The 65405-nt window shown below is 41.0% G+C and overlaps 3 protein-coding genes across 3 annotated transcripts; all 3 read left to right on the forward strand.

Annotated features, from left to right (window-relative positions):
• The first annotated feature begins 5629 nt into the window (after positions 1–5629).
• On the forward strand, positions 5630–11067 carry Ugt50B3 (UDP-glycosyltransferase family 50 member B3). Its single transcript, XM_017909951.1, has 7 exons — positions 5630–5866; positions 7243–7509; positions 7816–8014; positions 8085–8261; positions 9515–9832; positions 10625–10853; positions 10929–11067. The coding sequence occupies exons 1-7, from the start codon at positions 5630–5632 to the stop codon at positions 11065–11067; spliced, it is 1566 nt and encodes a 521-aa protein (XP_017765440.1).
• Positions 11068–11711: 644 nt separating this feature from the next.
• LOC108554625 (uncharacterized) lies at positions 11712–36072 on the forward strand. The gene is given in 5 exon segments (XM_017909963.1): positions 11712–11718; positions 13303–13356; positions 13359–13422; positions 15144–15284; positions 35665–36072. Coding segments are annotated over 5 exon segments (330 nt in total). The 3' UTR covers positions 35729–36072.
• A 333-nt stretch (positions 36073–36405) lies between these two features.
• Positions 36406–46340, forward strand: LOC108554792 (insulin-like peptide receptor). Its single transcript, XM_017910180.1, is given in 7 exon segments — positions 36406–36674; positions 37242–37665; positions 39635–39788; positions 41655–41832; positions 42362–42521; positions 43212–45699; positions 45702–46340. Coding segments are annotated over 7 exon segments (4185 nt in total). The 3' UTR covers positions 46214–46340.
• The last annotated feature ends 19065 nt before the right edge of the window (positions 46341–65405 follow it).

A 65405-nucleotide genomic window follows, 5' to 3' on the forward strand; every position in this document is an offset into this window, starting at 1 on the left:
GGAAGAAGAAAGTCGAGGGCAGACATCGCGAGGTAAGAAAGAGTACTCCGAATACCGTTCCTTGAACCTCGTTTCGAAGAATCAGTTTCGGCGGTTCTCCGCGATTTTTTAGGACTTGTGCCGATTTTTCTACGCTTTTTCGCGACTTTTGACAATTTCTGACGATTTTTTTAAAATTTTGTAACGATGTTTTACCATTTGCGACGATCCGTGACAATTTTTAACGATCTGCGACGATCTCGTATAATTTCCAACGATGTATAGTGATTTGTGATCATTTTTAATTATTTCTGATGAGTTTTTTAAATTTTGTGACGATATTTGCCGATTTATACGATTTTTGACAATTTTTAACGATTTGCGACGATTTATAGTGATCTGCGACAATTTTTAATTATTTCTGATGACTTTTTTTAAATTTTGTGACGATGTTTTACGATTTACGACGATTTCTGCCAATTTTTAACGATTTGCAATGATCTCTAATGATTTTCGACGATTTATAGCGATTCTTGTCAATTTCTAACGATTTCTTACATTTCGCGACAATTTTCAATGATTCGTGACGACCTGAGACGATTTGTGGCAATTTTTAATGAATTTCGACCTTTTTCCACGAAACGAAAATGATAAACATTTATAAAAGAGCGAAACGATATTCGTCATCGTGGTTACACCATTCGCCCATATTCCTCGAGAATTGCTAATGATCGCGATTCTACGAGGAAGGTCGAAACTTCGCAATTCGAAACGGTTGAAGTTTCACGAGAGACTTTAGCCTCCTGAGAATACTCGTTTCCTATTTTCCACCTGCGATTCTTTCCAAGACCATATTAGGACACTCCCATTCTGCTTTAGCTAGATTTAAATCAGAACTCATTCGATGTCTACATTATAAATGAAAGGCCTAAAATCCTTTCCTTTACCATCAACCTTCGAATAAACATTCGATCAGTGATAAATCGGCTAACCTAAAAATAACATCGACATTCGTCCTGAAATAGTAACCATACCTCCCAAAGCGATATTAACCACTTTCATTCGCGATAAATAATCCCAATTAAAAACACCAGGTACTTTCATTCCCGAAAAAGGCCAACACCATTTACATGTTTCAAAGATCCCACGCGAAGCGCCAACCCGATACTCTCGCTGACCAATATTCCACTTCTCATCTTCCTCCACTTTTCACCAACCCTAATCACCTTCTCCAGTGTCCCACTCCCTCATTCTGTCCAATTACAACCTCGATCTCTGTCATCTTCTCTCATTCCAAACACTAGACGACCCTGGGACCATGTCGATAACGACTCGATTCCAAGGTTTGAGGTTAGGTTCGAGCTAGACTCGGCCTCTAGCTTCTCAGCAGCTCCGTTCATCCGATTCGCGAGACACGAGTGAACTTTCGATCCTCTGGGTTCGCTGGTTCGTTAGAATCGTAATCTGGAACGTTGTAAAGGTTGTCCTTGGTCGCAAAAGGATCGAAACGTCCCCTTTCATGACCGAGCGTCGCAGACACGGGTGAAATCGACCGATCCAGATTCGTTTTTCGAGCGGCCAAAGAGGGCCGTGAAGGAACAGCCGGAGAAAGGGATGAGGGGCCGGAGAATCGGGATCAGGACTGCGATCTCGAGAGATCGTATTGTCGGACTCGAACAAGTGGCGCACTTGAAACTTGCGTTATTAGTGAAAGTCTCGGGCGCTTGAATATCGTCGAAGGCTGGACTCGCGTGTTTCCATAAAGCAACGCGGAGGGATAAAAGGTCGCTCAGGGGTTGGGTCGGCTGATCTTTCAGACACGGTTCGTGTTTGTTGGATCGCGTTGTTTCAGAAGAGTTCTCGTGAATATTTCGTACACAGGGAAGTTTCTTTTGTGACAGGTTAACTCGAAGTTTGTGACGCTTGATACTCTGGGTCTTTTAATTTAGGCCTCTTAATGTGGATCTCGGTAGATCTATATTCCTCGACGAATTATAGGGTTTTGTATATGTATGGTCAAAAATCGATAAAGAAATATAGGAAAAAGGGGAAAGAAAAATACCTCGGGTATTAGAGATTGGTAGATCAGGAGCCTCAGGAGGTCCCTATTCTTTGACAAATTATAGTGTTTTATGTATATATAGGCTGAAATTAATAGGAAATGGGACAGAAAATGTATAAGGAAAAATCCTTGACTATAGTGTTTTATAATGTATAGGAAACTATATTGTTTCATATTATATGGAACTATAAAAGCTATATTTTATATTATATAAAACTATGTATAATTAGATATTAAAACTAGAGTGTTTTGTATATATATAGAAAGAAATCGATGGGAAATATAACAGAAAATATATAAGGAAAAATCTACGACTATAGTGTTTACTATATAGTTTATACTACAATAGTTTCATACTACTAATACACTATAACGTATAGGAAACTATAGTATTTCATATTATATGGAACTATATAAACTATATTTCATATTATATGAAACTATATACTATACATATTAAAACTATAGTGTTTTATATGTGTGTAGAAAGAAATCGATGGGAAATATAACAGAAAAGGAAAGAAAAATACTTTCAGTATTGGAGATTGGTAGATTAGGATATTTTAGACGACCTCGGTCTCAGGAGGTCCATGTTCTCCATCAAATCGTAGCAATTCATCGACTAGAGATCGACGTGGATCAGAGATCAGAAGAATATTCAGGAAAAAATATTTCGAATGTCGAAAATTCTTCCTTTCTTCTTTTTCTTCTTCGTGACAATTGTTAAACTTAATATCCTATATTGATGTAATTAATATGGGCTCCAGAGTGATTAAGTCGTCTTCTCTAAGATTGAAAACCACCCTATAATAAAAAAGGAAGAGAAGTACTTCGAACATCAAAGATTCGTAGATATTTGATAGACTGGAGATGAAGATTCTTTGTGACAGTCATTAAGTTTAATGTCACGTAGTAATATAGGTCGTTGGAGGGTTGGGTCGATCTTCCTTTCACGCTTCACCTTCTCCACAGAATCGCTTCGTCGATTGAAAACTGACGTGTCACAGAGAAGAAAGGGAAACAGTATCTAGTGAAGTATTTCAAATGAAAATTCCCAGATATTGGAAATATTGGAAATGGAAGTTCTTTCCGACGATTATCAAATCCGCGTATCCATCACGGTATACTTCTCCCTCAGATGGATCCTGATGGATCGCAGTCTTGCAACCGTGGAAGATGAGTTCTGCAGTTCGGTTCAGCTGTCCATCAATTCGTAAAGACTATAGCAAGTGTCTATGCCGCGTTATTAACAACGCCGGATGAAAAACCTGTTTCTGTGTTACTTTAAACGCTTTTTAGTCACTTGGAGGTTCGAATAATTAACCCATGATACAAGAGAATGATGAAATCATGGGGAACTATGCTACTAGCCGATTCACAACGGATCTATTTCTATACTCGGACCTCTTTCTATAGCATCGCGACATGTTTCTGGTTTTTATTAAATATTTCCAGTATGCCGGTCACGTAGTACCATGTTCTTGACCAATTCGCGAAGGACATGTTCGTGAAACATCTTAAACGCTTCTAATCCATCTGAAGTCTCGAATACAAAGTCCTGGATCTGGTCAAAAATTATGATACCCAAATTGAATAATAACTCAGAAGCAGTCCAGATGTTTCAAAATTGACAAACTATCGAAGTTATTCAGTCGTCAAATACTAATTGAAGAACCTCAAAATTAACACAGTTGATTACGCGAGTATCAACCCTTTGCACTCGATGATTTTTTGGCTAAAGAAGAGTAGAAAATCAAAGACTCTCTACTGAAAAACTGACAATACGTTTTCGAGTAGTAAATAAAGAATTGTATAATAATAGAATTGTAGAATGATTTCGATACCTCGCACACTGTTACATTACGTTAACACTAGAACTACCGACCTTTAATGGGCACCTAACTATAACGTGCACAGATTATAGTTAATTTCAGCGGTACGATGAATATGAGTGAATGTAATGATTACAGTTCTCTCTTAATATGAGTTGGTACCAATTTTATTCTTAAAACAGGCGTATATGTTCGGTGATTGCAAAAAGGAAAATTCTGGGACCAGTCGTTTTGACTGGGTTGGTAGGTCTAGTGTTAAATTTGATATATTGATTAATATCGATCTTCCAAATTTTATGAAATGGTGACTGAAGATCACCTCTCTAGTGCAAAGGGTTAAAATTAGTTATTAACTTTCTCTCGCTTTATTTTTCTCTTATTAACGAAATTCACGAGAAAACATCGACGCATGAATACTTTGATGAATTTTACACAGAAACTGTCATGTCACCGGCTGTTATTTTATAATCCAATCTTCAAAATCACTTTCACACGCAATATTTTATATCGCCCTGGGTTTCACAAATTGAAACAGAGAATCCAAGTGCAATGACGAGTTAACTCGCCACCGGTCAACAACGTGTTAAGTGACCAATGCTACGTAATGAAATCACAAATCAAAGTCTTCATTGGAGAGATAAGCGTGAACAAAGACCCTGATTAAATTAACTTAAAATTTGATTGGGAAATTTCGATATTGAGGAATTATTAATTTACGCGAGTGAAACATGAAGAGAATTAATCAGACAACGGGACGACAAGTTGCCAGCCTGCTCTGGCCCAATCATCGAAATATCAAACAAAACGTCAACATATTGATCCCCTGACGCTTCAATTTCACGAGGGAACATCGTTCTCCTAAATGAAAACCGTAATCAGTCCATACACCGTGTTTCTCTTCAATTTTTTACCCTGCATATTTGCCCATGCAAATATTGGAAATATCGGCGCAGGAAGTTAAATACGGAAAACACCGCAAACACGGTGAAACAGCGGAGAGAACAAACACGAACCAGCTACTCCCTTCTCCCTTTCTAACCATTCCCTCCCTGCTTTTTCTCCTTTCTCGTCTTTTTTAAAGCAGCCACTACATAGTAGCGGCGCGAATAAATAAATCATCTTCGTTCTCTGGTGTGATTTCAGGGCTCCGAGGCAGAATAAAGAATCACGGAAACGAACGTGATCGGTCATGCTCGGTGGCTTCGTGTAAGAATAACGAAGGAATAGCCGTCCCGTGGTTCCATGGACGCGTTTGGCCGGAGAAAAGCCGTCTCTTTTTCCATCTCCCGTCTGGTTCACGACAATCGGCCATCGGGCGATCGATGGCCGTCTTTTTCTTGTCAGCCGGTCATTACAATGATAATGGATCAGCCTGTTTCCCGGGACGTCGCGCCTTGATGGACCAGTGTGTATATAACCGTGCTTCGACTCACCAAAATCAGACGTTTCGGTCACTCTGCTACGCTCTTCAAAGCCTCGGCGCTGTCTGGCCTAATCTGTAACAGATAAACGAATTAAAAGTGGCGCGAATAAAGCAGAATATCGAGACTCGAATTCGCACGATAGATAGATAAGATAAGACAGATACTTTTGCGAAATAGCCTAAAGTGTTTATACGTGATACCTCGACGATGGTACTATTCCTAGTGTCGAGAGATTCTGTAAACAGAGACGCGTGTTGTGAATCGAGTGTAGGGTTCAGATAGATCACCAGTACCTGAGACACCAAAAGAGACTCGACGACATGGGCCTAAAGATGGCTAGTTGGATGGATCGAGCGATCATCCTGTTCGCTATCCTACTTCACTGTGATTCCACGACAGGGTACAACGTCCTGCTAGCCACCATGGGCGGTACCAAGTCGCACACGGTTCCATTCGTCGCATTGGGCACTAGTCTGAAGGCACGGGGTCATAACGTGACGCTACTGAGCGCATTTCCGGGACCAGCGGCGAACAACGGACTGCAGGAGTTCGTTCCGCCAATCTTCGAGGTAATTAGCGGTTTCCCAGCATTGTCGAAGGATCAAAGGGTTCCCTCGGGGAAATTCGAACGAGGCCACTGAGTTCGCTATTTAGCCGATACCGCGTAAACGGTGGTAAGTGGTCCGGGGATCGACAGGTAGCCAGATTTCACGATCCCCGAAGGAAATCGGCTCCATTAGACTCGGTGCTTCTGTCCCCGTTTAATTGTAAAGGGTAAGCTGATCAGGGAGCTCTTAGAGAGTAACAGAAAACGTTTCCGAGCATGCTTCGACCCTTTCGAGGATGGCTCCAGATCCAGGTTGTAAACTGGAAGTTTATTAGATTATGAGGATGCAGCGTGCCGGAAGTAGCGAGCTGGTTATAAAAGAGACTGGACGCGAATTGATTCGTGTTTGTAACGCGAGCAAACAGCTGCTGAATTATAGATCGCGGAAACACGAGTCGGATAGCTTGGGGAATTTGATGGCCGCTGGCGTGCCTTGGACAGAGAAACTTCTCGTTTCACCGGGAAACTGTTGTACAGGCTGACAAGGGTATAAAGGGTCCAAATCTTCTATGGCAAATGTCTGTCCTAGATATCCCTAGCAATTTATGAGATAGACCTAAACCGGGTTGAAGATTCGACCATTTCCAAACTATAACTAAATTCGAGTATTAGTTACATAAGCGACTCGTCCTATTGTACTGGATAACAAGCAAAAATAAAGGGTCCAAATCTTCTATGGCAAATGTCTGTCCTGGATATCCCTAGCAATTTATGAAATAGACCTAGACCAGGCTGAAGATTCAACCGTTTCCAAAGTACAGATAAATTCGAGTATTAGTTACATAAGCGACTCGTCCTGTTGTACAGACTGATACGGGAATAAAGGGTACAAATCTTCTATGGCAAATGTCTGTCATAGATATCCCTAGCAATTTATGAAATAGACCTAGACCAAGTTGAAAATTCGACCATATCCAAACTATAGATAAATTCGAGTATTAGTTACATGAGCGACTCGTCCTGTTGTACTGGATAACAAGCAAAAATAAAGGGTCCAAATCTTCTATGACAAATGTCTATCCTAGATATCCCTAGCAATTTATAAAATAGACCTAGACCAGGCTGAAGATTCAATCGTTTCCAAAATACAGATAAATTCGAGTATCAGTTATATAAGCGACTCGTCCATTTGCATAAACTTCGAATTTTCTATCTCTTTATTCTCGTGTCACCATATACCTGGCTTGAAATATGCTAATATTTTATAATTCTTCGAGGTATTATTCAAGAATCTGCGACACGTTGTCCACGGGATGATCGTCAAAGAGGGTGATGATAGAATATTTCACGAGGAGACTGGTTTTGGGAGAGTTTTTAGAGCGTTTTCATCATCGACAGGCTTACGTCGGGAATTACACGTCAGAATGGGACCTGGTCGGGGCAAGGTTCCGAGACGAAATGCCCATCTCACCGTGGGATGCAATGCGATATGCCTGGGAGGCCTGCGAGGCTCTTCTTCGCGACGAATTATCGGTATCTTGGCTGAGAAGACCCGAAGGTGATCCTCATGCTCGATGGGACATCGCGGTCGTGGACGGGGCCTTTCCCGAGTGCCTTCTCGGGGTCCTTCATGGGGAAGATGTACCCACTATTATGCTGAACACGGTAACAATTCGCTTCTTAATTACCGTATAATCTTCGTCGATATCAACACGTTCTATATTGATACTAATCGACGATACTAATTTCCTTAATATCTAAAAGCGGTACTTATCTTCAATCCCATAAGCTCAGCAACCTAGCGAATCTCCAAAATGTCGATTACAGTAAATGAGACTCAAGCAACTAGCAAAGTTAGGTCCATGTAGCACACCTAATCTGATTACCCATTCCCTTCGACAAAGAGAATATTCTTCATCGACGTTAAGCCTATGGCAATACCAATTACCCGTCACTGGACATTTTATACAGGTGGCCTTGTACAGCGGCTCCATGAGTCGCCAAGGGAACCCATCGCCATGGTCTGTCACACCGTACTTCGGCAAATCCCTGACACAGGACATGAACTTCCTTCAAAGGATTTTGAACGCCGCCTGCCTCGTTACCCTGAGGATAATGCACTGGATCATGATCAGCGGATATCTTCAACCGGTTCTGAGGAAGTATCTAGGTATATCCTTTATTCTCCACTGATTTCCTAGCTGATGATTTCCTTTTTCTGGAAGAATCTCGTCCCACAGGGAACCAGTTGCCAGACGTACGAGATCTGACCACGGAGATTCCCCTGACATTGCAGAACAGTCATTACAGCGTGGCTGACTCGGTGCCTTACTTGGCCAACGTGGTGAACGTCGCATGCCTCCATTGCAAGCCTGCGACTCAGCTGAGTCCCGATTTGGAGAGCTTCTTGCAACGCGGTGAGTCGATATTCTAAGTCGAGTGGTGTTGTTAGTAGAAAATTACGTTGATTCCTTCGATCCGCTGGAGAAAGTGGAGACAAGGAAGGCGCGTCGAAGGGTATTTAGCGTTTCTCTGCCGTGGGAAGCTCGGCAGAGTTCGAGTTCCAATTTTCGCAGTCTCCGTGTTTCGCAGTCGCAGCCTCTGTTAACAAAGAGGATTATAAATGCGCGTTATTGATCGTGATTTCATATAACCTGATACATGATGTAACGCAGTCTACAACCTAGATTCTAGAATATGAAGAATGGTCGTCTCAGGTTTCTCGAGTTCCGATCGATAACGGATACAATAGATCAGATCATAGGATGTAAATTGGAAGTTAAATATTCTCTCGAATTGCGTAACGGGGATTTCCATGTCTCGCATTCGATATTAGATCGTCGATCTGCAACGTGTGTCTGAATACAGCGTCGACAGGTAATATAAAGTCTGGTAATAAAGTAGCGTGAGGGAAATAAATAGAAACGTATCATTACGCCTCTATCTGAATGAAAGTTAGCATTGATTCTATCAGAAACAGTCATTCTATCCTCAACCCATTCCCTTACAATGACGAGTCTGACTCGTGACGAAGATTTTGGTCCAAACATGAATATCACGAGTGAGACTCGTGAACAGAATATTTTTCTAAATATAGTTTTGAAAGTGTCATCTATTATAAAATATAATATATTTATAATATTTGTAAAAGGAAAAAGGATTAGAGTTTACTTCCGCAACAGTAGTATCGCGTAAAACTGACTGTATCACACGTATTTACATTTCGGCTAGTATTGCGACTGTTTTCGAGTATGAGTCTGGTTTATTTGATGCCTACCATTTGGGCCCAGACTTCGTCGAGCTAAATAGCACGGGAAGGGGTTAATACGGGGCACTGATATCCTTTTGAAACAATTATACCATTTTTACTGATGATGACTGAATAAAAGAAAACAGGAATAGGACCTAAATAGACAATACTCTAGTATTAAATGATAAAAGTATAGGAGAAGTATGAAAAGTAACTAAAACCCGAATATCCCGCGAATAGACCCAAGCTTCGAGTAGCCATAACGGATGAGGAACAGCGGAGAAGAAACCTCTTAGGACCAATCTCTCCTCTCTGTAACTATCGTTTCTTCGACAAACAATCCATCCCGCAATGGACCATGTTCAGACCATGTCTAATTCATCTCTAATACTAGTTCATCATAATCAAAACGTGTCGTAGGTTTCATCTTCGTTTCCATGGGATCGTCGGTCCGCGCGTCGGGCATGCCAGAGGCGCTGCGTCAAATCTTTGTGGCAGCCTTCGCCACACTCCCGTACAACGTCGTGTGGAAATGGGAAGGCATGAAGATCAAAGATCTGCCATCGAACGTCAGAACGGCGGCATGGTGGCCGCAGCAAGAGCTGCTGGGCCACCCCAAGCTTCGAGCCTTCGTCTCGCACGGTGGACTTCTGTCTCTGCACGAGGCCGCTTATCATGGCGCCCCTACCCTCGTCTTGCCGGTCTTCTGCGACCATGATGGAAACGCGGCTCAAGCTGGTGAGTTCCTAAAATTTTTAACTTTATCTGGACCTAACTTATCAAGTTCATCCACGAGGAATAGAGATCAATTCTTTTTATAAATAGAAGGGATGAAAATATGAAATGAATCAGTGTATTTCGTGCTTCGTCTCATTACATAATGAGCAGTGATCGGATCGATACCAATTATGACGATTAACCCTTTCGCTAAGGGGGGTATGGCAGTGAAATCTCTTCCTCCGTGGAACGAAGCGTCGTGCTAATGATGGAAATGCTACGATCGTGAAGTCTTTAGCATTCGAGGCCAAGTCTTTCGAAGGAAAACAAAGAAGGAAAGATCGATCATCGCGATAGAGCTTGCAATTCTTGGCGAAGAGAGCTAAGGGGAACGGTAGCACTTGTCTTAATTTTTACTCAATTTTTGTGGCCGGTGACTATAGTCACCAAAAATAGCGAAAGGATTAATATTCAATCAGTTGATTGAAATTTGATGTTTCTTCAATCGATGTCTATTTGATACCCAGGTTTCTGATATCGGTGAGTATCAATTTGGTATCAGTCCGACCACGAATCGTGAGTTTCAAGATGGAGAGTTGGTCGATGAGGAAAAAGAATTATGCAGATAATCCTTCGAGAGATATTATAGGGTTCTAGGCTTCTAGGGCCATGGATACCTCTTCTCAATCGATACGTAAAATTTGTGACGAGAGTAATCGAATAATCTTTTCAACGAAAAGCTGAAAGGATTCTAAGGAAGATTAGTTTTTCGAAGAGTAGAGGTCAAAGAGGTTTAAAGAGTGACTTTTGCAGAAAAATTGGGCTACGCCCTGGTGATGGACCTGGCGAGACTGTCCATCGGGAGTCTTCGAGAAGGAATCCTCAAGGTAACTGCAGTGCACAACAATTCGTATCGAACAGCAGCTAAGAAGAGGAGTACATTGCTACGAGAGTTGCCAATCAACCCTAGAAAATTGGCTACCTGGTGGGTGGAACACGTTGCAAAGCACAAGGGAGCTGAACATTTGAAAAGTTCTACGAGGTACGATGAAGTTCTTCCAAGAAACCTATGTATGAACCTTAAGTATACTTCATTAACGATATCAATTTGTTCTAGGTACATGGGTGTTATTCACTATTATTCCATTGACGTGGCAATATTTTACGTGATAACATTGATACTACTAGTTTGCGGGTTGAAGAAATTGTGCTGGAGAACTATATCAAAACAAGCTGTTAAAAAGAAAATCGACTAGACTGAATTATTTGGTGTCGTAGGTCGTCTGTAAAGCTATTATGTATTTATTTCATACGTCTAACGCCTCCTATGGTATCTGTATTTTATCGACTCTCAACGTCGACCGTATAAAAATCGTACGATTATAATAAAACTATTTTCTTAAAAACATAACAGCTATGTTCATCATTTCTATCGTGATTAAAATAAAAATGTAAAATTTTTGTACACGCTAACAGAAACAATTAAAAAGGAAAATTATTAATCCAGGTGAAAATGCAGGAAATGATAGTACCAACGGAAAATAAAAACTAGGTACAACAGATTTCTACATTATCTATCGCTGTTGTAGCAGACCACGGAGTGCATTTGAAATCTTAAGTACACATCATTTGCGCATGTGTAGATCAAACGATTCATAAATTCGTGTTTCAAACTGACAATTTACTCTATCGAAAAATGTATTAAAACAATAAAATACGACAATAAAATAAAAACGTTGTACGATTCATTGACGAAAAAAAGAAGATAAAGGTTATGAAACTTCGTACGCAATATTCGTAGAGTTATTGGTAAATATATAGTTGTTTGCAAATATGCGAAACAAACTATTCTTCTTTGTTTACATATATTAGAGAATGTAATTTTCGTAAGTTGGTAGGTATGCCTGGTAAGAGAGTGTGGAATCCTCGAGTTGGTATGAGTGTGTAATGTTTGATTGTCTGGTTTGTAACGGAAAGAAAGACAGAGTGAACACGTGCGTCGCAAGAAACGGAAGCCCCAGCATGTGCAAAAAAATTGAGTTAACAAAGAGTTGCGGCTTCCTTATCCATCACTTAAATAACGTAATTTTGATTTAATTTTTTCCCTTCCTCACATTTTACTTTCGTTAATCAAATAAACGTAATCGTTAATCTAAGTGGCGTCGATTCTACCTGGATCCTATTAAACACGAAAAGAATAACAACAAGAATTATGTAACCTTGAAAAAAAAAAGTAAATAAAAATCACACCATAAACAAATTAATCTAAGACTTTTGTATCACGTGACCTTCATCGAGAGAAACGTAAGAAATAAACGTTACTACGATACATTGAAAAAAAAAGACCTGTATAAAGCAACAAAAAATGTTAAAAACAAGTTTCTACAAATACCTACGGAACAACGTGCACACTGACAACACACATATCTATTTTCCCCTCCACACAGAAGCATGCCAGCCTCAGTACTTCGAGACGACCCATCAAAACTTAACCTATCAGCACTGCTCTCCACCAAAGTGGGCGTTTCGACCGTAATTTCCAATCACTGTGACAAAGGGTATTCATTGCCATTCGGAATAGTTTGGGGAATAGTCGAAAGGCTGGTCCAACCGACCGCACTTTTAATCACTTTACGCTTTGAACGTTCCTGAATAAACGTCCACCGATATTGGCGGAAACCAGACGGCCGAAGGAGGGGCTTGCGCGTGGCAGAGTACGGTACTGATGTTAGTTAAGGGCTCCGCACGAACGGCGGCGCATGAGTCGGATTCCCGTCGAGACACGAGGAGGGTACTAGTATTTCCACGACGCTTCTACGTCCGTGACCCGTGGCGAAGTCGGCGCTCGATTACGATCGGATCAATACCAGCTGACTCGTTCGTCAGAATGTCGGTGTGCGTTCTGTTATTGCGTTTCTGAGGGCTGCCTCGTACCGAGTGTTCTCTCGCCATCAGTCGCGAATCGGTCCGTGTGTGCGGAGGCGATACGAGAGGCGGCCAGAGTACGAATTGCGGAACACGCGAGCACAGTTGAGAGGTAAATGCGCTATGCGCGTTGGAATGTAACGTGTGCGCGGTGGTGGTGAGGGTCGTGGTGTTTTGAAAGGACACGTTTACCCACGTGGAACACGGTGCCAGTTTTCGGCGTGACTCGGCAACTCGTCTGCGAGACGAAACGTATGCGGATGGGCGAGAAAGGGAAAGAAGAGTCTATGAGAGACGGGATGAGAAACAAAAGAGGACACTTGAGCCGACGTCGTAGCGGAGACAGAAGGAGGCAGACGGAGAGAGGTAGAGAGTGAGAGAGAGAGGGAGAGAAAGAGGAGAATAGAGACGGAAAAGGAGAGACGGAGATAGAAGGAGCGGGGAAAAGATAGAATAAAGACGCGAGGACGGCAGAAGTTGACTGTTGTTCGATCGCGAAAACACGTGGGGAGCGACGCGGGAGTTCCCCCGTGTCGACGAACGTTCTATTGCCCGCTAAACGGCAGGATTCGTCGCGGGAGAATCTCTCGTATCGTATCTTGACGATCGATCGTTTCTCGGCATGCGGCGAAGGTGCACGAGAAACGCTGGAAAACGGCATCCTGTCACACGAATATGCGCGAATGGTAAACGATGCTGCGCATGCGAGCGTGTAGAGTTTCATATGGTGGCGGTAGGTGCGTGGCTCGTTTCTCTCGCGGCCCGGGGGCCCTGTCGGTGACCGGAAAACAAACGGCCGAGGTCGGGGCCGAAGTCCTCCGTGCAAAACGCGCACGCTGGACACGCGCAACAACCGATGAAACAAACAAATGCCCTATACAGTATGGAGCCGTGTGTTGTGTGTCTGACGCGACGCTTTTACCCTCTTGCGCTTGCCTCTGGCGCGTGACGTAATCCATTCAAGCGCTTACTACGCAATACGGGACGCGGGCAGCAGCAACAGTCTTTCTTTCTCTAGCACACGCTCTCTCTCGCTCTCCTTCTTTCTTTCTCCGACCTCTACCTTTCTCTTTTTCTAGCCCAACCGGTGCACTCGGTTCGTCCCTCTTCCTCGCACCCCCCTCCCACCCAACGAGCAACCCTTCTTTTTCTTATCACTCGATAATGGCGACGGGAAAGAAAACGGTCTCATGTCGTGCGTCGCAATTATAGTTTCCTACCGACCGGTTCCTCCTCCTTACGTCCACTCTTCGTGAAACTCCGTGTACGTGTCTCTCCCTACCTTTTGTCTCTGGCACGTGTCCCGACGTGTTCTCCGTTTTTCTCCGTCTCGAGTTTATCAGCCGTCGCGCACATATTCCGCCGTCCGGAAAATTCAACGGTCGCGCATTTCGGAACACGGAATTTCGCGCTAGTGTCCACCCTTTCTCTACCCCCTCCCTTCCAAAGTTCCCCTACCGGCCGTCGAGTTTTCTTTCTTAGCGCTGCAAGTGAATTACGCGTTCTCGCACGATCGAACGCGTCGAGTCGCGTTTGTTGTGTCGCGTATAGCACACGCGTGTCTTTGAACGCGTCGCGCGTGAATACCGTCGAGTTTACGGTGTCGCATTTAAAAAAGCAACCCGAGGCGTGCCAGTGACGATAACATGGTCGCCTTGAACGGTGTCTAGTGTACTCGTTCGGTTCGTCACGTTTGTTGTTCGCCGTGAATCCGTACCACTGTCGCGCGATTTAAACGGCCGTGCGATAAACCGTTTCGAAAATCCTATTTGCGGGAAATACTTAACGGCTGGACGGTGACCTCTGTTGGTACTGCGAGACGAAATTCTTTTCGGTTTCCGAACGTGTTCCATCGAGGTGCGTATCAACAACCTGTTCGAAGGTGGGATAAAGTAAACAAGCGGCGCGTGGACCGCGCAGAGGCTGCGGCGGTGGTGGTGTCTCGGTGCTTTAACCTTCGGGGAGTGGTTCTTTGTCTTTCCTTCCTCTTCGGCCGTTCTTTTATTTCACCGGGTCCGCGGTGCTAACTACGCATTAGAAGCGGCCACGAATCATCGCGTCTGTCGAAGGAGCGTGCGCGCGCGCACGTAGCCTTTGTCCTAAATAATTCGTGGCGCGCAGTGTCGGAAGGAAAAGGACGGAATTTCGTGGTGTATCGAGCAAACGCGTGTCTCTTATGAAATCTCCCGAAGCCTTGAGAAAGTTCCGGCTAAGCGACGACGTAGAAAAAGAGAATTAGCCTGTGGTCGCGTGTTTTGTAATCGGTCGCGTTACACGACACATCGATCCAACTACTTTCCTGCGCGCATATACACCTCTATATATATATACGTGCGTGTGTGTACGTGTAGAAATTGTTTACATACTTTTTCCTCACTTTACGCCTGTTTTCGTTATTTATGCACAGTGATTTTGGACTATCGGCATGCCGAGTAATGTGGGACACACGGCAGTGGTGCTCCGTTAGTGATTGTGTTATCGACGTGTCATCATCATCGTCATCATCGAGGACGAACGACGTGCATCCACTCTGCGGCCAGGAATGTACGTATCTATGAGACACGTAAGTATTGGCGCGTGAAAAGTTCGAGCACGTTCCTTAGCCGGTGATTCGAACGGTTTCCGCGATAATTGCGCGCAACAAGCGACCGTGTCCCATACCCGCTCCAATTGCGTGTCGGCCAAAGTGTGTCGAAGAGAATGTTATTTGTTCCCCGGCGTCTAGACACTGATTTTTTCCACCAAAGGTGCTTAGATAATCATTCCATTAAATATTTCGGTTGCGGGAATTAATTCCTTCGAGGTTAGTTTCGTATACGTATTTGGATGGGCAGCAGGATTTGAACTGCGTATGCGTGTGAGAAAAAGTCGATCACTAGAACGTGCGAAATAAATAGAACAAAATAGTAGTGGATCAGTGGATCAGCAGATAGAAGATTTTGTTTCCAGCTCAGTTGAATCGTATTTAATCGATTTTATCGGTATATACGACTATCTAAAATGGAAACTGGATTTTTCACTGTAGCTATAAGACGAGAGAATGGTAACTAGATTAATAAAAAAATTTGTTGAGACTGATTATACGTAGTTTAGGAGCAAGAATGTTATAGTACAATCTCGTCGAAAAGGAAGTAAAAAGTAGGTTAAGAGGCCTGAATAGAAATTTATCCTAATTTTTTCGCTTTTTTAAATAACGTTTTTCCGCAAGAAGGCAACGGGTTTCGTCAGGCACGAGATACATCTGTCACGTGCTGGCAAGGAAGCGTTGAATTCTAACCTTAAAACACTTGTATCGCGCGCGCGGTATCACGTGAACAATGTTTTGTCTCTGCTGCTCCGTGCCGACATGTTTTTTGCACGCGTGGAAGAAGTTCGCGCGCGCACACGCTATGCTCTACCACGTGTGCGTAGAAAACACATTGTGTATACTGCTTGCCGTGACATTCGATTAGTCGGAAGCGATTGAACGCAAATAAGCGAGCACCCGCGCGCGTGCGATTCGCGGAACGGGAGATGGCGGATGCGCGCCGAGCTTCGTAGCCCGAACTGCGTTCGTAAATCGTGGTAACGTTAATTACGCGTAAACAGACTGCGAACGATTAATCGAATAACCGACAGAACGATTGTTGCGGTAAACGAACGCTGGTAAACAAGATCCATTAATTAATCAATTATGCAACGAAATTATTACGGACGAGTGTGCACACTGATAACGGAGATCGTAAAATTTTAAACGAAAGATATTGAACGTGCGACTGCGTTAAATTAATGCTGCACGATAAATTACATTAAGTGCTCGTTCAATTTGGACGATTGGGAGGATAAAAGAATGGCGGTTCGCGCGTACGATTGTTAATCTCGTTAAATTGTTTATGGCACTCGTTTCGTTGCGCGGCGAGAAATGAAAAGACACGTGACCGTGCGTTAAAAAGCTAAACACGATTTACGAGAATCGTAACTGATCGAGAAAATATAGTGACGCAACGATACTCCGTGACTATGATTATCTTGGGGCTACAGCCGTCGGTAGGTAGAGCTATCTCGTAAACAAAATTCTTATCGCGAATCGTCCTACCGAGCACCGTATCCTAGCTGCCAGAATTCGATTCGAGCGCGAAACAAACATGGCCGACTAACCTGAAACGCGATCTATCACACGCGAATACAGCGGCCTGTGACGACAGGCCGGAGAGGGAAAAAGGCACGCGAAATTTCGGTCATCGGAAACAACACTGTGGCAAAATGGTTACGTAATCCGAAGATAATAGAGTGACTCGCCTGTTTGGCAAATGTTGCTGTCACGCCGCGTTCAGCCAAGCTCTTTCCCGTGTATTTTCGATTGTAAACACAAAACATGGACTTGAGTCGTTACGTCCGATCGTCCCCATTATCTCGGCCTCTGGTAATCGGTCTTTGGTCTAAAAATAACGGCGACGTGTTGCGAACGGTGAAAAAGAAACACAGGCGTACCAACTCGGCAGCGTCCCGGAACTCGATAACGATCGCGAGAAAAGCATCGTGACGGTGAGAACGAAAACGACGCGACGTAGTTGCTCCGCGTGCCTGTCACCGTCGCGTCGACGAGTCGATCTCGTTAGTATCGTAACTCGACACGCGTAGTGGGGGGCGCTATTTGGGTGGGTAACGTATAACGACTCCGTCGGTAAAACTATCGGACCGCAGGTGAAGACGATAAAGGTTCGTTTCTAACGGGAGACGCAGTAACGTTTACGTAACGCGAACTGATTCAAAGGATTTGACGCAACGATTGTGACACACGTAACGGATACCTTGCCGTGATAACGTTATCGCTGCCTCCGTGATGCAATTTCCTCGGCTTTCATTAATCTTAATCGCTTCGTTTCTTTTATGAATGAAAAATAAATATACAATGCGTCTCAAAAAATATTCCGTTCGTCTCTTATATTTATTTATATTATATATACATATAATATTTTTATGACGTGGATTTTATAACCGTTGATATATCGAATAAAGAAAAATTGTAGTTCCGAGAGTATGGTCGCGTTCTCATAGCTTCGCGACTTTGCTCCCAGTCTGTAGTACGTGTGGTATTCGCGTTATCAGGCGGCCGCCACTGGTAACGAACTAATCGGCTCGAAAACGAAAGTGGCGCAGTGGAAATATCCATTCGCCGTACTGTTCCGTGTTCGTCCGGTGGAAAAGTGGAAATTTCCTCGCATGGAGGCCGTGGCTGTAGCCGGTCATCTAAGGAGGCCGCGGTTTCCATGGAAAAGGAAATTGTGACGTTCAAGGACGGCGAAAATGGCGGTCAATTATCGTTGTGGCGCGCTCCGTATGATCAACGTCGCCGCGGGGTACTAGCAAGTTCGATTCGAATCGCTCTAATTCTTACCACACGAAACGCGTACTCGACGAATGAAAATGCTCGAACTTGACGGAATTATTAGAAGGATATATCGGTCTTCTTAGTACGCGTAAGATGGATCGAATTAAGGTAGAGTAGCTGTATGTAGGTCGGAAGCAATCGAGAGAGCCGTTTGGAATTTCGTGACGAATTGGTACAGGTGGAGAGAATTGAGGTCGCTTCGAGATCTGTCTGCAAGAGTAGAATCGAAATCGAGGAATTTTTTTTGGAATTCAATTCTCATGCTAACATCTTTCAAAAATTGTTTGAGGAATGTGACTCGAAAATGGATTTATTCCTAATTATAACAGGCCTGTGTTGACTTTCTTTAGTCTCCATATAGAAAACATAGTTCTTCGTGTACTAACTTCATTTGTTAGAAGTATATCTTATTAATTAGGAAAACATACAATTAGAATGAAGTTACGAGTAATGTACTCAATTTTTGACTATGGGTTAGTCAAAATACAGTGTCAAATGTGACTTGGACTGTGAAAAGTTAAAATTGGGCGTTCCTTTTTTGATGCACCCTGTATAAATGATCAAAGTACCTGTTTTCAAGATAGCCTTGAATTGGTATCTTTTATTTTATTTTCTTCTGTTTATCGCGATATCGAAGGTAAGGTACTTTTCTGAAGATTTTTCAGACAAAGGATGTCTCTTCGTCGTCCTATCCAAGAAACCGAGTGTGTAGAGCTGGCGAGAGCGACACGTTCTCTAGCCTGGCTGAGCATCGCAATGCGGAAAAACCGTGTAACGGTAAACACGTCTTATTTCGAACTCTTCTCAGACGCAACTGTTAAAGGAAAATCTACATTCCAGCGACTAAAAAACGAACGATCGAAATGCCCTTGGTATCTTTACCTATTTCTCGTGATTTTCGACGCAGGATACCTTCCTCATCTACTTTCCTCGTTCCACGTTGTTTTCATACTTTGCATACCGTCTGTTTCTGAAATAGATGGTCAGGCTTGAGGTACAGATTAAAGACAGTTGAAGACAAGAGGTGTACGACTCAAACAAATTCTTCAAGACTGGCAACCATTTCATTCTAGTAATTTTTATGTCGAAATTTGACATCAGAACTACACGGGGATCAAAATGTCTTGTTTGATTTGCTAAAAACATGCAGTTGCTTTTGGTCAGACTAATATTGTATACACATTCTGTTCTAATTACGTGTACCTTTTTTTTATTTTTATTACACCGGTTTAATTAGTATCGATGATGTACACGATGGTGGGCATCGGAATATAATTCTGGTGTTAAATCATGTTCCGTGATCAAAAACAACCGATATATTCCTAAAATGTATTCTCAGACCCAGTGCAACCCTCTCCCTTGTCCTAAACCCAAGCTCCCCGCCTATCTCTTCATCTACAGGTCAGAATGAATCAGACCGTGCGTCGTGGTTAAATAAAATCGACCGAAAAGGACACACACGTCACGAACACGTGGCCATATAAGCCCGAGAGAGGAATCTATTGGCTCGTAAACAACGTCTTGGACGTCCTCGAAGCGTTCTGTCGGTGCGTAAGACGCACGGGCTGAACGAAGAAGGAGAGACATAGATGGGGCCGTGATCTTCTGACACGCGCAATTTGGAACGGCGCAGAAGCGACGCGTGGGCCGTTACTGGAACTTCCTGAAAACATTTTCTCACGGTGCCGATTGCGCCACCACTTGGACGTCTCCGATCGGTCCCATAACCTAAAAGCTACATTGAAAATAGACCCGTGGATAGATCCAGCACGAGACAGTGCTGCCATCTTCTCTTCTTCTTACTTTACCGTCATTGTTCACGGAAATAGTACTAGAAGGTAGCAACAACCAAGATGGCTATTCCACTCGTAGCAACGATTTTGCCCGGGGACACGGAGCAATTTCCAAAAGTCATTAACCCCTGATACGGGAACATTTAACCGGCCTACTATTGTGAGGCCCGATGATCATTCAAATTGGCAGTCCGGTTATGTAGATGTACCCGCGTGTATTACTCGAAATCTTTTCCACGGGAGCGCGTCTGTCCTCTTTTGGATGCCGCCTGTTGCTCCTCTTTCTGGCCCCAGACGTGGTCTCACGGTGGGGGAAACGTCCTGAGTCGATCGTAAGATTTTTCTTCGTTCTTTTTATCGATTCTAACAGGTCGTTGTTTTGTTTTCGTGGGTGTTAATAGCTCGTGTAAGCTGGTATTGTTCCGGTATTGAAAGCTGGAGCAGACGGGAGCGGTGAAAGTTGATCGACGTAGTGGGGAGACTCCAGTCGTGGGGATAGTGATTTAATGGTTGACTAACTTCGATGAAAGCATTTCTCCGGCGATGCGTCTCTTTTTTCGCCATATTCCTCCGTCGTAATGACAGCAAAATGGCCCTTTCACGCCTCCGTCAACGAAGGTGCGAATTTATGTTTCCTCTTGTATCGGGATGGACGAATATTTCTATATTTGACACTGTATCTAGTTGAATGATTGGCAGATGGAAAAATAGAGTTCCAAGAGATTACGCGTGTACCAGAAAGAAAAACAAATCTCAAAGTTAGGTAACTAAAACCACGACGTCGAACCTAACCTCTATGGGGCTACGTGGGATGTGTATTATGAGAAATTTTGGATCGAAAGTTTAAAAATGTTTAATTCAGACCATGATAGATTAACTCGGAAGCCTAACTGGAGCCTTCTGCTTTTACGAGCGAAAATGAAAATCGATCGCGTCGCTCCCCCTTTTTCATAATTTACCATTTTATGTACTGTCATATCACGTACATCAGCGTATGGTGAAAGCACACCGTCGTATTAAAAGTGACGTTTGAATCATTCGCCCTGGTCACGTGATGTCCCGCGTCATTTCGAACAGTATATTAAGCGTTGGGGTGGGGGTAAACGGGCGCCATTTTCGTCGATCGATCGTCGCGTGTTATTCGAGGACTCAATATTACCCGTTTCCTACGTTCTTCGTTCTCGTCCATACTTCGTTGGACTCTTGTAAGCTCTGAGTAATATATCTCATAATGCATAAAAGAAATCTAAACCAGGGACGTAGAACTCGCGTAGGGACATGGGCCACGAAGTTCATATTATTTAAAATAAAACTTCTTAACGAGGAAGAAAATTGTCATTTAAGTATATCTATATTTATTTTATTTTTTTTTTAAATTCTGTGGTATTATTTCAGTGAAATTAATTTCGACATTCGATCGGCATTGCGAGGAGCCGAGAAGTGCGCGTTTGGCAGCACTGGCGTACACCATGACGACGCACAGTGGCGAAATGATGCAATTTTTGGCCCCGCGATTCCCTTTCCCCGGTTGATTGTTCAACCGGTGACTCGGTCCGCAATCACGCAAATGAGATTTCTCTATCGTCATCGTCCCGTTTGCCGCACGGTGAGCGTTGTTTACGCGCGTGAATATAATTTGCGCTTCTAGAAATAATCCGCCATTATCTCTCGGTTGCACTCGTCTTCGTTTCGCGCCTCGCTAACCGGCCGTGTCCCCGTTTCGAGATAGACCCGAAAGAATTTTCCGCCAGCAGGCTTTCCTCTTGCGTGTCTTTCTTTTCCTTTCCTCTTTCTTTTTTCGTCCTGACACGGGCGATGGAAGCGACTTCTTCTCGATCTTTTGAATTTTAAATCGGGGGAACGGGAAAAAGTGACATCGAGCGGGAGTAATTTCTAAAGTATTATACCGATACGACGGTGTGTGTGTATTTCGTTTATATTAATATACGTAATATAATCGGTATTAATGATATTAATAATGTCATTAACCTTTCTTTTCTGTTATTTCTTTCGAAAATTTTTTTATCAACACGGCTAATGTTCTTAATAGCTTTTATCAGTGTCACTAAGACACGTCACACAGAGTATCAGTGATATCGTTGTTATCATCGCTACCAAAATATCGATAAAACTGGTATCTAGCATTCATAATATTTGGATACTACTGCTAGTGTCAGTGGAAACGCGTAACGATACTACTTTAATGCGGTAATACCGCAGTACCGATGGAACAGACCAGTTGCTCGAATACCTGAAAATGTTAAATAGCTCGCAAGTATCCAGTACCAATCTAGTCAGTGATATTAAGCGACCAGTATCGCCATAAGTGCAGCAGCGTGGCCGAAGACGCTAACGAGCCTTACGTCCGATCCGCAACGCAACACTTGGAATACGTAATTTCGCGCAGTGTTGCGATAGTAAAATACCGTGTGTATCATCGTGTGGCAAGCTGTAGTTACGACTAAACCTAATTATATCGTTACGAACGCGAGCATTTCGCCCGGTGGTCACTGGTTCGCCGCATGTTACACCATGACGCGTTTTTGTTTCCCTGCAAACTAATTATCATTACCCGTTGACTATCAGCCATCGAACATTGTTTCCAATTTCATCCGGCAGTTTTAATTACACCGATATTACGCGCGGGCTCGATGATACCGGCCAAATTAATTGCTTAATCAATCCGTACCTTGCTCGTCCAGTTAATTACCGAGTATTACACGTTTGTTATGACCGGCTTTGTAATTCGCCGATTCGTACACTGTTGCCTTCGCTATTATTATCGTCACGCTGTTATCAGGATAATATCGGATTCTCGAATCGGCCATTTTTCTAACAGCGGCCATTACTCGATTGAAAACGAAATTAATTGGTATCTCATTATTGGGCGAAATTTTGGTCCCTATTAATAATTTCCGAATAAATAGACTATTCACGAAGCAGGATCGAAGAGATTAACTCTATTTTTCGAATTTTTTGAAAATTTTCGGCGCCAAAATTGTCGAGTGTTGTTTACAATTTTATGTACGCGATAGATATTCATTTTTCGTGTCTTGGAGTTAATAGATTTGATAAATAAGTAGTTCGTGTAATATATAGGGGATTTTTCAATGAATTTAGGTTAGCTCTGTCTTACTATTACATCGTTATACTACTGTATTTGAAGTTTTTCTCCCAAAGATTGTAAATATCTGCGAATTTTCATTTGCCCACGAGTCGTGGCGATGGTGAATTATATTCGAGGTAATTTCGTATACTATATGCTCTGTTGCTGATAAAATCGTGAATTATTCGTCGTCGACCGTGCACCGACGACGAATAGCGCGAAGTAAAAACAAAATGGTCGCGGCGAAGAATGTTCCGGGCGGATTCTCGAGCTGGAAAGTTTCGGCACGAGGTTACAACGTCATGTCCATCTAATTATGGTCCGGTTAACATAACGCTTCGCTCGTGAGTCAGCTGTTGACGTTCTTTCAAACGGTTTTGCTCTAGCAACGCCGTTCCTATCTCTCTTTCTATTTCTTACGTTCCTTTCCCGCCTTCGTCGACGACAGCGGAAAGTCGTTGACTGGTGCAGAAATCGTAAAAGCTGGTAGACTCGTAAACATATATCTATATATATCTTGCATCCTATGAAATATTTCGTTTTTATTCCCTACTCCTTGATATCGTTGTTGCGTCGATACGCGCGACCGGAAGTGTGTTACGTGAGAAAACAATGTCCGCCATGGCGGTGCGAGACTTTTCGTTACGTGCCACGAAACACGTCTCCTTTAAAGGCAATCTTCTCTCCTTTTCCACCTATTTTTCCTACTCCTTTGTTCTATTTTATTTTTATATTTATTTTTATTTCGAGTAGAGTACTTTCGCGGTGAAAGAATCTGTTTCCGCTTATCTTGAGGCTAGTTTACTTAATTTCCCCGTGATTCGAATGAATTTTCGGAGAATTGTTGAATTTCTGGAGAATTCCTGAAAAATTTCTGGGGAATTCTTGAGAAATTTCTAGAGAATTTCTGGAAAATTTCTGGGTAATTCTTGCAAAGCACAGTAGGGATTGTAATCTGTAAAAACCGGGATTCGAGGACTTCGTTGGAGCGTTTGAACCAAAAATCGAAAGGTTTCGAGCTTTTGCATAGATTTGGAATGAGTAATTAATCGCGATTGGAGAATTCTACGTGTTTCTATGGTTAAAGTAGAAACGCTGAAATTCGATCGGATTTGTATAAGTTGTATAAGAATCGCTTCATGGTGCTTATGTTACGATTCTACACGCGAGATTGCATCATCCGAAGGCAGGCTTGGATCGTTTCCTACGTTTGTAGATCGAAGTACGAGAGATAGCATCGATCGAATTAATTAGCCACGACGCGAAGATATTCGGAGACCTGGCGAACCGTTATCCCGACGTGTTCGTTAAAACCCGGCAAATTAAGTACCCAGAGGGGTTCAAGGTGGCGCTAATCCCTGCTCGTGGTTCGCAGGATTAAATTAACGTGCCGCTTGTTACGCGACTTGGGAACGAACCGCGGATATCCCGGCTAGGGTTAACCACGGGAAAAATCCTGCGATCACGAAACGAACTTTATCAACATCGAGAAATCTGCGACATTATGATTTACCGTGTGTTTGTTCCCATAAAACTGTATTTGGTTACCTCGCTTGGTATAATTCGCGGGATCATTAGCGTGAATAATTCTTGCTCGCCTATCTCATTTTTTTTTCTAATTCTATGACTTTATTAACGATAAATTTACCGATTTATGTACGTGCTTATATTCCCGTTGAACTAGTTAAATGTTAGGTTTATAAATAAAGAGTGTATTTTTTAGAATGGAGTGCAGATAATGGTTGCGAGTCGTAAACGAAATGGTATAATTTCTGAATAACTATAGGAGGAATTAGATTCTAGAAATTAAAAATTAATTATGGAAATTAATTCCTATAATTGAAATAAAAAGTGTACTTTTTAGAACGGAGTGCAGATAATGGTTGCAAGTCGTAAACGAATGGTATAATTTCTGAATAATTGTAGGAGGAATTAGTTTCTAAAAATTAAAAATTAATTATGGAAATTAATTCCAATAATTGAAATAAAAGGTGTATTTTTTAGAACGGAGTGCAGGTAATGGTTGAGAGTGGTAAACGAATGGTATAGATTTTAAATAACTATAGGAGGGATTAATTTCTTTATTTTAGTTTTGAGTGAGGCTAAAACAATTTTTACCGTGCCTGTTTTCGTGTTCTCTGTTTCTATTTGATATTCTTACGTAATTTTGTTGGTAATTTTATATTTTGTATTTTTATACCTCGATGATATCGGCTTTATCTTCTAAATAGCAGGAATAAATACATACAGCGATATTAATCTTTGATCGATTATCGATCGGTACACGAGTCCAAAGTTGCAGAATTTTCACCTATTTTAACGTGGTGTTTTTTTATAAAGCATCAATTTTTAGCCGATCTCATTCACCTGTCTACGTAATAGAATTTTACGTTCTGTGGTATAACACAAGTATGCTTTATACTTTGGTACTTCGTGCTAATCTGCCTGCTTTAATGCTAATGAATTCATTCCATAAAGGATAAAAAGTACAAATAGCCTCGGATCTTCGCCATTACAACTTCCAACCAATTCCAGATTAATTGCATCCACGGAAATAAGAAAATAAAAAATTCTACGAAATTATACATATGTATATCTTTTTATCTATTTTAATATCGGTAAATTTATTTCATAAACGATACGAAAGAAAAGAAAAATACCTTTGAATATTCCAGATTGAGATATCAATCTTTAACCAATTCTAAATTGATTTCTTCCACGAAAAAATCCACATTACGAAAAAATAAAAATTCCTAAATTTTTCATCTATCTCAATATCAGTGAATTTATTCCATAAACGATACGAAAGAAAAGAAAAATACTTTTGAATATTCCAGATTGAGATATCAATCTTTAACCAATTCTAAATTGATTTCTTCCACGAAAAAATCCACATTACAAAAAAGTAAAAATTCCTAAATTTTTCATCGATCTCAATATCAGTGAATTTATTCTATAAAGAATACGGAAGGAAAGAAAAATATTTTTGAATTTTCGCGATTGGAATATCAATTTTTAATCAATTCCAAATTAATCTCAGCCACGAAAGAATCCACGTTACAACAAAATGAAAAATTCTACAATAAAATACACACACACTTCACCTTTTCATTCCTATCTTAACACATTGTTGACCGATGACGAATTAACTTGTCATTGCACTTGCATTATCTGTTTCAATTTACGAAGCCCAGGTCGATATAGAATTACAAAATAATAGCCGATGATATGACATAGTTTCTGTGTAAAATTGCCGCTCATCAAAGTGTTAATACCGATGAATCCACCTTACAAATAATATTTCCATAAACAATAAGAAATAAAAATCAGGTATTCGCGTTTGCGACACGAGCCTGTAAAACCGATTCCAGATCGATCGGATCCACAATTCTAGATCTACAATTCCACGGAAATTTACAATTCTACCAAAATTTACAATTCCACAAAATAATACATGTATTCGTGTCAAGCGATGGTCGAGCGAAGGTCGTAAAGCACAGTCCACTGGAAATCGGTATCGAATCCCGACTCTGGTACTCGAGATTTCGCTAGCCTCAAAATCTCGCATAATTCAAACGACAAGTGCAGGAAAGTTGGAAATCGGTGCAGACGAGCCAAAACTTACTAGCAAACGACAGTTCACTGCCTCTCTGTTCACTGAAAATACATACACGAACTCACACGCGGTTGGATGCGATGACGAAACCGTTTCCGCGCAGCTATGTCGGCCCTGGGTACTCCGACTGGCATACTTTTCGTGCTAGGAACCAAGCTTTGCTGCCAAGCTGCCTCGACGCGTTAATTAACTTTGCAACTTGTCGTCGGACGCGTCGATGAACGTTGAACCTTTTATTTTCAGCGCGGCCGGGACAGCCTTTTGCTTTGATATCGTTTCTTTCGACCCCCGGCTCTTTCTGCGACGTTTCATACCGAGTTCCAAGCGTTCGTGCCGCGAATATTATTAATACGTCCATCGCTGATAGAATTTTCATTAGCTGCTTAGCGCTGACCAAACGTTCCGCGAGGTTTGTCGCGAAAATGCGCGGGAAAATTTCGCGCGCGCTTTCCGCGCGTGCACGCGATATCAACGCTACAACTACGCAACAATCCGGTGAAAAAGACTGGTTTCTAGGAATTTTCCTTCCTACCATTACTAGAAACATGTACCTGCTTTTAAAAATAGATTAGTGTCGTATTCAGATAAAACTGTTATTAATATATTGACTTATCTTCGTGGTGACACTGAAATTACTGTTATTTGTCTCTGCTATTTATAATTTAGGTAGTTAGCGAAATTGCTTTTAAGGCCTTTTAACAATAGGTTTACGCATAGTCATTCTACCTATTTCTTAACGGACACCCGTTAAATTAATGGAAATTGCATATTTGTGTTGTTAGTATTAACTGACCTAATGTGGGTTAATTAAATCTGGTAATGTAGTATAATAACCTACATAACTTAGCACTGAAATCGTGATATGCTGATAGATTTGTTGGGAAATTTCTATTTGCTTGGAAATATTTTGCAACCCGGGTTCTATGCGAATTATTGTAGAAAATTTTGAAATGCTTCAAATTGCGAATTTCTTCGTGATATGATTATGGGTTGTTTTATAAAAGTAATTGACATTTATTTTTATGCGAGTAAAGATTTTTGGGAAATTTATTTTTGCTTGGAAATATTTTGGAACGCGGGTTCTATGCGAATTATTATAGAAAATTTTGTAATTCTGCAAATTGCGAATCTTTTCATGATGTGGTTATGAATTGTTTTATAAAAGTAATTATGATATTTATTTTTGTGCGAATAAAGCATTTGAGAAATTTATTTTTGCTTGGAAATATTTTGGAACGCGAGTTCTATGCGAATTATTGCAGAAAGTTTTGTAATTCTGCGAATTGTGAATTTCTTGGTGATGTGGTTATAGATTTTTAATTTCTATGGCCGTGGTGTTTAGTCTGTATTCCGTATTTGTTAAATTTCGTGATTTATTATATTTCGTGGTGTATATTTGTAGTAAAAATGTTATTGGTTGACTGAAGTTTGAGCTGGATATTTTAGAATATTTTTTAAGCTAGGAATTATAATTCGATTTGTCGCTCAAATTGGTTCAACAGGTTTGCTCAAAAAGTGAATAGCGAATAGAGTCGATAGTACGCGTTATTTCTGAAGTACGAGGTTATTAGAAGTCGCAAGGTGCTCAAAATAATTTGAGGGTCGTTCGCAAATAGAGCATCTAATATTGTCAGTGCTACCTGAACCATGCAAGTGTTTGGTAAAAATCTACACGAAGTTAAATGTATCTCGTTTTTCATACGTATTCTTCAATATTATTACCTAATTCTCATTTCGAGCTGGATAAAACAATTTAACTTCTCAATAATTATTTAACAGCAAAAAATCTCTATGTAGAATACCAGAACACTCGAGATAATTATCTAAACGAGTATTTCATGGAAAGCCATAAATATTCCTATTTTTAAATTTCCCTTTTATTCCTAGATTAATTGCAGACTCGACGGTCTCAAAATACAAAATTTTTAAGTAAACAATGATTTTTAAATCTCTCTCTCGTCCCTCAAATTTATGAATTCAAAACTCTCGAAATAAGAAATATTAAAAAACCAGAAGCACGAGGTTTTAAAGGTCTGAAAACATAATTTTTAAATAAAAATTAATTCCATTTATAATTCTTTCTTTTATCCCCAAAGTTTATTGATTTAAAGGTACCGAAATGAGAAATGTTAAATGACCAAAAGCCCCAGGTTTTAAAGGCCCGAAATTATTTCTAATTAAAAAATAATTCCATTTTCCAATCTTTCTCTCACCTCTCAAATTTCCAAACTGTGAAAGGTCTCAAAATAGGAAATGTTAAATAGCCAAAAGCACGATACGTGAAAAATCCAAAAACATAAAATTTTGTTAAGATGAAAAATAATTCCATTTTAAAATTTTTCTTTCATCCCTAAAATTTTCAAACTGAAAGGTCCGAAAATAAGAAATATTAAATGGCCGCAAGCACGAAGCTTTAAAGGTCTGAAAACACGCGAAACTCGATTCAATTTTTTTTTTCTTTTTCTTACGAAACTTGACGCGTTTCTTGGGGAAACGATACAGGAATTACTCGCGCCGTGTAGATCACGTATCGTAACGAATTCCACCACAGAGTGGGCGATAATAAGAAACGAGGGCCCAGGCATGAGCCAATCCGCTGCTTATCAGCCCGTTATCGCTGCCACCGTCAACTTATGAATGGGCGGAATCGTGCCAGTTCGTACGATTTCGAGTTCTTTCATAGTCCAGCTTTTCGTAAGAATTAATTATGAGCACGAAAGGCATCGACCCTTTATCTCCCAACATTTCCCCGTTTCTCAACCGGCTTTCGATTATCTCGCGCGGACAATAATCACAAGTTTCCAAACTTCTCCTATTCGCTTATTTTTCAGCTTTGCTGTATATCTCCTTGTTTACCGCTTTCCGTAATTTACCTCGGAATGTTTTTATTACCTCGCTGCATAAATATCGCCTGCCACGTCGTTTTAACGGACAGACACGTTCGGTGACGTGTCTTCGGCACATTAGGGATTTTTTGACACGTGACAGATGAGATGTCAAAGGGAAAAATATCGGTTTAAATATGGATAAAGCTCTTGACAGATTTTTAAAAAGAATTTTACGACACGATTAATAATTTTTCCTATTTTTATAATTGGTTGATTTTCAAATAATAATTATTCAATATTAGGTTCTATTCGTTCAATTGCTCAAATAATTTCATTTGAAATCAGGTTATTTTTTATATTAATAGACAGTGGGAATAGGATAGCGAAGATAGTGGGAAGCGAATAATTTATTCTAGACTGATTTATTTGAGTGAATTCAACTATCGATGGTGATATCTACTATTAATAATTAGATTGAGTATAACAATAAAATAAGAAGAAAGAAGAATAAATTCAAATTGCATACATGGGACATTACGTAATTTCCAAATAAGAGAAGTACCATAAATAATAAAGAATACCTGAATCTGAACAATCACGAGTCCTTTTTCAAAAATCGAATACTTGAGCTAGCAGGTAGATTATTGTTTTGAAAATATCGTCGACTTTATGGCAGAAAATCTACGAATTACTATGTTTATTATTATTACTATGCTTCTCTAATGGAAAGATCGTCGAGTGCAAAGGGTTAACAAAACGATTGTTCATAAAGAATATATTACATAACATTAAAATACAAATATTTAGTTCGTTGTTATTTATATTTTTTTGAAGTATGGTACTTTTTGAAACTTTTTAATCCTCCCACGTGTAAAAATGGCTTCCTGTCGCAAGTTTCACAGAAGTGGACTGTTGTTCGCCTTCCACCTTTTATTTTTGGATTTCAACATAGTGGGTAGTCATGTTTGCCTCGAGGATCTACCATTAGTATATGTAATTTATCATCTAAATAAAACTGCTTCCTACTAATTCGTTTTATTAACTGTACGAAGTGTCACGCCAGTGGTGACTTAAGAGTTTTAGGGAAAAATAGTCTTGTCACGCCAATGGCGAGCTCACAGTGCGAAGGGTTAAATGTAATATTAATATAATATAAAATTTAAACAATATTAAGTATAATATTATATTTATATATACTTGGAGCAACCAATAGGAGTATATATATCTTACATACAGGGTGTCCCAAAAAACGTATACACACTTTAACACTTTATTCTTTTTAATTTATATTAATTTATTGTAATATAAATATAATTTATTTATAATCACGCAAAGTGTGTATACATTTTGTTGCAACATTCTGTATATATATAGAGAGGGATAATTGAAAATATTGTAAATATTCGTTTGCTGCAGAAGTCATCTACTAACATTTTGAATTATCTACATATTTCGTATAATTAGTTAAACATCGATGTCTAATTGATCGTTTGAAAATTGCAATCTTTGGTCAAACGAGATCAATCAGACTCGATAAAGCTACAAGGGATCGTTGCAACGGATCCTGCGCGTGCCTATAGTACTCTCAATTATCGTGATTTATTTCGAAAGGAAGCTGGAGCAATTTTTCCAATTAATTAATTGTCTTCGCTCCATCGAAATTCTCCGATGGCAGGGATTATTGGCCGGTAACGAAGAGAACGAAGTGGCTTGCATACCATGGCAATGACTCGATAACGAACTCCATGTTTCCTCTTGTCACTCGGACTTCCAGAGCCGCCATGCTGCTTGCTGCAATATTTTTTACCGTGTCACCTTCTGTCCGTAGCAAATTTTTCAATCGTCGTGTTACTTTCTTCCAGGCAACATTGTCCATGATCCTCTCGTTTCATCGCACAGTGTTGCGGCCCTCGCTGTCAAAGTTTATCTCCTTGCTCGTGCTCTTTTTCTTCATATTCCTGCATGGCAAGGGCTCTCGCGAAGTCCTTAATTTCTGATCAAGAGAATTTCATTTGCAACGCTCTCTTTGTAGATGAGAAACGAGTTTTTAAACGAGGATCATGCGCTCTCAGACTCGGGGCTTTTTAATATTAGAACCCCTCATCTGCAATTTCTAACTAAATTTATCGTACATCGTGTAATTGAATATTCTAAAATCCCTTAGAGGATTCATCGGAATAGGAGCAGGGATATATTTATGTAATTAAATGTTTAAATAATCAACGAGTTTTACCCGAGGTAGCAATTTCAAGTGCTAGCTACTTGCTATAGTACCTGTTGAAAAGATAAGTTCAGTTATACAAAAATCAATGTAGGATATAAGGTGCGAATAAATCGTTTATAGGGCCTAGATTTCGAGAATGAATGTGTATATAAACAGTAGATAAGAATTGGGAATTTAGACGAATTGCGTCATACCCTCTTGACACTCTGTCATGAGTCGGTCAGTGGCTCTAGAGAAGCATTCGAAGATAGATATATACCTTCCTCGGGTAATGAAAGAATTAACAGAGAATATATATATTACAATTATTTTACAGTTATAAATTCAAGATACCAATTTTAGAGAAAATAAAAATGAGAATAAAAATTCCGAGACCAGTCATTTCGACTAATGCATATCAAAAATTAGAGTCCCATGAATACATTCTCCGAGTTGTGATAGTAAGTTCATCATGCGAACGAGAATTTTCAAAGTTTGTGGAGCCTTTATCACTCGAGACTCAACTAATTAGCCATTACAGCTCGTTCAATAAATTCCCTACCCAACAACTGAAACCCGTTTACCTCCACCTAAGTAGCAAACTTATCGCCTTTCCAAGCAATCCTGGATACCACTGACAACCAAATCGAACGATCGGTTCCTCCCGGTGGTAACAACGCGTCTCTGGTTATCTGGATGAAAACAAACGGAATAATTTCTACATGTCGTGGTATCCTCTTCGCGCCAGAATACTCCCAGCCGTAAATTCCGATTTCCAAGCGACAAAGAAGCGGATATCACGGCCGATATCGACAGGAGACGGAGGTTTGGCCGCAGAAAACTCGTTCCCTGTGGTGTAACATAATTATACTTGTCACGTAAACATAAATGAACCGTGCAAAACCACGGTAACTATGTTGCGTACGGGAGTCAAGCCTCTCTTCGTGGTATTTGCATACGCGTGCAGCAAAATGCCATTTTATCCGAGAACATGGCCGGCTATTTAATGAACCTGCAAGGGAAAACGCGTTTGATCGTTGCACCATTTTCTTCCTTTCTCCGTACTTCGGAAATGTATACCGATGGAATTCCTGTAAATTTCGAAAATTCCACGAAGCGGGATCGCAATGGTCCAGTCTTCGTCAGTTTTTATTTTTATATCCCTTCTGTTGCTTAGTCTTCGTCAATTTTTATCTTTATATCCCTTCTGTTGCTTCTTCTTCCTCTGCATCTGCTGCGTATACTTGCTCCTTTTTCTTTTCTTTTGTATCCTTTTTCTTCAACCTGGTCTTCAGTCCGGAACCAACCAGAAGTATCTTCACCAACGGGTTTGAAGCTTCGCCACCCACCCACACGTTGCACGGCGATGCATCTGCGTGGTTGCACTTTTGAAGTAGAGGCGGGGTTATAGATCCGCAGCGATGATTTATAGCCTTGCAGCTTTATGCACTAGATTACGGGATGCGTTTGCGAAGTTATTTGCATCGCACAATGGAAGGATGAACCTCGGAACAGTTGGCCTTTTCGATTTCTTGTCCAAGATTGAGGTTATGTACGGAATGTCGAAGACCGCGATGGCCAGATTGCGGGATTCGTTTGTTGCTTTATTTATTGTACAGCGCGCATCGGTCCAATGAACCTTAAAAATATTTTATTTTTTAAATCTCTCGACCAGAGTCGAGGTTATGTTCGAAATTTCGAAGATAGCGATGATCAAATTACGGGTTATATTTATAGGCTCATTTTCATTCCATAAAGGTGCAGTGAACCTTAAAAATATTTAATTTCCTTAATTTTTCGTCGAGTGTTGAGGTTATGTTCGAAATTACAAAAATTACAGGTTATATTTATAGGCTCATTTACATTCCACAATAGTGCAATAAACCTTAAAAATATTTAGTTTCCTTAATCCTTCATTAAGTGTTGAGGTTATGTTCGAAACTTCAAAAATTGCAGGTTATATTTATAGGCTCATTTACATTTCATAATAGTGCAATGAACCTTAAAAATATTTAGTTTCCTTAATTTTTCGTCGAAGATTGAGGTTATGTTCGATATTTCAAAGGTCGCGACGATCAAATTGCAAGTTATATTTATAGACTCATTTACATTTCATAATTGGTACGGTGAACCTTAAAAATATTTAGTCTTCTTAGTTTTTGGTCCAAGATTGAGGTTATGTTCAAAATATCAAAGACCGTGCTGATCAAATTGCGGATTATATTTATAGGTTTATTTACATTTTATAATAGTGCAATGAACCTTAAAAATATTTAGTTTTCTTAATCTCTCTTCGAGGTTTAAACCTTGGAAATATTTAATTCCTCGAGATTCCTTCTCGCGGATAAAGTACCAGAGAAAATATCCGAGAAGATTGTAGAAGTCATGTTGCAGAGATTTATTTGCATCGCACAGTGGAGGGATGAACCTTGAGAATATTTGGTTCTTTTTGGGTTTCTCGGTAGAAGTGAAAGTCCTGTCCAAAAAATGAAAGGCCATGAACGTCACGTCACAGGATACGACTGTAGATTTATTTATGTTCCCCAGTGGTGTAATGAACTTTAAAAATATTTCGTTTTCCCTGTTTCTTGGTGCGGATGGAGCCCCCATTCGAAATATTAAAGGTCACCGAAGTCAGGTTGCAGATTTATCTGCATCTCGTAACCGTGCGGTGCACCTTAAAAACACTTCGTCTTTCGCGTTCCTTATCGAAGGTGGAGAACCTGTCTAAGGTACCGAACAATGTTGCGAAAGTCACGCGGTAAATTGTACTTGCAAATTTATTTCCATTCCTTCGATACCCTTAGCGAGATGATCCATGAAACCAATCACTTTCCTTTCTCCTTATCATGAGCGAAAGTCACATTCGCGATATCGAAGACCACGAAATTGAGTCGCGTCTGACATATTCCTGCATCCGTGGGAAGAAGAATGGGGGAACAGTGAACCCGAAAAAATAAAAATTCCTCGATTCTTTCGCGTTTCTTGGCAAAGGTAATAGACCTAATCAAAGTATCAAAGGAGACCGTGAAAGACAGGTTGCAGGTTTATTTTGTGCCCCGTAACAGTGAGATGTGCTTGAAAGATCTTGGACTTTTTGGACTTCTCGTCAAGGCCGGGGGTCCTGTTCAAAATATCAAAGAAAACCGCGAAGATCACGGCACGCTTTGGCTGCTTATACCAATTTTACGGGTCCTGCTGTATCCTGGCAACAAAGTGGCACTCGCATGGTTGCTTGCTGCATCATGAATATGCAAGTTTCTTGTTCCCTTATTTCTTTTTCTCCCTTTCTTTTTCTCTTTCGCTCCCTGTTTTTTCGACCGTTCGTGAAAGCTGTTTATTATTGACCGACTCTTGTTCAGGTGTTCGGCACCTTCTCTTACAACTTTGTTATATTAAGTGCACAAGTGCCTTGTCATTATCGGTCATTTTATCAACTTTCCTTAATTATTTCTTAATTCGGCGATTATGCCTCGCAAAGAAAGCAAGAAATGCCTAATTTTAATGTCGAGATCGGCGATGACACGCGATGTCTTCGCGAAATCTTAGTAATTAGCTTGCACGCACTCGGTGCACCCTGAATCTTAAATACAGCGGTGTCTTCGTATGTAACGTAATTTTAGAAATAATTCCATGTCTCGGACTTTCACTTAGATCCGGGACTCGTACCATTCTCTGCTCGGGTACGCAAGACACGATAAATCTAGCCGACACGCGAGTACCAGGATACACAAAATGGAGCCCTGTGCCACTCGCGGCTGACAAAGGAATAGAGGAAAGATAGGGATTTCGGGGGTCAGAGAATCCTCGGTCGCGAATACGTGAGAAAATGCGCGACAGTGTTATAAATAGGCCGGTGTAGCTTCTTAAAGGGTTAAGTGGTCGATTAGTCACATGCCTCTCCGGCGACGAACGCCATTCGCGAAAGAACGCTCGAATAGTCATCAGAGATTCCCTGAACCGGACATAGTCATCCAACTAGTCACATCTGGCCTGTTCGATTGCTTGCAGGCGTCGCATTGGTGGAGCTATGAGGGGTGGGAAATTCTTCATCTTCAATAAGAAGCTTCTTTGAGCAGCGTCTCGCGAGGATCCTCAGCCTCGAGAAGGGCTCCGGGAAAAAGAAAAATCAAGCTGATTCGGTCAACGTACTCGAAGATCCTCTACCGAGTGGATCTTCCTTGTGAAAAATTCATCATACCCTGATCCGAGCTCTGAGAAGAGCCTTGAGGCCGATTCTAGAAGGCTGGAAGATCAAGGATCGCGGTTTCCAAGCGACCAGGAAGGGAGCATGAAGCTGGAGGATCCGCAAACGAGGTCGTCGAGCAGCCATTAAAAGCAGGCAGCAGCTGTGACCGCAGTTCATCGTGCTGGTTAATCGTTTGCACAAGGTAGAAAGTCGAAATCGTCACGGAACTATATTACATAGCCCGGAACACCTGAGTCACGATTCTCGCTAGAAGGATACTCGGATGTTCCGTTTCGATCCTGTCCATTGGACAGACGAACAGACATCATTGAGCGATTCTCGGCTGTTCCTTGGACCCAGAGGACCCGGGACGCGTCTCTGTCCGTTCCAGTTCGAGGTCCACGGGTCGAGATCGAACTGCTTAGAATCCCTTGACACACAGAGGGTCTCTGCTCGACGATCGATCGATCGGCTGGAGGTGGGGAACACGCTGAAGGGTGGGGTAATTTGGGAAGGTTTGACGATCGCCTTCTCGATAGTACAGTCTTGGCTGAGACAAGAAGATGGAGAAGAGGTGGTTATCGTTGGTCGTGTTCCTTTGCGTCGCGATGTCACTGGCCTGCTGCCAGACCAGTGGAATTTGGTCCAGGACGAGCTTCGGCGATGATAACGACGAGATCGATAGGAGATACGGGACCGATTACACGGACAGAAGCATAGAGGAGACCATCCTCGGGAATGCTCGTCGTGAAAGGGATTTGGATGACTCGGAAGATCCGTTCCACGAGCGAATTGTTTCCTACAGGAGCAACAGGGCGATCGATGCTTCCAGGTACTTGGGAAAAGTTCATTGTTTCGCTTGATCGCGGTGCTTTTGTAATAGATTGCCAATTCGACGAGGATTCTTTTTCAACCTATGGATTACACAGCGTAACTCTTTATAGAAAAACGAACTAAAAATGTGCAAGAAGCTTTTTTGCAGGACTCTTCGTCTGGCAGGAAATTGAGGTTGAATATAAGGGGGTGTGCGTGCACGGTGCTCGACGCGCCACGAGATATTTCAGACTTAATTTGCTCACGAACAAAGAATCTTGGAAGAAAACTTCCTATACATTTTCGGTGCACATTTTCGTGCAGATTGATCTCCCGTATTCGAATTCCCGATTCTATGCCTATAATTTATGTTACCGTTGATGAGATACATTTGCCTGTATTATTTGTGCCATACGCAACTAGATAAAATACAAAATATTATCCACGGAAGGAAAAAAAGAATTTAGACCTTCCGTGTCTCGTGCTTTAACCAAACACCGAACTTTCAGCCCTGTCTCAATCCAATCCCCCTCCGCTGTGATACTCTCGAGCAACCCCGAGTAATTCGTTGCCCAAATGACGACAGGTCGACGGAAGCGAACACGAAATTGACCCAGCAACCGGGTCAGCTATCGAACCTCCCCAAATCGAACCTAAAACCACATGACGGGGGCCGTGAAAAAGGACGTCGCTACAAAAACATGACGATCGGCGACGGGATTTGTCAGAGCATCGACATCCGCAACAGCGCGTCCGCTTTCGGGATCCTGAAGGATTGCCGCGTGATCGAGGGCTTCCTGCAGATCGTGCTGATCGAGAACAACTCGGAGAGGGATTTTCAACCGTTCTCGTTCCCGAAACTCCGCGAAATCACCGGTTACCTGCTCCTCTATCGCGTGAACGGGCTGAAAAGTCTCAGCAACCTGTTCCCGAACCTGGAAGTGATCAGAGGGAACATCCTGCTGACCGATTATTCCTTTATGGTGTACGAGATGCAGAATCTACAGGAGGTAGGTATAGGCGATTTATAATCCCCCGTTCCCGAGTTTCCGGCTTGGTATCCGCGGTGTGAAAAAGTAAACGAGCGACGATCGAATAAAAGCTCTGTTTGCGGAGCAAATATTGTCCGGCCGGGGAGAGAGAGTAGCTCGTTGGGTCTCGAAAACGAGACGGTGCTAACGATTCGCGTGTTGTTTCTGAAAATAAATCAATATTCGCGCCGCTGGCAAATATTTGCTCGCAGAAACATCATCCTTTTTCTTCACCGTGTATTCTTTCACTCGTGATCAGTCGGTATTTCCTTTGTCGAAATCGTACGCTAATAATTACGAAGGATCAAACGCCTAGTCTAGGTCTAGGAACGTGAAATGATTCGATTTCTGAGCAGGTTTAACACGTTGAGCGCCTGCGTCAGTTTCTGAGGACTGGCAGCAGACTTTTCGTTCGGACTCGCGATCAGTCGGTATTTCCTTTGTCAAAATCGTACACTTACAATTACGAAGGATCCAGTTTAGAACTAGAAACGTGAAATGATTCGATTTCTGGCAGGTTTAATGCGTTGAGTGCCTACGTCAGTCTCTGGGGACTGTCAGTAGACTTTTCGTTTGGACTCGCGATCAATCAGCATTTCCTTTATCAAAATCGTACACTAACGATTACGAAGGGTCAGACTCTAGTCTAGGTCTAGGAACGTGAAATGATTCGATTTCTGAACAGGTTTAACACGTTGAGTGCCTACGTCAGTTCCTAGGGACTGACAGCAGACTTTTCGTTTGGACTCGCGATCAGTCAGCATTTCCTTTACCAAAATCGTACACTAACAATTACGCAGGATCTAGTCTAGGTCTAGGAACGTGAAATGATTCGATTTCTGACAGGTTTAACACGTCCCTGAGGACTGTCAATAGACTTTTCGTTTGAACGGCGTAGATTCTAGGGACTGACAGCGAACTTTTTGTTTGGTCGACATCGGTGCGTGAGACCGGCATTCAAGGGATAAATTATTAACACTATGCCGTCCGCACGTCTAATCAGGATTCTTTTGTTCGGCGCCGGTAATTTTGCGCATGATTCCAACATGGTGTCACCGGCATTTGCCCGATAGTTTTCGCATGACACCAACGTGACGCAACACCACTGGACGGCATAGTGTTAATGACAATTAATAGATTATAAACACTAGATTCCCTCTGTTGAAAGTGCCACTGGACGGCATAGTGTTAATGACAATTAATAGATTATAAACACTAGATTCCCTCTGTTGAAATAAATCTTTACACTTCCGTGGTTTCCTCTGACTGACCGTCTCTTGGTGATCGCCTTTTCGCCTTTCTGGCATTCCTCACCCCATTATCTTCTGTTTATAATTTGTATATTTGTGCATTGGCTGCACCATTCTCACAGTCCAAACGACAAAGTGGAACAAAGTAATCTTCTGTTCATACTCTTCAGCATACTTGAGTGCTCGGCATCTTGTGCTCACTTGCTGTCGCCTGAGCAGTAAGTATAGCAAAATATAGCAAAGTATGGCAACGGTACAAACGGAGATGATAATACTCTTTTGAAGGATGAAGAACGTAGATCCTCGGCTACCTTCATCTCTGATTAACCTCGTTATCTTTCCAATTCCAGTTAATGATGTGATCCGAAATTTTTAAATATAGTCGAATCCTAATTCAATCTTCTCGTATGCCAATTACTGTCAACTGTTTATAATTCGATGGAAAACGCTATCGATCATCCGACTACGCGTGAAACCAGTCAACAGAGTCGATATCGATCTCTGTCCTCGTGTATCATTTCCCACGTTCGCGGCAGCGAGAGGCTTCCCTCCAATTTGCTTTCTGGACGTAGCCAGTTGACCTGGCGGGTCAAGTGACGTTAATTAGTCAATCGAATTAACCAGCCGTTCGACCTCTGGCTGCCAGTTAGCTTTATCGGGGCTGAATCGACGCCGTGTGGGCGAATTCTTTCTTGCAGATAGGCCTGAAGAAGCTCATGGAGATCTCGAGGGGCAGCGTTCGGATCGAGAAGAATCCAGCGTTGTGCTACACCACCACCCTCAACTGGGACATCATCGTCTCTGCTGGAGAGAACGTCATCAAGGACAATGGGGAGGAGACTTCTTGTCCTGGTATTACATCAATCTTCCCTTCTTCCTCTTCTTCTTCGTGCCATCCGTTTAAGCAACTTTCCTTTTGCACGCGACTCGCGTTAACCGTGATGCATGCGTTAACGTCTTTGATTTTGCTTTTGCTTTTGCTTTTTGCTTTTTGCTTTTTGCTTTTGCTTTTGCTTCCGGGAGGTAGTCAGCGATGATTTCTTGCCAAGTTATCAATCGAGTAATTAACCCTTTGACTACTGAGGCCTTTTTGACTGAGTACTACTTGACCTAAAGCCGCTCAAAAGTCTATTTTCCTGTTAAATTTTAACTCTTTCGCTACGATAGATGTCGCCGCGAAGTCTCTTCCGTAGAACTAAGCGACGTGTCAAAGATGGAGACATTAGGATCGTGCAGTGTTTAGCATTCGATCTTTTGACGCAAATTTTTTGAAGAAAAAAGGAAAGGAAACACTGATCATCGCGATAGAGCTTGCAATTCTTGGCGAAGAGAGCTAAGAGGAACGATAGCACTTGTCTTAATATTTTACTCAATTTTTGTGACCTGTGACTATAGTCATCTGTCGTGTGTAGATGGCGTCTCGTAACTGATGACTATAGTCACTCGTAGTAGCGAAAGGGTTGAGTATGTACAGTAACAATTTACTGTAGAATACAGAGAAATAAATAATTTCGTTTTAACGTAGTGGAATATATTGTTTCGATTATTATTCGAATATAAAATAACTTCTCAGAAATGCATACCTAACCTAAAAAGCTTCTCCGTTCTCGGTGTACATTGCAAATGGATTCCTACCGTATGGTACCAACTGGTGCTGATTTCAGAATTTGTCGTAGTCAAAGGGTTAACAAAGTGTTTCTCATTTCTCATTTTAGACCTCTCTATATTATCTACAGCGTTTATAGAATTATTCTGTCGGTTGAAAATATTCGACAGCCGTATTATCTTCTTTTCTATCACCTGTATTCTTCACTAAAAATCTCACCGCTTTGCACTAATTGGCTTTTGTTTTTTTTTTTTTTGCTTTTGCACCTCTGTTACAGGCGACGAAGAGCTTGGTAGAATATTAAATCCAATCTACTTACATGTAATATAGTAGTGTAACGAAGATAGGAATGGGACGGAATAATGCTAGGATTTGAACGGTATATTATATACGTGTGTGTGGAGAGAAATGTAAAAGAAATTCAGTAATGACAACGCGTAGATGCGAATGAGTTGCCTGTGTGTTAAGTATAAAGCGTTTGACGAAGTGTTTTCTAGTGGATTCGAAGCGTAAGTTGAAAATATTTTTAATTCGATTTGATAAAGGTATGAGAAAGAGCAGAGTAATTATGAAATGGCTAATGGGGGTTCCAGTTTACAAAAATTATTCGTGTCAAATGTTTTTCAAGGAAGAGATCTAAACCTGACTTTGAATTATTTACAAGGTCACTGGAAAGTTCGAAGATAAACATTATTATTGGTAACAATTTCATTAAATGATATTGATCTTATCCTCTTATATTATTCGAAGAATTTATTAGTCAAAATAAATAGTAAATATTTCAGTGAAAAAGAAATTTGTATAAAAATTAAATAAAATAATTTTTTGGGGGGTGGAGAAGGAATTAAAAATCCTGGGTTTTTTATTTTTAATACAATTTTGTAATTAATAACTGGAAATTAAAACGGTGTACTAGGGAGAATCGCGTACCTAAAGTAGCAGCTATAGCAATTGAAGCCACGGTCAGACGTCAAGTACGTTCAAGAGCTTCTGCTAGCACACGGGTACCCGATTCTACCAACACTGTGCTCGCATGTTAAAGACACATTTGTTCACGCACGCGCAAAATTGCTATGTAGCCGTGACTTTAATCGATTGTTCCCCTTGCACAGGATGCTCGTACTGTCCCAAGGGTTACTGCTGGACTTCGCAGTATTGTCAGAGAACAGAGAAGCCAAAGTGTCACCATCAATGCCTGGGCGAATGTTACGGGCCCACGGAAAGCGAATGTTATGTCTGCAAGCATTATCGACACGAGGGGAAATGCGTGGAAAGCTGTCCTAGTCATTTGTGAGTAATCCCCTGGAGACTACTTTCATAATTCTACCCTAATTCTTTCGCAATTTTTTCCATTTTTTAATTACCCACGCTTCTATCCGCATCATAAACGTCATAAAATCATCCAGTAGTAGCACCCATAGGGGTGATTATCTGTGATCAATCTGTATCATAAAAATCAAAAAAACTTCTCACATTTTCACAAAATTGTGAGTGTGGTACACAGCCCGAGATAGCGTATTGTACTCCTATTAAATGGGACAGTTGGAATTAAAAAATTAATTTTTACCACGAGTTTCCTTAGTATTCCAATAATTTCTGGCATTTTGGAATTTATTAAACACCCGGAAGGTGTGGAAAAAATTTGGCCTACCTTCGAGCTATCAGAGGTCTCGAAAGGAGAACACCAGTGATGCTTTCTATGCGAACGCCGGGACTAAGCGCTAGGCGTGGTGGGGGAAGGCGGTCTCGCAGTGACCTTGAACTACCGTCCGATTCCAGACAGGCTGTAGCAGTAAACGCGAGGTGATTTGTTTCACAGATACTCCTATCTCTCGAGACGCTGCGTCACGAAGGATGAGTGTGTGCGAATGAATCGTCCGAGGAGAGTTCTGGAAGATGGTCAGGTCTGGAGATCGTTCAATGGATCCTGTGTGCTGCATTGTCCCGACGGGTACGAGGATGCAGTCGACGAGAACAATGTACGTGCCAGAGGTTCTTTGTTTCTTAGTTCGATTAATTAGTCCTGTACCGATATTGTGGTCGAATTCGTGACTAAAAAGGAAGGCAGACGATCGCGTTGGACGTTTGCTTTATATTTAATTCAAGGTCCGGGAAAGAGAGAGAGTTCATTATCGCGGAACGCATGCGAGTGTTAAAATGCTAAATCGCCAATTATAGAACGACAGGATCTCCGTTCTACTTGAGGAGATCGAGAGTGGTGGTAATTGGCAATTGTGGGCCGGCCAAAGACGGTAGAAATACTAACAGATTACCGTGTAATAACTGCGATATCTCGTTCGAGATGTGATTTATGAGATTTATGCTCTCAATGTTATATTATTTAGATTTACTTTGCTAATTCAGCGATGATTTTAAAATAACCGGGACGTATTAATGGGGAAAAGATTTACATACCAGGGAAAACTCGGTAAATCTTCGTAATGAAGTTTCGATCGTCGTCTTCAGCTATAGATCCGTATTATCTTGGCACGGTCGTAACGTAGATCGACACGAACGTGGATCGATATTTATTTAAATTACCGTCAACTTTGATTAATGCTAGATGAGGTCAGTCCTGACGTTCTAACCACGTACGTCAGTTCTAACTTACGTCGATACCAAGTTAGATAGGGATTCGCGTCATCCATAACCTCTGATTCTAATTACAGATGACCACGTGCCGCGCTTGCTTAAACAGCTGCCGGAAGGTCCGCCACGGCGCCCTGATCCGCCATATCTCGGACGCCCAGAGTTTCCGTGGCATAACCGTGGTGAAAGGCGCGTTGGAATTTCAGATTTGGAACGGAAATCCGAACATAATGAACGAACTGAGCGACGCGTTTGGCCGGATCGAGGAAATCACCGAGTACATCAAGATCACCCACTCCTTTCCCATCACCTCGTTAGGCTTCTTCAAGAAGCTCAAGGTCATCAAGGGAGAGAAACTGGACATCAACAACGCTAGCCTGTCCGTCCTCGACAATCCTAATCTCTCCAGTCTATTTCCACCCGGGCACGACGTCAAGATCGAGAATGGTCGACTGTTCTTCCATTACAACCCGAAGTTATGTCTGTCGAAGATCGTGCAGTTCAGCAAAATGGTGAACATCTCCAACTTCACCGACCTGGAGATACAGCCCGAGTCGAACGGCGAGAAAGTGGCCTGTGACATAGTGAACATAAACATCACGGTTCAGAATCTGGGGCCTGATTACGCGGACTTGGTGTGGGATAGTTACAAGCCTCCAGAGGGTCAGCAGTTGCTCAGCTACCTGCTCAACTATATCGAGACGGAGAACCAGAACATCACGTACGAGATGAACGCCTGCGGAGGTAACTATACCTGGCAAATCGTCGACGTGGACATCCCTAAATGGAACACCACGGTGTCGAAGCACCTCAGCAGTCTGAAACCCTACACCATGTACGCGGTATACGTGAAGACGTTCAACGCCAGAACCACCAACTTCTTCGTGAACCCGGTAGGTCAGTCGAGGATCATCTTCTTCAGGACAAGGAGCACCATCCCGTCTCCTCCAATGAACGTAGCGTCCACTGGCCTGAGCGACACCGAGATCCAGGTGAAATGGGGACCACCCATGTTCCCTAACGGACCCATAGGGTACTACATGCTCACCAGCACTATTATCTACGAGGACGACGATCTAATCTCTTTCAGGGATTACTGCAACGACACGCTGGACAACGAACTCGAGACCGAGGAAGTGTCACCGCCGGTGAAGACGACGATGATAAGCCGGGGGTCGTGTTGCTCGAAGAACACGAACAGGAATATCTTCTCGTCGAAGAAGTTCGAGATCTTTTGTCACGAGAACACGACCATCAGCTACATATCACCCGGCTGGAAGGATTATTGCGTGTACAACAGCTACAACAACGAGGACAACCAGTTCTACGAGTTGACGCACAACCTGTCCACTCTAAGGCCGGAAGAAACAACCACGATCGACGCGACCAAGTCCCCTGGCAACGTTCTAGACGAGAACACGGTCACGTACAACATCAGCGGTCAGAGCAATTCGTTCGTGATCAGAAACTTGCGCCATTATTCGCACTACGTCATTACCATAGCCGCGTGTGGTGTGAAGGTCGACGAATCGAATATGTGCTCGTCGATCCAGTACTCGCACACCAGGACGAAGATGCGAAATCATACCGACGACGTGAGAAACGTGAAGGTCCTGGTGACTAACAATACCGTCGAAGTGTTCTGGGACCTGGTTAAGGACCCGAATGCCCTCACAGTGTCCTACACCATCGAGTACACGAATCTTGACGTGAAGAACGCGAAGAAGAGCACCGAATGCATCCCGCGGAGGAGTAAAAGGGATCTAACAAACAACTACCTCATCAAAAACCTGAGTCCCGGAAAGTATAGCCTGCGAATGAAGTCCACGTCGTTGGCAGGTCACGGTAACTTCTCCGACGCGGTGTACTTCTCCATAGATCTGAGCAACACTGCCTCTATCGCGTTGATCGCGTTGCCGATACTCGGTGTTCTGTGCATGGTACTGATCGTGGTGTTCGTCATTCTGAGACATCATCAGAAAAGAAAGAAGCAAGAGAGATTGATCGCCAGCGTGAACCCTGACTACATAGAGACGAAGTACGTGATAGACGCTTGGGAAGTGCCCAGGGAGAGCGTCGAGATCCTGGAGGAACTTGGTTTAGGCAACTTCGGTATGGTGTACAGAGGAGTGTACGACAAGACTACGCCAGTGGCCATCAAGACCATCTCGAAGATGGCCAGTCAGAGGGAGAAGAACGAGTTCCTGAACGAGGCCTCGGTGATGAAGAACTTCTCGACTTTTCATATCATCAAGCTGATCGGCGTGGTGTCCATCGAGAATCCTCCGTTCGTCATCATGGAGCTGATGGAGAATGGAGACTTGAAGACGTACCTGCGACGTATCCGCGATACGCATCTCGTGCCAGATGCCTGCAGAATCATGCGAATGGCAGCCGAGATAGCCGACGGCATGGCCTACTTGGAATCGAAGAAGTACGTCCACCGAGACCTGGCTGCGCGAAATTGCATGGTGTCGAAGGAGCTGGTGTGCAAGATCGGTGACTTCGGAATGGCCAGAGACGTGTACGAAACGGACTACTACAAGATCGGCAGGAAAGGGCTTCTTCCGACACGTCAGACTCGGATGTCTGGTCGTTCGGAGTGGTTCTCTACGAGATACTGACCCTCGCCGAGATCCCCTATCAAGGTTTCTCCAACGAGGACGTGCTCAGTCACGTGTTGCACAAGGGGATCCTGAATATCCCGCGCAACTGTCCCGAGAACATCCAGAAGATCATGGAGAAGTGTTTCAAATGGCGGCCAAGCGACCGTCCCACGTTCATGGAGATAGTGTCTGAGCTAGAACCGTTTCTTGGTCAAGACTTCTACGAGAAATCGTTCTATCACTCGATGGATGGCGTGGACAGCCGGAACTCGGGTCTGAAGAAGCCCTATCACCATGCTGCCCCTATCAGGTTCCATTGGGGGAACGAGACAGCCAGGTGGGTGAAGGAGTTCGAGGACAACGTAACGCTGTTGGATCAGACGAAGGCTGGCACCAGCAGAGGGCGCATCTTCAAGAACGGCTTCCAACACTTTGGTAACGTAGCCAACATGGAAGACGTGCCTCTCGATCGATGAGGTTATAGGCTCAGTCTATAGCGGATTTCGCAATGGCGTGCGTATGTTCCTCCGGGACATGTCCCCGGCAAGTCACAAACTCGTTCGGATACGATGTACAAAGGATACTCAGGGCAGTGAATCGCGAACGAGGGCCCAACGAGTTCGATGGACGGGTATGGGCAAGGGTTCTGTTTCCGTTTCTTGCGATCAGATCACGGTTACACGCGAAAGGCTCTCGTCTGTCGGTGCTCGTTGATTTTCGATTTAGGACCTTGATGGCGACGAGCGACTAAGAAGATCCTCAGTTTTTCGTGCATACGTTCTTCCTGCTTCACCGGAAGCCCAGTATGCCTAGCCTAACCAAAAGCGTCTGAAGATACAGTCCAGTCAGTCGCGAAGTTTTTTGTTTTCCTAAAAAGCGTAACCAAAAGCTCTTAGCTCCTCGGCCATGCAAGTCTGCGAACTTTGTTCATTCCTCGAAAGGATTATACTTCGTCGTTTCGTCCTTTCGCGTCGATATTTCTTTTTTTTTTCTTCTTTTGTTTTCCCTTTTTCTCTCTAGACTAGTAGTTAATGTTTTAGAGACACGCGTTTCGTTAACTTGCAGCCTCGTACCACGCAAAGAACTGATTAATTATATGTGCTAGACACGACGTTGCGTTAGAGGTCGTAAGCCTTACAAGTACAATGAATTCTTTATTATTTGATATTCGTGGAATTTCGAAAAAATCCTCCGAGTTCTCTGGACCAGCCCTTCTTCGTATTTTCGAGTTTGGTGCTCGTCTACGATCAAACTTCCGATCATGGCGTCTAGCTTCTTCGAAAGAGACATTGCCCGAGGGTCTCTCGCGAGAGCAAGGATCCATGGATCGCAAGGACTCGCCTCGAAGAGATATTTCAACGCATCGACAACCGGAAATACCGAGTAACAATGAATTCACTGTATGCACGCGGAGTTCCCGCAAAGTTCTCGCGAAGTTCTTGCAACGAAGCACGCGGAAGAAGGCACACTCGCCTCTTAGGTACTTCCTTCATCGACCGTCTCTAAACGATCGAAAGTTCAAAGCTCGTCGGATCGCATTGTCGTGCTCCATTTCTCAAGTCGAACTCGATGTGTCAGGATTTACACGTACATATACATATCTACCAGCACTCTATCGAGAGAGGAAGACTTAGCAATACCACGAAGGAAACTCCTCATCTTCACACCCTTGCTATACTCTGGTACTCTAAATTACCCACAGTTCGTTTCCCTCTTCATAGGAACGCGACGTTAGTTATTTTTCCTACGAAAATATGCACCTAGACGGAAACATTGACATTTCGAAAATGATCCCTGGATCGCCAAGAAAATCGCGGTGCATCGGGTCTCTAGGATATTTGTACCCAAAAGTTGTAGACTCGTGACAGAGAATTCTAACATAACCTAGCTTACGCTGTCTCTCTGTCTCCCTAACCGTAAGTCACTTCGCTTCCTTCCCTCGACGTTCCTCTAACCCCGATCCTTCTTTGCAAACTATCCCTGGCAAAAGTATCTTCCCGGAATTTGGAAGATCCAAAACAGGTCCTGATGTACCCTGAAACCTAGATTTCCTCTCTCTCTCTCTCTACGTAATACATAGAAATCGGATCATGCATCAGCAAGTTCGCGCAATCCCCCGAGTCACTTCCTTCCTTTTCTCCCATCTTTTCCCGAACTCTACGCCCCTCCAGTAGCTTCCAATTCATCCTGCGATTCTTCTTGGTATTCCACGACTAAGAAGGTTGGAAAAAAGAGGAGCAGCTGCACCGCGATTCCCCATTTCATCCACGAATCGATCCCAGACTGTGTTCATAGAGAGTACAGAGTCGATCGGAAGCAGACAGAGATGGATTGAGATAGGGCAAGAGAGGGTACAGAGGGTAGGGGGTCTGACTTAGGCGATCGTCGAGCACTCGAGAATCCATATACACACATGCATACACCTGCGTATGTACATAACGTGCATACACATATATACATACACACATAAACAGAGTTCCTTGTTGATACGCGTATACGATTCGCATACACGAGGCGCGCGTGTGCGTGACCTTGGAGGTTGTACATAATATTTTATCCGCCAGGAAGACGATGGCCCGATCCGGGACAGGGTGCACGCAAAGGCGCGTTTCCATCGTGCGCGTATACGTTGTTCTAGGTAAAAACATTTGCAATAAGCATGCCAACAATCTTCTTGCAATAAGTGACTAAATATTAAACGTATACAGAGTACGATAGTTAAGGGTTGTAAGCGTGTTGTATAGCGGCTTAGGTAAAGCAGGCGGAATCTACGTGACAGAACAGAAAAGAGTATATCTCTATTTTATTGTAACATATATACGCATATGTGCATGTATACATATACACACGTGGCACACATTCGGATAAGTATTTTTTCGGCGGCCCTATATTTATTCTTCGATCGATCCGACACACACACACTTACACAGGGGGTTGAAAGGGGTGTATGGTACGTGTCCCGTGATGAACGGACACATTGGCGCAGGTACAGACGGAAGTTCAAGGGGAGGTTATGTCGACCGTGGTCGGACAGAGTCCACGGAATGGATTCTCCCCGCTTTGCCGACGATATAACCCCTCCATTTCTTCGGTTTCCGAGTCCTCGATCTTGCACTAACGATACGGTCGAGTCGAAGCGACCGTGGTCGGACAGAGTCCACGGAATGGATTCTCCCCGCTTTGCCGACGATAACCCCTCCATTTCTTCGGTTTCCGAGTCCTCGATCTTGCACTAACGATACGGTCGAGTCGAATCGTCCGTGAAAATTCGAAAAATTCGACCACGCGAAAGATGAATCGTGGCATCGGCCTGTACCGGGTGTTTCTTCGCGATTTCATCGAGTTATCGGGGTTGAAGAGCGACAAGTGTCTTGGATGGGAGCTGGAGAATTTTGAGGTTAGGTGTCGTAGGTTATGTTAGACAATGAATGTCTCTTGCTTGAGAATAGAAATTTGAATATTTGAATATTATTTCTCTTCTTTTCCGAGATAAATGGATTGACTTTGAAATTTTTTAATTTTTTTTCTTTTTCTGTGAGTTGTATATTTTTTGACGGTGTGTACACGCACACGTGTTCAGCATCAGTGTATAGTTACAGTGTTGCGTTACTTAATTGGGAAGCATAAATTTAATTTTTCGAATGTTTCTATAATTTAATGCCTTTTCTAAAATTCTTCGTCATTGATGACAAAATATTTTCACAATATCGCCGATAATGTACTCTCGTGGACCATGAAGTAAAAGTGAAACACCCTGTACATGCTGTACCATGCGTTGAAATCTTTCGTTTTCATGAATCGACTATTCGCAGAGAGATAAACGAGTATATATATTAATATTAAAATAGTTTCTATGTTTATATATACATATATATACATATATGTAGGAATTATTTAGGAGGCAGCAAAAGGACGGTGGTAGATAAGAAAACTTTTATTTATTATGAACTGATTTAGATACTGTAACCTTTCACACTGACTCTCACAGGACTCTCCTTTCGAACTGTTCGTTTCTCGCTCATGCACCCTTATATATCATTTGCATCCAGGCGTGGAATATTCCACGAGCCCGCGCTGTCTACTATTAGTAAGCGCGGAAAATTCCATAAAATCGTGTGTGGAATATTCCATGCTAACCATTCCTACATATATATATATACATACATGTAAATATTTAACTTATTTTTATTTTATATTTAATTCGTAGCTCGCGTTCTTTTATTTACTAATTCTTCGTCTGCTACCGTATACCTAGAAGTTCCTTTAATTTAGCAATACTTAAGCACTGTCGTTCGATTTCGTATGATATTTACATTAATTTATCGATACTGTCTCTAATCTTAACGATGGTAATTTAACGAACAGTAGATCGAGATCCACACAGCCGGAAGGCTGGCCTGCGTACACCACGTGTCTCGTTCTTTTTCTTTTTCCACTTCGAAGAAACTTCTAAACCTGCGAGATAGTCGAGGGAACGCGAACGCTTGACAGAAGAAAGTGAGTGACGAGTTAAATGTACTATAAACGACGGCTCGAGAAATAGTCAGAGAGGTATTATATAAGACGGGACGATTGGTAAAAAGTAACAGTGATAGGAGAAAGTCGCGTTTTGTTACTAGAATATTCGATTACCGTGGTCTAATGATAGATTTTGAAAGGATCAGTGTGCTTGACATTCGTCGTGGTTAGGTACGTTGACCGATCATTCTCGCGAGTTTCCAGTCATTTATCCCCAGGTGATTATAAATCTACAGACAGCTCAGGTACTTTTAATGCTCCGTTTTACTTTAGTTAGACCCACGTTGACATCTTAGCACTATGTTATAGTCTTTTCGCTCTCAGACAGCCGAATAGGAACTCGGTCTCTTCGTCAGACTGCCCGTTTCTCACCTCGTTCCACGCGAATCACCAAAAATCGACTCGACTGCCCTCTGCAGTTCTTCTATACTCTGTTCGCATACTCTGTCTAGTTAGACCTCTCTTACACGGCGTGTCACGAGTCAGGAATCGCTGTACGATGGACCATAAGAGACTTAGAACGTCCAAGACCTGCCAACCTCTGCCAAGAGACATCTCCTTCTAAACGCGTTCTGCAAATCTTCAGTTTTTTCATTTTTCTTTTCTTCTTTTTTTCTTTTTATCGAGTAGAAGCTCGACACAATTATGAACACGTCAGTGTCCAGGTAATATGCAATATTTGGCAAATGACGCGTGCAGGAAAATCCGCGAAACCAAGTCCCAAGATGTTCGCTATCTTCATTGCGCGCGCACAGACACACACATACACACACAATGTACATATTATCGTGTAACAAATAGTGATAATAATGTTAATGCGACGACTCGTGCACGAATAGAACGTTGTTGGAGAAATGTTGGCCCGATATTCCTTGGAATCTCGATAATTATACGGATACGATAGACCAATAACTAGTGTAAATGTTCAACTCCGCGGTAACTGTATATACAGGGTGTCTCAAAGTGCGCGGTCAGGTATGGTGGAACTTGGACGAACGGAAATCAAGGAACGCGAAACGGGAATTCGATCTATAGAAGCTTGGAGGGATTTTTTAGTCGTCGTTTAATAACGAATAAAAGCAATTTGCCTCAGGGATATTTGATTTTTATTTGCCACGAACTCTCGCGTATCAAAGAGCAATAAAATTGTAAGTATATTTGATTTCGGTAAATATCTTTGCATACAACGACGAACGAAAGCACCTCGAAGCTGTAAAAATCGAATTTCGTTTCTCGTTGCCGATTCTCTCGTGCATTTACTATCGTGTCTGACCGTGTACTTTTGAACGCTGCGTTCGTTCGAAGTGTTAATTGTTAACTTATTAGTCAACGAATCCGAACGATCGGGTTCTCGGTTCTTCACTGTGTTCCAATAATATCGACCACACGTATGACGATACTAAAAAGAAATAAGAAGAAAGATAATAAAGAGGAAAAAAGAGACGAAATTGAATTTTGCTGCGATGCTAATGAGAAAGAGAGACTGGAAAATAGTAATATTCTGAAAATCAAAATACTCTAATGGGCATTAATTATATATCTGTCGTGAGCTTCGTGTTTGAATGATATACGACTATTTTTTACTCGTTGCAATAAATAGAGACTAAAAATCGTGTAAATAAAAGAGAATAAACATTTCAAGTAACGCGAGAGAGAGGGAGAGAGAGAAGAAATTTTCTATCGTTAACCAAACAAGCGTACATGGAAGATAAATAAATAAGGAATTACAAGCTTAGAATAAATTAAATTTAAAGGAGCGAAAAAAAAAGGAAAGAAAATTCAAGCAAATCTCGGGCCAACAGGCAGATATTCGATGATGATAAAAAAAAGAAAAAAGAAAAAGAATCGCGTTCTACGTGGGTGATCGATCTAGTATTTATTGTTGCCGCCTAGTGCCTGAAGGCAGGAAATCTTGTTTCCACTGGAGAATGCGCGAGTGGAAAGTTTTTCGTTGATACAGGTGGTCAGTGCCGTAACTAGAAGGTGTTTCCTTGCTCGCTAAGTCATTAAACAAAAGGTCTACGTTCTTAATTAAAACCCCTATCCCTTTCGAACGAGCATACGATCAGGTTACAGTTCGTCTGAAATCAATTTGGTCCTGGAGGCCACTTCTACCACCATTTTATCCTCCTTTAAACATGATTAAAACAAAAGCTGTTTAATTACAGACCTCTGATTTCAATCTTTGAAACAGCCCACGAGGCGATCAGATGCGAATTACATCGAATGAATCCCAGTCGATGTACTCCCAGTAAATGGAAATGCGATGGTCAAGAATGCCAGGCGAGAAACCCTTGGAACCCCCACTCCTCTCACGGAGAGTGTCTGGAACCGAGTAGAAAGTAACGGGTGTCGTCACAGAACTGTATTGTTACGTTAACCTAGGAATGCGAAGCAATCTACCGTGTCGCGTCATCCCCATCCTTGCGTCAGGCGCACCTGTTGCTTCCCCCACTCGGTCTCCGACGCGACGGTCCTAGTGAAAGAGTGGGGATACCAAGCGACTCCCACTTGGCGCCTCCGATGGTGGGGGAAGAGTCTCGCGCGGCACGAGCCGCCAGTTGATTTCGCACGAACTGTAGACGTTTGTACATACCGTTTGCTCGCGTTAATTTATCGAATATCGAAGTGTAAGTGGTCCAATCGCGCGTTACGTTTACGGCGCGTCTCCGTATCGATCCTCGTATACATAGATGGGTTTTCCGCACAGGAATTACGGACAGGGTGAGCGAATCTAGCTCGTCGAACATAGTGGATCAGTCAAGAGAAGAAACCCCTTAGTTCGTTTCGTAGATTTAGCCTAATTTAGCGTAATCGAGAGAAATTCAGCGGCACTGAAACGTAGCTTCTCGCTACGGCGCGTATACAGCACCTTAGTTGCCTATGCTAAGTAATTATAGCCGATTAATTAGCGTTAAGAGCGAGCTCTGTCGACGTGAGGTGCCTCGAGGTGAACCACGTTGAGAGGACTTTCGAACCACTTTTCCACGCTGTGAATCGATAAATTATTCGAGATAAAGAGAAGAGCATCTATGTTTGATATCATGGTACATGGTTGTTCGTTATTTTAATTCGACTTTGCCTAGAAATGGCCGCTTCACGATTACATGTAGAAATACACGTACACGTGTATGGTCTTGTTGATTCAGTATTTTTCCTCTTTTTTTTTACTCGCTATTTGTTACTCGATTTTCTGCGATCGTTTTTTTTTCCCTCGTTTTTTCTTTTTTCCGAACGTGGTGCTTAAGCGTGTTTCTTAGGCGAAGTTAATTGAACGACAGACCGATTCCAAATTAGTGGATCGTTCTAGTTACGGTACTAAGCGTTTGTATATAGGGTGCGCTAGTGTACGCACAAGAGAGACGCGCGCGCTGCGTGCAGCAGAATTTTCTATGGACTGACACTGAAGACTTAGTTTTAAAATTAGGTGTATCGCGTTTCAAATATCCTTTTATTCGAACGACTCGTCTTCGGTAGAGGAATATTCACGGAATTACGGGTTGTAAGAATTTTTCTATCCGCCTGTATAGTTCTCGCAACCTCGTCAGACATAGTCGCGGTTTCTTCGATGAAAACGTGGTCTAGGAATCGGGGAAAATTAAGAGATCGGCAAGTTTTAACGAATGTCGAATAATATCTATTCTCATCGTTATTGGTATTTTTAATGAAAATTTCTCAATTTTACTTCATTTTTAATATTTTAGTTCTATTCGTATTTTATTTGCTTTGAGATTCGCGTGTAGACCTGTAATAAATGAGTCACTTATTTAGTAAATTCATTCACTACACAAAAGAAAAATTAAAATTTACAATAACTCATGTATGCCTAACATATCCGATCATTTGACCGACTATGGTAAGTTCAGTGTCCATTTGTCACGAGTTCGGATTAATTAATTAAAATATTAATCGATTTGCGAATGGATAAGCTTGTTTTGTTTAACATCTAATAATCCTGGACAACAAATGACCAAGATTATTTAATTATTCGACATTCCGTTAATTTCCACTTTCATTTTAGGTTCATTCATACTCGATTGTCGTTAGATTTCTCCTTAAACGTGCACTCTGTTATCTATAACTAACCCTAGAATCACCAATAGTATTCCCTAAAAAATGGATGTATACTGAAACAGTACTGCCTTACCTACACGAATAATCTACAAACACACCGACAAGAGTAAACAAACTAACTTTCGATAGCTCGAAATAATCCGCAAGCAATAAACGAAGGGTACAACGTGCGAAATAAAGATAGAAATTAAATGAATCCAAGATTCCTGGATCACGAGTAGCCTGGAACAAACTTAAGAGAGTCCCCGATGCGAAAATCCGGGAGAAAGAGGTTATTCCCGTGAAACATAATCGATCGATGGAAAGTGTTTGCGTTAATTTCCGGTCGATTTAAGATTCTTCTGCTCACCCACGACACTTAACCAAAAGCAACAGGAAACTTCCGAAACTTAAGCTTCTTTCTCGATGTACAGAAAGGGAGAAAGAAGGAACTCGAGATGCATAGTCCTATATTTTATACAAACCTTGTTACCTTAAGTATGTAATATCGATAATAAGAAGGTACTTGTATAACGATTCATTGATCTAGCGTGTAATCGATCGAACGAATTCCGACGTGTCTTTTTCTCTTCTTTTCTTTTTCCACTTCTAAGGATCACGTACGATTCGGAGTACGGGTACACGCGGTTTCCTCTTCCCTTTTCTTCTTAATTATTCGATCATCGTTTTTATTTATGTCGAACCTAGGGTTTAAGCGTTTCCAACGCGAGCGAGTCGCTTGGTTCGCACGATCGGGTTACTCCGTTAAATAGGGAATAAGTCCGAGATCACGAGGAGTGCTACAGCAACAGGTTATATTCGCGATTTTGTCGACAACGCGTGAGTTTTCGTTCAGACATCCGAAACAATAGCGATCGACGACTAATCGCGCAGTGTAGGTTCTCTACTGCACGAAACGACCGATTGGGTCCGTGAAAAAGAGAAATTTTCTGTGGAATCTTTGTTCTAAAGTGCGCGTCGAAGTGTGCGTCGTGTTCAGGGAAAAGAATCTCACGAAGAATCGTGTTCGACGCGGCCATCTTTGTTCGTAAGCTGGCCGCGCGTCCATCTTAACGACAGCCGCCATTTTATCGTCGCTACTTATTTGGGATATCGACTAAATCGCGCGTATTGCGGAACAGAAGAACGATATTGCTCGCGAGGTTCGTTCAAAAATCCTTTTCACGTTATTACAATTATATTCCGAGTATTTGCCGAACGTGTCAACGTACTCGCATTCTCTTGACACATTTTTCCGCTTTTCTAGGCGATTATGATAGTTGAAATTCGACTATTATAAAATGAAGACAGTTGGAAAATGGTTGGTGTAAATTTCCCGTTATTTAAATTGGAATGGAACATGATTTGCTAGGATTTAAAATGTCACTGTCATGAAAGATTCTTTTCTAATGTCTCGTTACAGTCGGGAGTAGAATTGAAAGTAGAAAAATAGAAAGAAGTAGAATTTGAAAGTAGCAACCAGGAGATCATAAATAATCTGAACCCATGTCAGTGACTTCGAATGCGTTGAAACTGCACTGCAGAATAATTGAAAGAATAATTAAATAGGTATACCTATTTATTTATTATCTTCTGTTTTCTATTAACCCCTTAAGATTGTACTTATGTTAATATCATTTTGATTTTATGTATTGCAAAATTCCTTTTATATGATGTGTTAAACCATCCTAATTCGAATTGGAAAAATACCAATTTCTTCATAATTTTTGCTAAAATATTTACTAAATCCATATTAAAAATTTCGTGACTTTGTAATCCATTTTTACAATATAATTCGATTATTAAGGGGTTAAAGAAAAATAATAAAATAATATCAGTTCCCTTTTTGAACAGTCCTCGCGGGCGATAAGAATTTGCCTCGAGCACTTGATCCTCTTTAACAGCTAACCATAATTTATTATTTATCCCGAATGGGTGAATCGATCCTCGCCAACCATTGTCCCCCGATCTCGCGGAACCCTGCTGGACCTCAGCCTCTAACTCCTCGTCATCCCTCACGTAATTGTTGGAAATTCGTATTTACAACAAGAGATATCACCTAACTGTGTTGCAACTTTTTCAACGGCAAGATTAAAACTGTATCGAACGATCGCGAGAGAAAGCTAAAATATAGTAGGACGGACGAGGATGGCTGAGGGCTATTGGAAATCGACTATTGTAACGGGCTTCGCCAATCGGGAGACAAGATGGCGAACGCGAGGTGAAACCAAAATCCACACCTTTCCCTAAGAAGCGTTATTCCTAATCAAAAAATCCTGCCATACCGTGTCTTCCAAGACAGAGACTATTGAATAGCGAATTAGTTTAGTATTTATGCACGGTTCTACGCCGCTATCCGTGTTGCGAACGCGCCCAAAGATACGATCGTAGACGACGAATAGATGTCGTAGAAACTGGTCACATTCCGAGATATGAAAGTCACATTGAAATCATACGAATTTCTGTAGCCGTTTGCTCGACGTAGTCTGTAAAAGAGTTTTCATCTACGAATGGAACAGCGAATTTAAATGAATTTTTGACGTAGTAACTCGTCGGTGGTGTTGCAGCGGGATACTATGATTTTATGTATGGAGACATACTTAATTAGCGATGGGTTGACGACATATTGGAACTTTCCATATGGAGGAAAAGGAAAAAGGGACAAGTAATTTAGTAGAATTTTAGATTTTTTTATCTTTGGAGAATTTTTTTGAATATTTGAATTTCATCGACAAAATTTGATGCTTTTTAAGAAATTTTAATGGTGAGAAAATTCGTGCAGTATTTACTTCTTTCGTATAAGAAAACGTAATGCTATGTTGATAATTGTGAGATATTAGAGCTGATGATGCGCAGTATTTAACCTCTGGGACAAAGGAGACATAATAATACGTCAGAAGAAAAAAATAAAACAAGCGTAGTACTACGTGAGTAATGCATAACTGGTCTAAAGATTATAGAAAAATTCGTTTTTATAATTCCGATTATAGCAGTTTGTTTTACAATTTTGATTATACCAAATGCAATTAAGAACGTAGTACTAGGTTCGTGAGTTTCGAGACGCCAACCTATGCCGTAATACTACGTCAACAATTTTTGTACATGCTCGAAATGACGTATCAATTCGTTGCTACTATAACGGCGATCTTAATCCAAAAATGTAGTAATACGTGTGACAATTATTGATCTCAATTTGACGTATGACCGTTTAGAATTAAATTTTCGAATTATCAAATTTTATAACGGTCATCCTCGATAATGGATCTCGCAAAAATTATTTTTTCACGCGTGTAAATTATTTGTGGTTTCAGCCACGAGTTTTTGAGTTGGAAAAATGTCGCAAAGGAAAAAAAGAAAAAAAAAAAATTAGTAATATTAATAATAATAACAATAGTGGGCGAGCAACGTTCGATAACGGTGTAAGACTGTACCCCTGTAACCCGTAATAAGTTAAGTTGTCGTTTTATCCTGGTGAAAAAAGTAAGAAGCGAACGTGTGAGCATTGAGATGAATGAAAAAGAAAAGTCTGATTGCGTGAAGTCAAAGAAAATAACGCGCGGATACTTTAGGATGCGAGAAAGAAACGTAGGAGAACGTCGTTACCGACATTCTTATGGCGAAGACGATGCACGCGCACGCGTAATAAGAACACGTTTTTACATTGTGTAAGATACAAGTTTTTAACGACCGTGTAAAAAGTTCTATCCGGGAAAAGATTGGCGGTGGTGCAAAAAGAACCGGAGACATCGAAGATATAATGCAACATTTGCTTTCGGAACCATTGTGGCAAATTGGAACGCACTGCATCACGATTACTAGTGACATCTGTTGTACGTTTATAGAACTTCCTTCTCTCATCAGCTTGGAATTTGTCACAGAAATATGAAATATTATATGATTTGTTGTTGTATTTGATATTGATGACGAATGGTTATTGTTTTTATTTAAAAAAAAGGAAAAAAGAAAGGAGAGTTTATATAAAGATTGTTTTAAGATGGAAGTTAAGTGTATGAGAAATGTGACTATTTCATATGGTAACTGAATGATATTTTTTAGAATGCATCATACCATGTACGGAATCATGAGATTTTTAGTTTTATGAGAACGTGCTATTACTAACTTATTTGCATACTTTCATTTCAAGTTTCAACACGAAACTCGTTCGATTTCTTCGATATCTCGTGTTAAGGCCCTCGCCGGACCCGCCACACCTAATCACACAAATGTACATACTTACATTGCACTAATTTTAGTATTGCCGCTGAGTATTATAACTAGTCACATAAGCCAAAAGTTTGTTACTCTCGCAAAGTTTTCTTTTTTCTCAGTTTTGTAATAAAGGAGGATGAGTAAAGTCCTTGAATTGAATTTTGTCTTCTTCACGATCCTATCCAATTTCCTGCAATAGCTTCACGTTTTTCACACTAATTATAAAAGTAAGTTATAAATAAAAAATTACAAATCACAATTTAAATGTCAGACAAATGGTGGGCCATTGTTACCTCGTATCGAGTCGTGCAAGATTACTTAAGGTATGATATTAAATTCAATATTTTTCTTTTTAGATAAAAAAATTCGATTAATTTTACTTTATTCGTTTAATTTTATGTCTACTATTATTGTATTTATTACCTTTTAGGCAATTTTTTTGTCAAATATACGTATAAATAAATGTAACGAACAAAGTTATACGTAACCGCGATGAATACGGTTTTCAAATTTCCCGCCCGCTTTCAAATGCGTGGGTATCATCGAAAGCAAGCGTCAAAGTTGAAAATCGTAATATATTTCACCGAATTAGTTTAGTATTTAGACCGTTCCTTTGTTAATGCTTTCTTTTTATGTTTGATATCAATAGCTTTAAATTTTATAAATATTAGGATATTCACTTACCGTTTGCTGACAATGAATCGAAATAATTCGGATGTTGTACCCGATGTTCTAAGATGCTTAGCACCTAAAATACATAAATAAATGCAATTAATTTCTATTTTCTTGAACATCTAACATAGGTAGAAAACAAATTTAATATATTTCTTACTGCAAAATTTCCTTGTGACATTCTCGCTTTTACGAACTCGTCCATTCGATACCGCACAAAATCACAGAAATGTCGTAGAAATATCACAGTGTTGTAATTTTTATATAAATCACACTCACTAATGAATCAAGGGACGGATACTAACGAACTTTGTCGAAAAATTGAGTTATTTATTGCGAATTTAAGTAATTTACTACGGACGATAAATGAACACCGGTAAACTTCGATCACACTGGCAATACGAGACGGACATGTTTGTCTTCCTCCCTCGCTTCTGGAGAGCCATCTATCATTTCAGTGTTAATTCCAACATTACCGACCCAGCACAGAATAAAATACGAACAACGAGATGAATTTTTTTAAACATTCTTTTTACATTTTTTTATGCATTACAAATAGGCATCATTTATTCTACGTTTTCAATCCCCAAAATAACTTCTAAAACATAAAACAATTGTTTATATTTTTAAACTATATACTTAACTTTTATCTTCCTTAGAAAACATTCATTACATATGTTTTGGCATTTTTAAAATTACATTATAGGTTTAATAAAAAAATTGGATAAAATTGTAGTATGCTTACAAGACTTATCAGCTACTGATATTAACTAGATCTTATCAACTATCACTAAGTTAACGACAGTAGATAAATATTAATAAACTTGACATATTACCTGAAAAAAATAGGTTATAAATAGCTTCTTTATACAAGAAGAAATATGTAAACTATTGTACATATTGTAAGTGCATACTACATACAGCTTAAATATGTAATAACAGTGTAATAGATATTATATAAGATGCTCGAATCTTTGAAATTTTTCTAAGGGTTTTGAATTTTCAGGTGACAGCAGCAATACATATGTGTTCCGTAATGTATATAAGGACCTCAGAGCCCCAGCGCTAATTTATTTGTTTCTCGGCCGTCGTGAGATATCCATAGTCCAACTGGCTAAAATAATTTAAATTACTTTAAATTAAACAAACGCATTAAATAATTACAACTAAATAAACATTGTTTACGATTTATTAATTATTCATTAATAATTATTTTTTTTTACTACTTACTTATATTTTTCTGTTTAATTATTTTCAATAACTTTATTAATAACACATTTCATTTTTAACTTTAAAAAATTTATTTTATTTATTTATTTTTAATTTCATAATTATTTATTTAATTTATTTTTAACTTCTAATTATTCATTTCATTAATTAATTCATTCTTTATTTCTAATTATCTATTTAATACGTAGATTAATATTTTACGTTTTATATTTTTAATTTCATTTGTGTTAGTAGACATTAAATATTTTCATAACAATTAAAATATTACCGTATTTTCACTAAATCATATACGTTCGAACGAATTTACACGTGATTTTTTACTCGATGCCGGCTGATACAAGTTCGTACGTGTCCACGACATAGAGAATGTGTTTTGAAAGAGTTTTAAGAAGAGAAGAAGGAATTACAACGAATGCTGACAACGCTACATCAACGCATGGCAAGAGGAGAACACAATGACGCTGTCAGGACGAAGGCGACAGTCAGTCCACAGCTGTTTTGATACGGAGAAGAGGTCAACGACCGGTAGGTTGCATGTTTACCATTCCTCTGTTTTTTCAGTACATATTTTGTACTGTATTTTAGTAGGGTATTTAGGCACGGATCTCGATTGCGTAGGCATCTCAACGTGATAAAACCTGATAATTGGCATCGCTTGTCAACGATATATTTCTATACTTTTCTAAACAAATTTTACCTCGTAATTTTTGGATTCTTCGACAATTTCATCTTTGACAAACGATACCAAGCGAAGTGCTACGCAATACTCGTATTCCAGTCTAGTCTCTAAAAAGTTGGAAGACTAGGCTGGAATCGCGAGTACCACTTTATTTACCACCCGCCACCGCATGGGGCAACGTGGAACATCGCTGGACATCCTTGGACATTGTGAGCCATGGCAGGACAATGTTTGACATCGTGGGATGTATGTGTTCTACAATCAATTTATTCTAGGTTAATTCCCTTTTATTTTAAAAAAATAATTGAGAATAGTGACGACTATGGTTCCAAAGTTAGTTAGTTAGATTTACCTAGGTATAAGATTGATCTTCTTGTTAAATTCCTTGTGCACGCTTTCTGGAGTGAATAACGAGGCCTATGTTGAACAGATGAAGCTACCTCAGTGTTGCTTCCTCGTGTGCTTTTCATATCCTAAAATGTGTGTTAAAAAATAGTTGAGAATAATGACCATCAGAGTTGCGAAGTTAGTTACCTGGTTTTACATAGTTATGAGATTGATCCTCTTGATAATTTCCTTGTGCACGCATTCTGGAGAAAATTAAGAGGCCTATGTTGAACTGAAGCTACCTCAGTGCTGCTTGCTCCTGTGCATTTCATATCCTACAATGTGTGTAAAAAATGATTGAGAATAACGACCATCAGGGTTGCGAAGTTAGTTACCTGGTTTTACCTAGTTATGAGATTGACCCACTTGTTAAATTCCTTGTGCACGCTTCCCATAGAAAATTACGAGGTCTAACTTGAAAGCCAGTAGTTTCTATATTGTTCCTTGATCATATGTTCTTCAAACCTGAAATTTCAAAAGGAATAATTCAGAATAATGACGATGGATAATGTGAATTTATTGGAAATCAAAAAAAAATCAACCAACTAACTAGCGAGCAATCCATTCTATCGAGTGAAGAAGAAAAAACCTGATCAGAAGCTGAAATTACGAAAAGCTAAAAAATAACACATAACGGCACACCACGACCTGCCACGCCCTTCCACATTCGGCACTGTATTTCGAAAAAAAAAACAACGGTAGGTTGCATGTTTACCATTCCTCTGTTTTTTCAGTACATATTTTGTACTGTATTTTAGTAGGGTATTTAGGCACGGATCTCGATTGCGTAGGCATCTCAACGTGATAAAACCTGATAATTGGCATCGCTTGTCAACGATATATTTCTATACTTTTCTAAACAAATTTTACCTCGTAATTTTTGGATTCTTCGACAATTTCATCTTTGACAAACGATACCAAGCGAAGTGCTACGCAATACTCGTATTCCAGTCTAGTCTCTAAAAAGTTGGAAGACTAGGCTGGAATCGCGAGTACCACTTTATTTACCACCCGCCACCGCATGGGGCAACGTGGAACATCGCTGGACATCCTTGGACATTGTGAGCCATGGCAGGACAATGTTTGACATCGTGGGATGTATGTGTTCTACAATCAATTTATTCTAGGTTAATTCCCTTTTATTTTAAAAAAATAATTGAGAATAGTGACGACTATGGTTCCAAAGTTAGTTAGTTAGATTTACCTAGGTATAAGATTGATCTTCTTGTTAAATTCCTTGTGCACGCTTTCTGGAGTGAATAACGAGGCCTATGTTGAACAGATGAAGCTACCTCAGTGTTGCTTCCTCGTGTGCTTTTCATATCCTAAAATGTGTGTTAAAAAATAGTTGAGAATAATGACCATCAGAGTTGCGAAGTTAGTTACCTGGTTTTACATAGTTATGAGATTGATCCTCTTGATAATTTCCTTGTGCACGCATTCTGGAGAAAATTAAGAGGCCTATGTTGAACTGAAGCTACCTCAGTGCTGCTTGCTCCTGTGCATTTCATATCCTACAATGTGTGTAAAAAATGATTGAGAATAACGACCATCAGGGTTGCGAAGTTAGTTACCTGGTTTTACCTAGTTATGAGATTGACCCACTTGTTAAATTCCTTGTGCACGCTTCCCATAGAAAATTACGAGGTCTAACTTGAAAGCCAGTAGTTTCTATATTGTTCCTTGATCATATGTTCTTCAAACCTGAAATTTCAAAAGGAATAATTCAGAATAATGACGATGGATAATGTGAATTTATTGGAAATCAAAAAAAAATCAACCAACTAACTAGCGAGCAATCCATTCTATCGAGTGAAGAAGAAAAAACCTGATCAGAAGCTGAAATTACGAAAAGCTAAAAAATAACACATAACGGCACACCACGACCTGCCACGCCCTTCCACATTCGGCACTGTATTTCGAAAAAAAAAAAACAGCAAGAATCGAAAAAAAAAACACTGATTCTATTAGAGAAGGTTTCGCTCTATTCAGTGATCATAAAAAATCCAAATACAAAATCAAAATTTCAAAGAGCTAAGCCACGAAAGATAACGACGCAGTACGACCTGTCACACGCCCGCACTTCCGGCACTGTATTTCGAAAAAAAAACCGAAAAAATCGAAAAAGAACAACTGATTCTATTAGAGGAGGGTTCGCTCTATCGAGTGAAAATAAAAAATCCGAATCCAAAATACAAATTTCAAAGATCTAAGCGTCGGGATATAACGACGCAGTACGACCTGTCACACGCCACCACTTCCGGCACTGTATTTAAAAAAAAAAACAGAAAAATCGAACAAGGACCACTGATTCTATTAGAGGAGGGTTCGCTCTATCGAGTGATTATAAAAAATCCAAATCTAAAATGCACATTTCATAGAGCTAAGCCACGAAAGAAAACGACGCAGTACGACCTGTCACACGCCCGCACTTCCGGCACTGTATTTCGAAAAAAAAACCGAAAAAATCGAAAAAGAACAACTGATTCTATTAGAGGAGGGTACGCTCTATCGAGTGATTATAAAAAATCCAAATCTAAAATGCAAATTTCAGAGAGCTAAGCCACGAAAGATAACGACGCAGTACGACCTGTCACACGCCCGCACTTCCGGCACTGTATTTCGAAAAAAAACCGGAAAAATCGAAAAAGAACCACTGATTCTATTAGAGGAGGTTTCGTTCTATCGAGTGATTATAAAAAGACCAAATCAAAAATGCAAATTTCAAAGAGCTAAGCCACGAAAGATACCGACGCAGTACGACCTGTCACACGCCCGCACTTCCGGCACTGTATTTCGAAAAAAAACCGGAAAAATCGAACAAGGATCACTGATTCTATTAGAGGAGGGTTCGCTCTATCGAGTGATTATAAAAAATCCAAATCTAAAATGCAAATTTCAGAGAGCTAAGCCACGAAAGATACCGACGCAGTACGACCTGTCACACGCCCGCACTTCCGGCACTGTATTTCGAAAAAAAACCGGAAAAATCGAACAAGGATCACTGATTCTATTAGAGGAGGGTTCGCTCTATCGAGTGATTATAAAAAATCCAAATCTAAAATGCAAATTTCAAAGAGCTAAGCCACGAAAGATACCGACGCAGTATGACCTGTCACACGCCCGCATTTCCGGCACTGTATTTCGAAAAAAGACCGGAAAAATCGAACAAGGATCACTGATTCTATTAGAGGAGGGTTCGCACTATCGAGTGAATATAAAAAATCCGAATCCAAAATACAAATTTCAAAGATCTAAGCGTCGGGATATAACGATGCAGTACGACCTGTCACACGCCACCACTTCCGGCACTGTATTTAAAAAAAAAACCGGAAAAATCGAACAAGGACCACTGATTCTATTAGAGAAGGGTTCGCTCTATCGAGTGATTATAAAAAATCCAAATCTAAAATGCAAATTTCAAAGAGCTAAGCCACGAAAGAAAACGACGCAGTACTACCTGTCACACGCCCGCACTTCCGGCACTGTATTTCGAAAAAAAACCGGAAAAATCGAACAAGGATCACTGATTCTATTAGAGGAGGGTTCGCTCTATCGAGTGATTATAAAAAATCCAAATCTAAAATGCAAATTTCAGAGAGCTAAGCCACGAAAGATAACGACGCAGTACGACCTGTCACACGCCCGCACTTCCGGCACTGTATTTCGAAAAAAAACCGGAAAAATCGAAAAAGAACCACTGATTCTATTAGAGGAGGTTTCGTTCTATCGAGTGATTATAAAAAATCCAAATCTAAAATGCAAATTTCAAAGAGCTAAGCCACGAAAGATACCGACGCAGTACGACCTGTCACACGCCCGCACTTCCGGCACTGTATTTCGAAAAAAAACCGGAAAAATCGAAAAAGAACCACTGATTCTATTAGAGGAGGTTTCGTTCTATCGAGTGATTATAAAAA

Source organism: Eufriesea mexicana, unplaced genomic scaffold, assembly GCF_001483705.2.
Source record: "Eufriesea mexicana isolate 0111107269 unplaced genomic scaffold, ASM148370v2 scaffold54, whole genome shotgun sequence".
Taxonomy (NCBI): Eukaryota; Metazoa; Arthropoda; class Insecta; order Hymenoptera; family Apidae; genus Eufriesea; species Eufriesea mexicana.

What these genes read in the sequence shown, in the direction of transcription:
- Ugt50B3 (XM_017909951.1), top strand. Translation starts at nt 5,630, where the DNA reads ATGGCTAGTTGGATGGATCGAGCGATCATCCTGTTCGCTATCCTACTT. An exon ending in GGTTCTGAGGAAGTATCTAG is followed by an intron (nt 8,015 to 8,084) that starts GTATATCCTTTA and finishes CTCGTCCCACAG; the next exon opens with GGAACCAGTTGCCAGACGTA. An exon ending in CATTTGAAAAGTTCTACGAG is followed by an intron (nt 10,854 to 10,928) that starts GTACGATGAAGT and finishes AATTTGTTCTAG; the next exon opens with GTACATGGGTGTTATTCACT.